Raw genomic sequence first — 56939 nt, 5'->3', positions numbered from 1 at the left:
CTCCCAAATTCAATTTAACATAAATCAATAATTCACTCATGAAATCATTCGAACAAAAAAAATCAATAAGTTACTACCACAATCAAAATTTCAAACTTAAATCCCAAAAATAAAAAATTATCAAACTTGTTTTTCCAAAATATGACATAATTCCCAAATTTTCAATACCCTAAAAGTCATGTCTCTGTTGCGCACCCTGATAAAATAAAATATTTTATCCTTCGTATTTCTCTTCAATCAAGCCTACATTTATAAACTTTTGTTTCTAAACTGAACTTAAAGCGAACTTTTGCATCTTACCTATAGTTTATTGTAACCCAAATTTGATATTTTTACGCACTTCATAATACCACAATTGAAAATTCCAACCACATTCTTATATTCGCTCATAAATAGAATCCAAATTTTACTCTAATGTTCATTCCCCAAACAAAACAATTGAATGATACAACAACTTCACTAATTTACCATGTTTGCACAACCACTTGTATATCCTCAAACATCTACATGCTAACCTTAAAGCTCCCAAATTTTTCATTTCAACATAGAAATTAAAACATCAACTCCTAAAATAAAATTAACTTAGAAAAACTTAGCCATGCAACTCAAAAATAATTATTACATAACAGCCATGTTCCTTGTCAAAATTAAATTCACGTTCATTTTTCCTAGAGTTCAGAGCAATGAAATCAAAAACAATATTTATAAACGTATAAATATTATACAAATAGGGCATACAAGAGGAAAAACAACCATAATACTACATCTCATATATTGTAAGTACATTCTCCAAAAATAAAAAAATTATCCTAACCATAATGCTCATAGGTAAAATCTCATCAAACAATTCTATGCTAACACGGAATTCTTTGAACAAAATTAATTGAATCCAAAGAAGACTGAATAAAATCTCCAAAATAATCACTTAGTTTCAATAAAGTAAAACCCTTCTATTAAACATTTTTCCTAGTGTCCCCTAACGAAAGTCAATTGAAGCTCCATTTACTTTCAACCAGTCAATTCCCAGAATAAGATCAAATCTTGACATCGGCAAATAACCAGATCGGCTTTAACCACATGCCCCTGAAGCTCCAACTATAATCCACTAAGCACATAGGTGGTTCAAAGCACCTCACCACCTCACCAGATGGTACGGTAATATCATAACCCGTACTAGATACCTTGGGTATGATGCATACCCGCTCAACAAACGACTAAGAGATTAAAAAAATGCGTAGCTCTAGAATCTAGCAAGGCAAACATAGCAATACATCTGATGCTAATTTTCCCTGAACGTAGAAGATTTCCCAAAAAAATATAGACCATACCTCTAGAACAATAAATTCGAAACAATTAGCATCTAAAGTCCAAAACTAAGTATGCTAAATTCAAAAATTCCATCGAATCCCACACACGCATTTTTAAAACACAAGTACAAGAAGTCAATCAATTACCCATGAAGGTCTTAGCTAAGCATCCCATTAGATGAAATTTAAGAGCGCAAATAAGATTACCCGTGATAAGAGAAGTATTAGGGTCTGCCTCTTATGCTTTCATCACAAACAAATGCCCTGAGTTTTTCTTATTCTTGGGGCAGTTCCTTGAAACATGTCTCGTCTCCTTGCAATAATAGCACTTGTTTGAACAATCCATACATTGCCCAGAATAAGGTTTCTGACACTCCTTGCAAAAGGGTATCCCTCCAGTGTTATGGGCAACTGCCCCCGCTGTTGTTGTTGTTTGGGTTGGCTACTGCGAAGACTGTCCTCTAGATGAATACTGAAACTGCCTCTTCCTCTTGTATTCAACCTATATCTCCTTCCTCCCATTCTCTGACTGATATGCTCGGTTCACTGCAGAATTACATGTCAACACGTTCGCCAATTAAATATCATGTTTGATGTCGGGCCTCAAGCTAAGAGTGAAATGTCGCATTCTCTCATTCTCATCTCCAGCAATCATGGGCACAAAGTGGCACCCACGCTCAAACTTTCTCACATAGTCTACCACAGCCTGATGCTCGAGTAGCCTAGTAATACTAGCTAATATATCCATGATGGATGTCTCAAAAGCTGTGAGTGGTGGAGCTGGAGATAGAGGTGGATCCTGACTACCCGCATCGCGAACTTCACGTCTCGGAGGCATACTATAATTCTCATAAATTGCTCACACAACCACAATTCATAACTAAGTATTTTAATTTAATGTTCTTATAAAATATATTGGTGAAAACATAACTCATGGGTCCCATACTAAAATCATTTACTTAAAAAGCATTTAAAACTCACAGACTGACATTATGCGACTACTGAGCTCCACGTAGTAGGCTAGCCCTCCAAGGACCTTGCTCCGATACTAAATAAAATTACCCTTACTTGAAATTGTTATTATAATGCTACATATATTCCCATAAATATATGTATCTATACATAAAATAAAGTTTATAAAATTTAATACATAATAAAATTAAATGCATACAAATAATTTAAATACTCGAACAAATTAAAATCCCATGAAATAAAGTTTCAAAATATGAAATGCAAAAAACCACAATCCAACTACAAACCCAAGCAACCGACTAATCTCAAACCAAGCATGAAAAACAGTATTTATTTTATGTGCATATTTTAATGTCATTTTATTGTTATTTTTACATGCATTCATTTGTTTTAATTAAGCTTTTAATTTGTTCATATTTTATGAATCATGTCTACATTACATGCTCTCGAATTTATTGTGTAGGATATAATATTTTTATGGAAAAGTTGCACAAAAGATACCTCCCTGCCAGCCGCGCATCGAGCACACTCACGCATCCATTCCTGCCTCTCCGCACAATAGACTTTTAAGGACATGTTCTTGCTCTTCGATTGCCATGTCTATTTTCACCACATTCATACTGAATTCCTGGGCCACCACATGCCATAGCGAGTTCTCTCTATCTTTCCATTTTGCTCCTATGTTTTGTTCGGATTGTCTCTTGCCCGGTACTAGTTTCTTTGTTTAGAACTTTATATAATCTGGTAATATGTCGGCTAAGAGAGTTCATTCTACTTGGAATCCTCTAATCAACGAGCCGCGGCACCTGCTTTTCCCATGGGTCTCTCCTGAAATTTTTTAAATCAAGCGGCTCGTGAAAGGTACGACTTGGCTAAAATTCATCGTTCACCAATTCCCGAACGTGGAATTGAACTTACTTTTTGCGATAGTGATGTTGCAATTAAGTTAGGACATCGTGGTTGGCGTGTGTTTTGCAAACAACCGAACGCGGCGATTGTTTCGCTTGTGCGTGAATTTTATGCCAACGCGGCTCAAAGGGAGGATGGGAAGGCTTTCGTCCGGGGGAACTAGTGTCTTTTGCTGAAAATACGATTAATGCATTACTTGAGACCCCAAATGTTGACAACAGCTTGTATCAGAGCCTCAAATCCAATTCGGGTGTTCATAAGGTTATAGCTCAGTTGTGTTATGATGGGGTTACTTGGCACGATCCTGTGAATTTTCAGTTCTTTTCGGAGCATTTTATGCAGGTGGATCCGGCGACTTGGTATGTCTTTTTAACCAAGTGACTGATGCTTATTTCCCACACCAGTGATGTCACAACTCATTGCTCCCTTCTCCTATATGCGATCTACATGTATTGGCCAATTAATGTGGGCCGAGGTATTCACATCAAAATCCGGAGGGCGATCTATTCTACTTCTTTGGGCCTTTATTTTTCGACGATCATTTCCGAGCTGTGTGTACGAGCGGGTGTTCAAACCCGAGATGATGAAGAGTGGTTATATCCAATGCGTCATGTCGATAAATTCGTTGTTGACGCAAAGAAATTTTTGCGCGCCAAGAACTTTCCAGCGGGTGGTCGAGCCTCCTCTAGTCAGGTTCCCACTCGTCCTTCGCAGCCGTCTCATCGTTCCAACGTTGAATCCATCTGGGAGATCACTATTTTTTTACCATCATCAAAACAAGTTCATGGCTGCCACTACAAAAAATCTTCAAGCAATGGAAGCTCTCATTCGGGGCATGTCTACGCATCTTGGCCTTGATCCGGCCTCTTTTCCAGCTGCTTTACCATACCCACCGCCATTCCAGTTTCAATACAATGCTCCTGTCGTTCCACCCAAAGCTGAAGAGGAGGAAACCCTGAGACTTGATCCAGGGGAGTTTTGTTTTACATTTTCATTTGCATTCCATTTTCCGTTTGTTATTTGTTTTGTTCTTGTTGTTGTTGCTACAGCATTGAATGCAAATCTTTTGATAAGTAAGGGGGTACATTACTCGTTTGTCATTTTGTTTTGCATTTATTTTGTTGCGTATTTTCATATAGTTCTTGAATTTTCTTGTTGTTGTTTTGTGTTTGTTCCGTATGCATAAGTAGGAGGATGACTACTAGCCTATGATGATGAAGTTGGAAAAAATGAAATTTTTGTGAAAAGTTTTTGCTCTTGATTGGATATGAGAAACCATAGGTTGATTAGTGAATAATTTAAGCACACATGTTTAACCAGTGAATTGTAGCGATATATTAGATGATGTTGATGTTTCTTGAACCATTGCACGACAATAGGTGTTTGTGGAGCCTGATAGTGTTTTTGAATCCTGATGATTTTTTTAACATGGAATATACAATCTTGGGCGCACCTATTGAAATATTTTGTTTTATGAAAATTTTGTGAAAATGCATTTAACTCCATCCAGGTTATGAACAAGAAAATTGAAATCCTAATTATCTTGTTCTTGACTAAGTATGCTGATAAAATGAGGTTAAAATTTTGAAAATATTTTAAATAACAATTTCATCCGGGCGTTGTAGTGCTTGAAATTCTAGTCACTAGTCCATAGCTAAGTTTGCGGACCTAATGGGATTGTATTTCCATCCTGGCTATAGACGAGGGGATTAAAATTCGAATCCTATCTCAGTTATAGCTAATTTTGCGTATAATTATTGTGACTTTAAAAATGTTGGGTGCAAAATCCGACGGTGCGAAATTATATCTTAAGAAAGTTGTGTTGTGTTTAAGGATTGTTGGTAGAAAGGGGCTCTTGATGGTGATACTCACACTGAAGTGTCATAGGTCGACAAACAGTCTTAAAACTATGTCTTTTGAAGCTGCATATAGCTGGAATAACAAGTCACACACGCACGTTCACACTCGACTGGAGAGGTATCATGGAAAATCAAGAGTATTCGTACGTTGTTTTTTTGTTTTGTAGAACTCTCTGAGGCTATGTTGTTCATGATTCATCCTCTCTTATGTTTTTGTTGCATGTTGTTTTGCATGACTTGCTCGAGGGCGAGCAAGGTTTAAGTGTGGGGGAATTTGATAGTTGTGTTTTATGTGGGTATTTTAATGTCATTTTATGTTATTTTTACATGCATTCATTTGTTTAATTAAGCTTTTGTTCATATTTTATGCATCATGTCAACATTACATGCTCTCGAGTTTATTGTGTAGGATATGACATTTTGATGGAAAAATTGCACAGAAGATACCTCGCTCGATCTGTTGTTTCTAAGCGATCAAGCGAGAGAGGGGGTGAATGCGAGACAGAGCATGTTCCGCTCGATCTGCAATATTTAACTAATCGAGCGGGAGAAGGAGAAAAACGGAGGATTTGGATCAGATCTATGTTCGCTCGATCGGTCATTTTCTACCGATCGAGCACGACGCAGATTTAGGAAAAAAATCTTGTAAAAAAGGAAATTTGCTTTTGAAGGACTCTAGTCTTTAATTAGGTTTTTATTCCGAATTTTGTCTATCTTGTAATCAGACTTGAAGGGTGGGACACCAAGAACACTTTGGTGACTAGGTTTTCTTCCTAATATTCTTAGATTTCTTCTTTTCTTTTGGAAATTTCTTAGGATTTTCATGAGTACTAGTGGCTAGGTTTTAATACTTGGTTTAGGAAGACAACCCCTTGAAATTTATTTATTTTGTGAGATTTGAATCGTCAATGTTTGATTTTTATTTGGATATCAAAAGTTGTTCGAGATTTATTTTATATTTGTATGTGAGATTATTGGCTTGATCACCCTGTGATTTTATCATACAGTTTATTGCTTAATTAGTTTTCAAATCCGTAATTGTTTGACTCATCTAATTTGTGAAGCAACTATGATTTATATTTTCCGCTTGTGAATGTATTAATTCTTAGGAACATCTTTTGACTAGATTAAATACAACCTCTTGCGTTGTGTTGTCTAGGTTAATCAATTTTACTAGTTTGCATGCTTCTTTGAGTTTAAACCTTAATCGATTCATTAGTAAGGGTTAATTTAGAACGATTGTGTCTAATTAACTAAAATTAAGGTAAAATAGGAATTAAGTTTTCAATGATGAATATTCAATGAAAATTAATTATTTTTAGATAATCGACGATCGAATGAATAACTTCAAGGGCGTAGTCGACCAATACCAAGGCTTTTTTAATTAATTGCTTTTCCATAATTTTAAAATCTTGCATGTTACTTAATTAAATTTAATTTAGTTTGCCTTAAATTTTTAGTAGTTAATTTTCAAATCCAAAAATCCCCATTATTTATTTTTAGCTTTTTTAAGAAGACACTTAAATTTCACTTTCCTCGTGGGAACGATCCCTACTCTTGCTACTACATATTTAATTGTTTGAGTTGATTTGGGTTAATTTGGGTGCGAAAAGACTAAGTGTTGCCAATTTTTGGAGCCGTTGCTGATGACGGCGTTCAATTTATTGTGTTCTAATTCTTTTGTTTAATCTTATTTTGTTTCTTTTCTTTTCATTTTTTCTAGTACTCCTCCAGTCGTTCATGCTTTTAGGTGACTCTTCAGAAGAAGAACTTTTTTACGATCCTGATATTGATAGAACTTTTCACCGATGACAAAGAGAAGCTCGAAGGAGAATAGAGTAGGACGAAACATCAAGATGAAAATCTTAGAGGAGAAATGGCAGAAAACACAAATCTGAGCCTGAGACAACTTGGCACTCCTGATCTAAAATAGCAACCTTTATGCATTACTTTTCTTACTCTAGAAGCTAATGCCACGTTTGAGTTAAAATCTGAGCTAATTCATTTATTGCCTTCTTTTCATGGTCTCGCAGGTGAGGATCCTCACAAGCATCTGATGGAATTTCACGTAGTATTCACAAGCATCAAACCTCATGGAGTGACTGAGGAACAAATTCAGCTGAGAGTCTTTCCTTTTTCTTTGAGAATGCTGCAAACGATTGGCTATACTATCTACCTCCTGGATCCATCACAACCTGAAATGAAATGAAGAGAATATTTCTGGAGAAATATTTCCCACCTTCTAGAGCTGCAATATCAGAAAAGAAATAAACGACATCAAAAAACAGACTGGGGATTCACATCAAGATTACTGGGAGCGGTTCAAAAATCTTTTTGCTAGCTGTCCGCACAATCAGATAAGTGAGAACCTTTTAATTCAACAGAGCTTTTAACTCCACGAGAGACAAGGAACTTAATCGAGAATATGGATGCCAATTCTCAGCAATTTGGCACCAACAGAAGTTATCATACACCCAGAAGGAGTAACGAGGTAAATATTTCTTCCCTTGAACAACAATTGATTGAACTGACATTTCTTGTACGTCAAATGGCTGTAGGTAATGGACAGACTACAAAGGCATGTGGAATTTGCGCTGCAGTGGGACATGCCACTGACATGTGTCCCAAACTTCAGGAGGAATCGGTCGAACAAGTGAATGCCACTGAAGGATTTCCTGGCCCACCACAACGGAATTATGATCTTTATTCCAATATATAATCCAGGCTCAAAGGATCATCCAAATCTTAGATACAGAAACCCTCCGGTGAATCCGCCTTCACCTCATGCACAACCGCACAATCAAGCTTACAGGACACCGTATCCTCCACAACAGCAGCGTCCTCAAATTCCAGCGCCGGGTGAGTTTCTTGAAAATATAGTTAAGGATCTTTCAACTAATACTTTGAATTTCCAACAGAAAACCCGAGCAAGTATCCAAAACTTGAATACCCAAATGGGACAGCTCGTCACTGCAATCAACAAGCTGGAAGCGCAACATTCCAACATTTTACCATCTCAAAAGGTCCCCAATCCAAATGAGAATTCTAGTGCAATCACTCTCAGGAATGGGAAAGATTTGAAGGTTAAGGAGAATGTGGTTGATGCTTTGTCAAAGAAGGAACAGAATGAAGAGCCGAAGATGGATGATAAAGAAAAAACTCAGGGAGAAGCGCAAAAAGGTAAGTTTCCTCCTCTCTCTGAGTATAAACCCATAGCCCCTTTTCCCTAACACTTAAATAATCTAGGAAATATAAAGGGATTAAGGAAATCTACGACACTTTTTGTAGATGTGAGGTAAACATTCCACTGCTAGATGCTACTAAGCAGGTACCTCTCTATGCAAAGTTTTTGAATGAATTGTGCACTGCGAAAAGGAAATAGACGTTGAAAGGATGTCAGAAGATAGAGTTGGGAGAAAATGTATATGTTGTGATTCAAAGAAAATTGCCTGCAAAATTCAAGGATACAAGTATGTTCTCTATCCATGTACCATAGGGAATGTAAGACTAGAAAAGACCATGTTAGATCTAGGAGCTTTAATTAATGTCATGCCATATTCTATTTATGCATCCTTGAAGCTTGGTACTTTGAACAAAACTGGAATTGTCATACAGTTATCTGATAGATCTAATGCATACCCTAGGGGAATAGTAGAGGATGTGTTGATGCAAGTAAATAATTTGGTGTTTCATGCTGATTTTTATATACTTGACATGGAAAATGGTGATCACAATAGTCCATTTTTTTAGGCAGGCCATTTTTGAAAACGTCGATGACATAAATTGATGTTCAAAGTGGCACACTTACTATGAAATTTGATGGAGAGGTCGTTAAATTTAATATCTATGATGCCATCAAATTTCCTAATGGTGACGATAGTGTTTATTATGTTGATATTGTGGATTACTTGGCACAAGAGTGTTTTGAGCTTGCAAGAAAAGACGATCTAGAGGTGGCTATTATAGCACCCATCCAAAAAGACAACAAGGAAGTTTGCTTTAGTGAAGAATTAAAAGAGATTGTTACAATTCTGAACTGTGCCCCCGAGCTACCTCAATCAGGTAATCTTTCATATATCTCTTTATCAATACCTAATACTCAGTGTCTTCCATCTGTTTTGCAGGAACCAGTCATTGAGCTAAAGACGTAACCTCAACATCTCAAATATGTTTTTCTGGGAGAAGGAAAACATTACCAGTCATCATCTCTTGCAGCTTGTAAGTCGAATAAGAGGAGCAACACATAAAGGTTTTGAGGGAGCACAAGACTGCTATAGGATGGACTATTGCAGACATCAAGGGAATCGGCCCTTATACGTGCATGCATAGGATTCTGATGGAAGAAGGACCAATTCACTTGCGTCAGCCGCAAAGGAAATTGAATCCACCTATGATGGAAGTGGTGAAGGCAAAAATCCTCAAACTCCTTGAATTTGGAGTGATTTATCCAATTTCTGACAGCTAGTGGGTTAGCCCTATCCAATTGGTTCCCAAGAAAATCGGAATTATAGTGGTGAAGAACAAGGATGATGATTTGGTTCCCACCCGCATTCAAAACGTGTGGAGGGTTTGTATAGATTATAGAAAATTGAATGCTGGAACCCCAAAGAACCATTTCCTTGTACCTTTTATTGATCAAATGATTGAAATATTAGCTTGTCATTCTTACTATTGTTTTCTTGATGGATATTCTGGATATTTTCATATTGAAATTGCACCGTAGGATCAGGAGAAGTTGACATTCACTTGCCCATTTGGCACTTTTGCATATCGGCGTATACCCTTTTGACTCTGCAACGCACCAGCCACATTCCAATGGCGTATGGTTAGCATATTCTCTAATTTTATTGAGCATATATTAGAGGTATTCATGGATGATTTTATTGTCTATGGTGATTCTATTGAGAAATGCTTGTCTAACCTTGCTCTTGTCCTAAGGAGGTGTGTCGAAACCAATCTGGTCTTATATTCTGAAAAATGTCATTTTATGGTTGGGCAAGGTATCGTTTTGGGTCATGTCGTCTCTTCTAAGAGAATTGAGGTAAATAAACCTAAAATTGATATCATTCAATCTTTACCTTATCCCACTAGTGTGAGAAGTGCGTTCTTTTCTTGGCCATGTAGGTTTTTATAGGAGATATATTCAAGACTTCGCCAAGATCGCATCCCCCATGTGCAAGTTGCTGCAGAAATATGTCAATTTTGGTTTTGATGAGTCATGCAAAACTTTGTTTGACAAAGTTAAGGACTCAATGAATTCTGCACCTATCATCCAACCACCTGACTGGAGCAAACCATTTGAAATTATGTGTGATGCCAGCGACTAAGCGGTAGGAGCGGTATTGGAACAAAGAGTTGGGAAAGCATCGCATGCTATCTACTACGCCTCGAGAATTTTGAACGATGCACAACGGAATTATTCCACCACTGAGAAGGAGATTTAGCTGTAGTTTTTGCTTTAGAAAAATTCCGATCTTATTTAATTGGTGCTAAAGTTATTGTTTATTCTGATCATTCAGCTCTTCGATATCTAAAGAAAAAGGCCAAGCCAAGGTTAAGAAAAGGGATATTGCTCCAGAGCGAATTTGATGTAGAGATCAAGGATAAAAGAGGAACAGAGAACAGAGTGGCTGATCACCTGAGTCGTCTAGTTTACATTGATGAGGAACTGTGCCTGCAAGAAGAATTTCCTGACGAGGAACTTTTTTCGTCGAGCACAGTATTACCCTGGTACGCGCATATCGTAAATTTTTTAGTTACTAATGGGTTTCCCTCAAAAAAAATTTCCAAGGCACAAAGAGATAAAATTAAAAGTAATGCTAAGTACTACGTGTGGGATGACCCTTACCTGTAGAAACACTACGCTGACCAAGTTATAAGAATATGTGTCTCTAAAGGCGAGGTGATTCATATCCTCACGTTTTGTCATTCGTACGCTTGTGGCGGTCACTTTGGTGCTAAAAGAACGACAAGGAAGGTATTAGACTATGAATTTTTCTTGTCATCCCTATTTTGAGACGCATACTTCATCTGTAAGTCGTGCGCCCAATGTCAAAAGACAGGTAATATATCCCAGCGTAAGGAGATACCTTAACACCCCATTATCGTTTGCAAAATTTGTGATGTGTGGGGCATCAACTTCATGGGACATTTTCCTAGTTCCTTTGGATTTATTTAATATTACTTGTTGTGGACTATGTTTAGAAACTGGTGGAATCTAAGGCCACCCGTACTGACGATTCAAAAGTGGTTGCAGATTTCATCAAGCATAATATTTTCTCTAGGTTTCGGATTCCACGAGAAATCATAAGTGATATTTCAACACTTTTTTGCAACCGGACTGTAGCTGGTTTATTGAAAAAGTGTCATGTCACACACAAGATATCCACTGCATATCACCCGCAATCAAATGGCCAAGCTAAAGTTTCGAATAGAGAAATCAAATCTATCCTAGAGAAAATAGTGAATCCAACAAGGAAAGACTGGAGCTTGAGATTGGATTATGCTCTGTGGGCCTACAGAACCGCGTACAAGACACCGATTGGCATTCACCATACCAACTAGTTTTTGGGAAACCATGCCATATGTCATTGGAATTGGAGCACATAGCTTATTGGGATATCAAGAACTTTAATATGCAGATGGATGACAGTGGAGAACATAGGAAGCTGCAGTTGCAGGAGTTGGAAAAAATACACAATGAAGTGTATGCCAGTTCCAAGATTTACAAGAAAAAGACAAAAGTCTTCCATGACAAGATGATTGCTAGACGAAAATTCGAAGTTGGTCAAAAATTCCTGCTCTAGATAATTCACAACTTTGGTTATTTCCAAGTAAGTTACGTTCAAGGTGGATTGGTCCTTTTGTTGTTACTAATGTTTTTCCCCTTGGTGCAGTTGAAATTCAGAGCTTGGAGCCCTCAAAGATATTCAAGGTGAATGGAAAAAGATTGAAACACTATTTGAAGGAGTTCAAGAGAACGAAGGGGAGGACACGCATGACCTAAAACTCGAGGATCCAAAAGACGTTGCGTAAACAGACGCATACAGTCGAGCTATATAATGTCAATTTAGCGCTTATTGGGAGGAAACCTAGTGCTCTTTTCCCTCCTCTAGTTTATTTAGTTTTATTTAAATTATTTTCTTGAATTTTCATGTTTTTTTGATCTTTTTGATAAAATTTTTGAAAAATTTTCAAATTAGCAGTTTTGCTCGATCGGTAATTTCTTACAGATCGAGCGAAACATTTTTTGACTTTTTGTTTTTCTTATTCTCGCTCAAGCGGTAAATTCCAACCGATTGAGCGAGAAACTCTCTGAGTATAGGGGAATATTTGTGCTTGCTCAAGCGGTAATTTCCAACAGATCGAGCGAAGGCTTTTCTGATTTAAAAAAATATTCGCGCTCGCTCGAGTGGTAAATTCCAACCGATTGAGCGAGAAACTCTCTGTGTATAGGGGAATATTTGTGCTTGCTCAAGCGGTAATTTCCAACAGATCGAGCGAAGGCTTTTCTGATTTAAAAAAAAATATTCGTGCTCGCTCGAGCGGTAATTTCCAACCGATCGAGGGAGAACACATCTGGGCCCAATTTAATCGTTTTCTTTACCTTTTATCCCTCACTTTTCTTTCACCCTTCTCTCTGAAATCCCTAAATCCCCAAACTCCTTACCATATGCATCTCACCACTCTCCTTCTTTTACTCGCAGGAATCACCACTCCACCTCTGGTCACCATCTCCATTCTTGTCGGGATCTCACTCCTCACCTCTAAGCCCATCTGGCTGCCAACTCCATCGTCCTCCTCCACCCCGGCAATTCTCAGCCACTGTTCACCGCCATCGCCCTGTTCTTTCTAGCCAGTCGCGCATCGAGCACACTTACGCATACATTCCTGCCTCTCCGCACAACAGACTTTTAAGGCCATGTTCTTGCTCGTTGATTGCCATGTCTATTTTAATCGCATTCATACTGAATTCCTGGGCCACCACACGCCATAGAGAGTTTTCTCTATCTTTCCATTTTGCTCCTATGTTTTTTTCGGATTGTCTCTTCCCCGGTACTCGTTTCTTTGTTTATGCGTTTATATAATCTGGTAATATGTAGGCTAAGAGAGTTCGTTCTACTGTGGAGTCCTTTAATCAATGAGCCGCGGCACCTGCTTCTCCCATGGGTCTCTCATGAAATTTTTTAAATCAAGCGGCTCGTGAAAGGTACGACTTGGCTAAATTCATCATTCACCAATTCCCAAACGTGGAATTGAACTTACTTTTTGCGATAGTGATGTTGCAATTAAGTTAGGATATCGTGGTTGGCGTGTGTTTTTCCAACAACCAAACGCGGAAATTTTTCCGCTTGTGCGTGAATTTTATGCCAACGCCACTGAAAGGGAGGATGGGAAGGCTTTTGTCTGGGGGAACTAGTGTCTTTTGATGAAAATACGATTAATTCATTGCTTGAGACCCCGAATGTTGACGACAGCTTGTATCAGAGCCTCAAATCCAATTCGGATGTTCATAAGGTTATAGCTCAGTTGTGTTATGATGGGGTTACTTGGAACGTTCCTTTCGGAGCATTTTCTGCAGGTGGATCCGGCGACTTGGTATGTCTTTTTTACCAAGTGACTGATGCACATTTCCCACACCAGCGATGTCACAAATCATCGCGCCATTCTCCTATATGCGTTCTACATGGATTGGCCAATTAATGTGGGCCAAGGTATTCACAGCGAAATCCGGAGGTCGATCTATTCTAATTCTTTGGTCTTTTTTTTCCGACGATCATTTTCGAGCTGTGTGTACGAGCGGGTGTTCAAACCCGAGATGATGAAGAGTGGTTATAGCCGACACGTCATGTCGATAAAGTCGTTGTTGACGCAAAGAAATCTTTCCGCGCTAAGCACTTTCCAGCGGGTGTTCGAGCCTCCTCTAGTCAGGTTCCCACTCGTCCTTCGCAGCCGTATCTTCGTTCCAACGTTGATTCCATCTGGAAGATCACTATTTTTTACCATCATAAGAAAAAGTTCATGGCTGCCACTACGAAAAATCTTCAAGCAATGGAAGCTCTCATTCGGGGCATGTCTACGCATCTTGGCCTTGATCCGGCCACTTTTAAAAATAAATAAATTAATTAAAAAATATAATAATAGAAAAATAATATTTTTAAGGAAGTAAAAATTTCAAATAATCATGTGTATATATATAATAAAATATTAAATTAAGATTTTAAAATTAAAAAAAACAATTTTAAAAAAAATTCAAAAAATTCGAAAATCGGTTCAACCGGTTTTCTAGCCGGTTCTTGTGACCGTTTCTTGGGCGTTTCTTGGCCGGTTCGACCGGTTTTGACCGGTTCTTGACCGGTTCTGAGCGGTTGAACCGTTAAAATGGTTTTTAGGGGTATTTCGGACCGGACCAGTGACCGGTTCCCGGTTGAACCGTTCGAACAGGCCGGTCCGGTCCTATTTTTAAAACACTGGTTGCTAGAGCATTTAGGGCAATGTTATAGATAAGTATGGGGGTACATTACTCGTTTTTCATTTTTTTTTTTGCATTTATTTTGTTGTGTATTTTCATATAGTTCGTGAATTGTCTTTTTGTTGTTTCGTGTTTGTTCCGTATGCATAAGTAGGAGGATGAATACTAACCTATGATGATGAAGTTGGAAAAAATGAAATTTTTGTGAAAATATTTTGCTCTTGATTGGATAGGAGAAACCATAGGTTGATTAGTGAATAATTTAAGCACATGTGTTTAACCAGTGAATTGTAGCGATATATTAGATGATGATGATGTTTGTTGAACCATTTCACAACAATAGGTGTTTGTGGAGCCTGATAGTGTTTTTGAATCCTGATGATTTTTTTAACATGGCATATACAATCTTGGGCGCACCTATTGCAATATTTTCTTTTATGGAAATTTTGTGAAAATGCATTTAACTCCATTCGGGTTATGAACAAGAAGATTGAAATCCTAATTATCTTGTTCTTGACTAAGTATGCGGATAAAATGAGGTTAAAATTTTGAAAATATTTTAAATAACAATTCCATCCGGGCATGGTAGTGATTGAAATTCTATTCACTAGTCCATAGCTAAGTTTGCGGACCTAATGGGATTGTAGTTCCATCCGGGCTATAGACGAGGGGATTAAAATTCTAATCCTATCTTAGTTATAGCTAAGTTTGCGTGTAATTATTGTGAATTTAAAAATTTTGGGTGCAAAATCCGACGGTGCGTAATTATATCTTAAGAGAGTTATGTTGTGTTTAAGGATTGTTGGGAGGAAGGGGCTCTTGATGGTGATACTCACACTGAAGTGTCATAGGTCGACGAACAGTCTCAAAACTATGTCTTTTGAAGCTGCATGTAGCTGGAATAACATGACATACATGCACGTTCACACTCGACTGGAAGTGTATCATGGAAAACCAAGAGTATTTGTACGTTGTTTTTTTGTTTTCTAGAACTCTCTGAGGCTATGTTGTGCATGATTCATTCTCGCTTATGTTTTTGTTATGTGTGTATTTTTTTTTGCATGACTTGCTCGAGGGCGAGCAAGGTATAAGTGTGGGAGAATTTGATAGTTGTGTTTTATGTGCGTATTTTAATGTCATTTTATTGTTATTTTTACATGCATTCATTTGTTTTAATTAAGCTTTTGTTCATATTTTATGCATCATGTCTACATTACATGCTCTCGAGTTTATTGTGTAGGATATGACATTTTGATGGAAAATTTGCACAGAAGATACCTCACTCGATCTGCTGTTTCTAACCGATCGAGCAAGAGAGAAAGTGAATGCGAGACAGAGCATGTTCCGCTCGATCTGCAATATTTAACCGATCGAGCGGGATAAGGAGAAAAGATGGAGGATTTGGATCAAATCTATGTTCGCTCGATCGGACATTTTCTACCGATTGAGCACGACGCGGATTTAGGAAAAAAATCTTGTAAAAAATGAAATTTGCTTTTGAAGGACTCTAATCTTTAATTAGGTTTTTATTCCGAATTTTTTCTATCTTGTAATCAGACTTGAAGGGTGGGACACCATGAACACTTTGGCGACTAGGTTTTCTTCCTAATTTTCTCAGATTTCTTCTTTTCTTTTGGAATTTTCTTAGGATTTTCATGAGTATTAGTGGCTATGTTTTAATACTTGGTTTAGGAAGACAAACCCTTGAAATTTATTTATTTTGTGAGATTTGAATCGTCAATGTTTGATTTTTATTTGGATATCAAAAGTTGTTCGAGATTTCTTTTATGTTTGTATGTGAGATTATTGGTTTGATCACCCTGTGATTTTATCATACAGTTTATTGCTTAATTAGTTTTCAAATCCGTAATTATTTGACTCATCTAATTTGTGAAGCAACTATGATTTATATTTTCCGCTTGTGAATGTATTAATTCTTAGGAACATCTTTTGACTAGATTAAATACAACCGCTTGTGTTTTGTTGTCTAGGTTCATCAATTTTACTAGTTTGCATGCTTCTTTGAGTTTAAACCTTAATCGCTTGTATTTTGGTTAATTCATTAATAAGGGTTAATTTAGAACGCTTGTGTCTAATTAACTAAAATTAAGATAAAATAGAAATTAAGTTTTCAATGATAAATATTCAATGAGAATTAATTATTTTTAGATAATCTATTATCGAATGAATAACTTCAAGGGTGTAGTCAACCGATACCAAGGCTTGTTTAATTAATTTGTTTTTCATAATTTTAAAATCTTGCATGTTAGTTGATTAAATTTATTTTAGTTTGCCTTAAATTTTTAGTAGTTAATTTTCAAATCCAAAAATCCCCATTATTTAATTTTAGCATTTTTAATAACACACTTAAATTTCACTTTCCTCGTGGGAACGATCCCTACTTTTGCTACTAAATATTTAATTGTTTGAGTTGATTTGGGTTAATTTGGGAGCGATACGACTAAGTTCTATGTGCGGAAAATTATAATACATAAAAATATCCTAACATAAACTAAATAAATAACTGAAGAAGGTCAAGGGTGTGCTGGCTCGCCGCGGATGCTCATAGGTCCTCGCCGCCAGTCAGTACTACATCTTGAAAACTATCATCGAACTAACCTGCAAATCATTTAAATCTAATGCACCTAGAGTCTCAGCATGCTCTACCCATTAATAACAAATACTACACAATAAGATCGCATACAAATATATGCAATATAAAAATATCCCGAGACATCTTATGAATGCATATTCGTAAAAACATTTGCATAATACTGAATCGTAAACATAAGCATTGGCATTTCATAATCATAAAATCGCGGGTTATATCAGTGAAGTGTGACAAAAAAAAATATAAAAGATTGATCAATCTAAAAATCAACGTACGTGGCGGCGAGGTTCACCGAACCTTTGGGGATTTCCTATGCCTCCTATGCCAATTCACCCAACCTTTGGGGATCCATAGGCTCATAAGCATAGTGCCACAAAACGCTTCAACTTCTCGAAATATATTCTTTACATGCTCTTAATATTATCATAAAGGGGAAATTGCATATATTACCCCTGTGAAATCCCGAGTTTGCTAATAACTCCTTATGAAATTTTTTTAAGCTAATAACCCCATGTGATTCTAGATTTGTTGTATACACACTCTTTTCAGTTAAAAATTGACAAAAATACTCTTGCTTAAATAAATAATTAAATTAATTTTATTTTATAATTCTATATTTAATTGAGTAAAATAATCAAATTTTATTTAAATAACTATGAAAATTATATATAATTATTTTATCATAATATTTGTCATACACGAAATATATTTTAATATTAAATTATCTTATAACATTAAGGACATTTTAGTCATTTTTTTGACAGAAGGGGGTGTATGCTACAAATTTAGAATCATAAGGGGCTTCTAGCTCAAAAAATTTTCATAGGAGGTTATCAGCCAACACGCGATTTCACAGGGGTGATATATGCAATTTATCCTATCATAAAATACAAGAATTAATCATGAACATAAAAATATCATTTTTCTTAAAATTTTCCAGTAAATATATATTTAACTTATTTTCATAAAAATTATACTTGTATCAAAATATACATGTACGTCTATTAAATATATATTTACAAACTATTTTACTTGTCACTGGCTCGATCGAGTTGCTGCTCTTAACTTAACCTCATAAACTTAGACCGTCCCATTAATACTACATTAATACATAGATTAACTCAAACTTAAATTTGGACTGTCCAATAACACTTACATGAACCCAGTAATACATATCCTAACTTAAACTTATCCCACAACTAATTAAATCAACTTAATCCCATTAACACAATTAAATCTCCCAATCCCGATAACAATTTAACTTCAAGCACTTGGACTCTAATTAAAATACCCAAGCCTAAAATAAAATAACTCTGACCCAAACTCATAACACATGACCCAATTACATTTGATCCGACCCGGACACACCTGCCCGGCGGCCCGAAAACCAAAACCCAAGCCCTAACACTAACTCACGCTCACACCATACATGCGCAACCTGCATATAGCACATTGGCCGCCCTGCTCCGGCCACCTACAAACCAAGCACGAGCTCAACTGCTCCACAACCAATGCGCAGCTTCCTAAAACCATTTGGGCCTCCCTGCTCCGGCCACAACTGGGTTGAGCCCCGCTGGCAAGACCACCCCAACGTCCCGTCAAACCTTCTTGAACCAGCCACGGACTGAGCCATGTCTTGCATGGCTCGGCCATGAGCTATTCTCCCTTGCCCAATGTGAGCACCCATCTATGTACATCCACAAAGACCATTGGCCCTCTAGCTCAGTTACCCTTACGCCACACCCAACCTTGAACCGAGACCCTAAGGGACCTGTCTAGCCACCAAACCCAGGAGATCATATCTTTAACATTAAAAACTGAGGATACTATGATTAAAATGGGTGAGAAACAAAGGATAGATCATGCCTTAGCTCAAGAGAAAGAGATATGATTGTGAAGAGCGCGGCGGGACGACCGAAACTCCAAAAATCATGAGTTTTTTTTCAAAAATTTGTGAGGTGTGTGCTAGTGTAGGTCACGGAAACTGGAGCTTCTCTTATTTTCCAAGGAAGCATGAGGTAGGGAATGAAGAAATGAATGAAATTATGGCTAGTTTTTAGTTATATGTATTGTGGGCTTAGGGCCTTATAATAAAATTGGCTAAGGGGCTTTAGAATAAAATAACACTAGCCCAACATCACATTTTGGAAATTATAATTTCTCGAATTTTTGAAATAAATAGAAGCCCTATTTTGAAAGTATATATATATATATATATATATAACCCAAATATTTCTATAAATTAAAAATCTCAAAACAATTATTTTTGTATCTAAAAAAACTTGGACATAAATTTTGTTAAAACAATTTTACTCCGTTTGTTTACGGACCCGTGTATGCGCTCGTATTTCAAATTTTCCTTTAAAATTCATAACTTTCAAAATACTCGGGTTAAATATCATAAATAAATCTAAAACACATAAACATGTTACAAAAAAGTCATTAAAACCATTTAATTTATTTTTAAAATAATAAAACCCCTAATTATGCATACGGTTTTACGTAGAAGAAATTCTAGGATTTACAAAACCTGTACTAAAATTCAAGTGAAATACTAGTTGTAACCCCATTGGAAGAAAAAAAACAGTACTGAAATACCGTAATAAAAATTGGAAATAACCTCGCTCCACTGAATACTTACAACCTCAATGACTACTCCCTCCGGCTCTGTCCACCTAAGCCCTACCATTTGAAATGAGGCGTCCAAATACGAAAACCAGTACATGACTGATAACAACGCCCCATACAAAAGTATTGAATATACATGTCTATATGATGCATGCAACATGAACTATGAATGCTCTGGGTAAACTGATATTATATCTGGAAAATCATGCTCAGTACACAAGCGCCTCCAGTATGAGCACGCTGCTCTAAAGATTCAGTGGGTGCCACACATAATGAACTCGATCTTGGACGATAACCGTCCTGGGTAAACCGGTCACGTTGCCCCGTCGGTCCAGTGGCCAGGTGTCACACAGTACCCGATCGTAATATAACAACAAACCTAGGGTTGAGCGACCCTAAAACAACTCGTTATCTCAAAAGGATAGCATGTTCAACATGATATTTAAATGCCGCATACAAATCATGAACAGTAAATCATGCATATCATGACATATAATAATGCAACACATAATTATGAAACATATAAACATGTATATTTAGCTGGTTATCTCAGTCTGTACTTACGTACCTTAGTTCTACTAGGCAAGCTATAGCAGCTCTAATGTCCAAGCCTATAGTCCACACTACAATGCAAAGTATTCATGCATTATAACTTTATTCTAAAAGCCTTAACTATTCTATAGCATAGTGATAAGCACGAATCTTATAGATTATTTTGCATTTTATTTTGTCGTATTCGTGCTTATCTGGCATTTTTATTCCGACTTTTGCGCCTAAATCGTCGTACTTTTATGTGTTTGTAGGTTTGACTAAAAGTTGAGAAGGCTTAAATATTGAAGAAAAAGTCAAACAATGCGATGCCACATCGAAACTTGGCCGGAAAACACGAAAATATCTTAAGAAGCCAAGAAGAGTGAGAAAAGGAAAATACACGGACCCCGTGCAACTTTTGGAAGGGGGTCTGTGCCTATTGTGTAAAATGAAGGTTCAATCCAGAAAAATGTCCAGACCCCGTGCCATTTTTGGAAACACCCCCGTGTCCATGAAATTGAAGAAATCCGAGACAGAAGACCTCCGGAGGGGTACACGGACCCTTATCCGGGGTCCGTGTGGTTACTGTTCACATTTGAGAAAAATGCCCGGAGTTGACACGGAGGGTATCCAGGGTCCGTGAACTTCACAGATTTGGAAAAAAAATATATTGCGAGAATTTTTAAATTTCGATACTCTTATTATTTTGGGCAATATTGGACATTATTGGGGACAAAAAAATAGAGGTTTTTAGAGAAAAATATAAAAGGGAATCAAGCCCTAATTGAGAAAGAACTTTTGGACTTCTGAACTTTTGCCAGATTGGAGATTTGGCGGCTGAGAGCAGAAACAAAGAACACAAGCAAGATTCGACACCATCGCTGAGATTTTCTTTATTCTTCTTTTTTCTTACTTATTTATGTTGAATCAAACATGAGAATTTTGTCTCTTTTTGATATTATGGAGTAGTCGACTTTTACCTGGGCCACGATAGGGCCAAACTATTGATTTTTGTTCATGAAATAGATTGATTGATTATTGATTTATGAAATATTTATTGATTGATATTTGTGCATAATTCTTGCATTTAATCTGGCCAATTAATTGCATGTTTGTTGTTCGATCTAGAATTGAAAAAGAAGATATTGAAATTAGTTTCAAAAATATTAATCAACACATGGTTAAACCGACTAGAAATAGTATTCGGTTTCAGTGTGCGATTTTAGGCGAAAGATGAAATTCCATAACTCGTTAATGCGTTTTTTGTTTAATTAAATTCAATTAGAAATAATTGGACTGTTAAATAAAAATAGAATTATTAATTCTAGAAATTGATTAATAATTATTCTAGGGAATTTCGTCGTGAATATGAATGATTCTTTTTATTTATTTTTTTCTATTTTTTTTATAGACTAGTTTATTTTAATGTTTTGTGTTGTGTATCTGTCATGTTTTAGATGTTTGCATATAGTTCGTAACGTTTTTGTAGTTGTTTGCATGTGTATTAAGTAGGATAATGAATGAAAGCCAATGATGATATGAAGTCATGATTTTTGTGAATTTTTTTTTGTTTTTGCTCTTGACTTGACATGAGAAACCGTAGGGATTGTTTATGTTTTAATTGCATGTCTAAGCTTCTGATTAGTAGTGATTCCAGTTTGGGTCACTACAATAACATTATCTTGAAAATCTGAGTGTTATTTATAGGAAAAATTCAGACTATTAATCTCCCATTTATTGCCCTTAATTGCCATAATTTTGAGATAATGCGTCGGTTACAAATATGAAGCAGCAACTATAGATCTATTGAATTTGGTTTGATGGACTTAGAACAACTGAATGTTTACTGTCTCGACTAACTTTGAGCTCGACTGAAATTTTGGAAACTGAATTTGGATTTAGTTGTCAACTGAAATTCGGAATCTCAACTGAATTTAGTCTTCAAATGAATAATCAAGAACTAGTGCCTCTTGAACGCGATGTATTCATAAATTGTTTTCAAATATATATATTTTTATGTTAAATAGTTTTTATCACAAAAAATTTATTTTATTAATTAATTTTTATATTATTTTCAATACTAACATGATGAATTAAATATTCAAAAGTTTAGATTAATATTTAAAAATATATTTAGTAATTTAAAAAATTCTAAAAGTAGATAAAATATGATAAACAATGATAGACAAGTGAAGAGAAACTGTCGGAGATAATTTTCAACGGGGTTAAAACTAGGGCTGAGATATCGAACCAAAATACCGACTTTTCGGGATATCGTACCGAAACTTTTTCAATATATATACATTTTTTTGGTATATCGAATTTTTTTCGGTATCTATACGGTATTAGTATGGATTTTTTCCGTATCAAAATTTTAGAATTTAGATATCGGTATCGGTATGAATTTTTTTCATACCAATTTTTTTTATACGGTATACCAAAAATCCACCCCTAGTTAAAACAAGATAATTCTACCGTATTTTTACAAATTTAATCAAGGTTTCACCAAATTTATTGAAAATTAGTTAGTAAATATGGTAGATTTATAATTAAATAGTGAGATATAGACATTCCTTATATCATAAATAAATAAATAATAGATCTTGCTACATTTCTAATTTTTAAATTGATATTATCCAGAATAATGGTAGATCTTTTTTTTTTTGAAGTAATAATGGTAGATCTTTGATCTTGCTAAATATCAATATAAATCGTATTGTGTCAATTTAGGAGCATAAAAAGTAATACGCCAAGAGTATAAATTTATATAACATTATAAATATTTAATAACGAGTTGCGCTCTTTAGAAAAATATTTGCTCACATTCCAGGCGAAGGTCATAAACAAAAAATATATATTCGTTTTGATAACGCGTTAAATTATATGAGAAAAATATAGAGAGGTGAGTTAAAATAATGACTCTAACTACTTCATTTTTAATTGAGAACTCCTATTTATATATATGGTTTATTTAATTAGTTTGATAATAATAGGATGAACTTATTAATCTAATATGATACATTGTTCACTTGCAAAAATCAATTTTCTTCAAATCTCAGGGCCCGTCATTATACCCTGATTTTATTGGATTTCTCATCTTTAATTACAAGAGATAAACATATCCTGAACAATATTTATGGAAAAAAAATCCATAGAAATCCTAATATACCATCCTTTAATTCATTTGTTTTCCTCCAAATTTCTCCTCTCTTTTTTTTTATAACCCAGCTATCAATTTTACCTATGTTTAAAAAAATGCATATTTTTATACGCAATAATTTAGATAAGTGTAAATATCTCATATTTGAATCAATTATAATTTACAATGTTCAACAACATAATATTATTTATCATAGGTAGAGGGTAAAACTGTAATTCGTCCCTCAATCATTATTTCAATCCAAAAATTAATAACTCAAAATAAACATTTTATTGTTTATCCATCATTATTCCAAGTCCTTCAAATTCAATTTATTCTAGTATGATTTATTAACGGTAGGATCGTCTCGAAAATATCAATCAAAGATATATCATATGATACCAATTTCAATCTCGGTGGTTGGAATCGTGAAGATGACCAATAATTGGATGTTTGACATTTCATGTTTTCAGAGTTAGAATAAGGGCAATTTGCTCAAAAATCCCCAAATGCAAACATGTTTTGCTTTGGGGTTTCTAATTATAAAATGTGATACAAAACAATACAAGATGTGGTACAAAAGCATACAAGATGTGATACAAATTAACAAAAAATGTGGTACAAAAAAGTGGTTAGGGAGTGCAGAGCAAAACATGTTTGCATTGGGGATTTTTGAGCAATTTGCACTTAGAATAATTATTTATACATGATAATTTTCATATCAATAAACTTTAACATTATTTTTTAAAAATTAAAAGTGATATTTTTTGTTACTTTTAACTTAAAATTAATATTTTTCATGGTTTGTGCTAAGTCAAATATCTTTCTTACAAAAATTTTCCATGAGACAGACTCAAAAACATTTTGTGAATTTTTATAATAGTATAAAGTTTGAAAATTAAAATTTAAAAATAATTTGTTAATAAATATGCTCAGTTCGTGCACTTTTCTTTAATTATTTATTGTTTATTCACGAATCTCATGTGACGGTCGTATAGGTAAATTTTATGAGACATGTCTTTTAATTGGATCATTCATTATAAAGTACTATTTTTTACTAGCATAATCGCACACACGCATTGCGTATGTATAAAATCATATAATATATTTAATATTGTATATTATGTATAAATATTATTTTTTTAATAATATTTAAATTTATTTTTTTTCATTAATAAAATAATATAAAAATAAATTTAAAATTTATTTATAAATTTATATTATCTGTAATGTTTAGTTGAGGAAAATAAAGAAATTTGATATATCAAATTTTTGAGAAAAAAAAAAACAAATAAAAAGAAAAGTGTAATATTTATACCCTATAATGGCAATATCAACAAATGAAAAAAAATTGTCTAATGGAAAAAAAATGCTAAAAATATTATTATTTATTATAAATATGATATCATCTATCCATGATGGTCTAATAAGAAGAAAACTAATCTTCTTATTTCTTTATTAATACTGTGGCATATTTAACTGTAGTAGTCGTGTGGATAAGGTGTAACAGAAGATCTTTTTGCCACCACTCAATTATACATGAACATGATCAGTAGACCGATCGAGGAATTGATATGCGAAGAGCGAAAGCGGTTAGGAATTTAAATTTATAGCTCATGTTGACTCGTGAGTCGTGACCATGTTCGTGAACTTGGTTACGGACCGACAATCTCTAAGAAATAACATGTCATCCTTATCAATATAATTATTTTATTTTACAATTATTATTTTATTAGAGGCGGCTCTATCGAATTAATATAATAGTCTACAAATCTCACCATTAGTCTTATTACATAAACAAATTATATAAAACAACTTTATTATTATAATTTTATGTAATTTGATAACCGATTTACTTTGTATTTTAATAAAAAGTAAGGATTAAAAAATATAAGTAGAAAAATTGTACTCAAATAATTTAGGTTCAGGCTCACTTATTTCAGGAACTAAGACATCGCCTCAAGTTCACTTATTATCAAATATTATAAAATTATACTCAAACGGCGTAAAAGAGTACAGAAGAAGGGAGATGGCAATAGGGAAAGGACCCACGCTTGTTTATGCTATCATCACAGTCTTGGGGATCGCCGCATTGGGCTTGTCAATCGCCGGTGATCGACTTCGTAACGCTGTAATTTCTTTACTCCTTAGTCGTGAATTTGTGTTTCAAGAATATGCTTATTTTTTTTTTATGGAATATCCAGATTAATTAGGATGTGTATTAAAAGAAACTCAGAAAATATATATTAGCAGAAGCTTTGAGAATTGAAGCATAAATTGTACTATATGGCTGCAGGGAAGTCTGATTACAGATTTTAGTGATGAATCATACTGTGTCTACGAGGCCGGTGCTGCTCACGGATTAGCAACCGGGGCGTGTTCGCTTCTTCTGTGCAGTCAAGTTGTGCTTATGGTGGCCACAAGTTGTCTGTGTTGTGGAAGCCGACTGGCCCCGGGGATAAGCCGTGCTTGTACAATCGTTTTTTTCATTCTTTCCTGGTAGGTTATGTTAAATTATTTTGGGATTGTTAACAAAATTTCATAAAATTTCAAAAAATTGTTAATGAAAAGATGAGAAAGGTTTTTTAGAAGTTTTTCCAAATATTGTATATAAGGGAAATTGCATATATAATCCATGTGAAATCACGAGTTTCTAATAGCTTTATGTGCTAATAATCCCTGTGATTCTAGATTTGTAGCATACACATCCTTTTCAGTTAAAAATTGACAAAAATACTCTTGCTTAAATAAATAATTAAATTAATTTTGTTTTATAATTCTATATTTAATTGAGTAAAATAATCAAATTTTATTTAAATAACTATGAAAATTATATATAATTATTTTATCATAATATTTTTCATACAGGAAATATATTTTAATATTAAATTATCTTATAATATTTAGGGCATTTTAGTCTTTTTTAGCTAGAAGGAGGTGCATGCTACAAATTTAGAATCATAAAGGGCTTTTAGCTCAAAAAAATTTCATAGGGGTTATCAGTAAACACGAGATTTCACAGGGGTGATATATGCAATTTACCATGTATATATTTGTCAACTTATAATTTCTTTAGAAGTAAACTCGATAACGGGTTAGTCTATGCTATACCGGAAATTTTTTTCATTATTTCAATATCATTAGATCACGTGGGACCCATATATTTTTATGAAAATTGACATATGTCTTGATGATCCAATGGTTTATATTTGATAACATAATGGGAAAAAAAGTACTCTAGGTGTTTGCATAGAATAATCCTTCTATAACATATCTCTTCACGTACGTACGTACTTCTTTAGGCACAGCGAACACATCAGGACTTTTTAGGCACTGTATGTGTAATAATGTAAAAAAATATAAGTAATCCCATGGAGAAGTTTAGTGTTTTTTTTTAAAAAAAATAAATAAATCATTAATATTAATATATCCCTGTCATTATAAATTTCACGCGTTATATCTAACAATTGATCAGTTTTGAGTATAAATTTTACAGGATATCATTTTTAATAGCCGAGGCATGCCTGATGGCTGCTGCGAAGGACAATTGGTACGACAACAGATATGGGAACGACAACTCGAAGGGCATCTCCTGTTCTACGTTACGCAAAGCCCTTTTTGTCGCCGGAGCCATGTTCGTAGTTTCGACTACGATTCTTAATGTTTTCTATTACATGTGCTTCACACAGGCTTCTCGAAAGCATATTAATGTTCGACATACCGATTATCCTGCGAGTTCAACTGTTGCAAGGACCCCGAGTGGATAAACTTGAGATGCATTTGGTTCGAGACAATCGAAATCAAAAAAAAATTATTCGATTCATATATACTTTAAATCCAAATTCTGTTGGCTTTGGTTGAATATATATATATATAGGTTGTGTTTACTTCGTAAGATTAATTATATATAGATAATGATGCATAAACAATCACATGTTTACTTTGATAGATTAATTTTGTGATTGATATTATGATTAAGTGACGAATTACAATTTTGCCTTTTGTTTATAATATATAATCTTATTTTTAGTTTTTATTTATAAAATTGAGATTGTGATTTTTATTGAAGAATGAAAATTATTATTAATCCACATGTAAATTATTTTAATTGACCAAAATTATTGAGTATAAATATTATTTATTTTTAAGACAAAAATTAATAAATTTAGTTAAAATATTTTTTCCCATGAATAAGGATAAAATTTAATGAAATGTATTAATCATATATTAAATTATTAGAATTTTAATTCATGTTTTATAATTTTTAAATGGATCTTTTGTATATTAAAATCAAATGAAATGTATTAATATATCTTAAAGTATTTGAAATTTATACCCATGTTATGTAATTTTTTTTAAATGAGATTTTAATATATTATTTTTTTGGAAAGTAAATTAAGGATATTGGTGTAATTTTTTTCAATTGGAAACATAATTAGTTAAAAATGATTATTTATCACACCATTTATTTGTAATAAATCATCAAGGTTTAAATTTCAAATTAGGTAAATATGGATATGTTTTATGAGTTAATACGGGCCCTAAAAAAACAAGTAAACATGTGATTGCATAGGATTATTAATATAATCCTATATTTATCATAGCAAGTAAACGCAGTCATAGAGTTTTACTATGTTGCTCATCTATCATGTCCACCAACGATATGACATTATTCTATTGGATAAGATAAAGATGTGATAAATTGTAGGTCCAATAGAATAGTGTCACATCATTGGTAGACATGATTATATATATATATATATACTCTACACATTTTTATGTATTTGTATATGTAGCGTTTTAGGGTACTGGATTTTAATTCCTCCCAGAAATGAAGTATAACATGAAATCCATACCTCGAATCCTTTTTCAAATACAAATTCTCAGGACTTTGGAATATTTACATACACACATATTGATTGAGTTGGGACTCATGGGACCAATGGATTGAGGAAGTAAACATGGATAATGATGGGATGGGGAAATATAAGAGAAATAACATCGGTCAAAATTCATTTTTAACAAATAATCCTCCAAATGTATTTAGACGTGTTCAAATGCACATGAGAGGGTCAATTTAAAAAGTATAAAAATATTTGACAATATAAAAAATTTATGGTCAAATATTAATGTGAAATTTTAAATTATATATTATACATTGTCTATCAATAATTAGTTTTGAGATGATAATTGATTATAAATGAAAATTTTAATACACCTTCATTACTCATGATGCAGTAAATTTCTCCTTAAAGTTTGACTGAAATTCTAATTCCCTTTTTGCCCTTATTTTTTACATTATTTTTTCATAATTGCTCATACATGTTTTTTTTATCCAAAGACAATTTGAGGGTAAAATTATAAATTCATAATGAAAAAATTTTACCCATCATTCATACTTTTATAATAGAAATAATAAATGATGATTTCATGCTGCTGATCACAAACAAAATAAAATAAAATTCACGTGATATCTATAGTAGAATATATCTATTTTCAAAAATTAAAATAAAAAATATATGTTCTCCAACATTTTTAAAAAGTAAAATTCCCAAATTTTTACACCAAGAACCGTGTTTAAAAAAAAACCTAAAATAATGTTTTCTTATTATTAATCCATTGGTAAGATCCAAAAGGATAGCTATGAAGATGATTTTAATTTATAATCAATTATTATCTCAAAACTAATTATTGATAGACAATGTATAATATATAATTTAAAATTTCACAACAATATTTGACCATAAGTTTTTTATATTGTCAAATATTTTACTTTTTCATGTATGTGTTTGACAAAAAAATTTTATAAGTGTAAATATTGCTAAAAATATTAGTTGTTTTTATTGTGATTGTGAGAAATAGAGTTAATAATTTTAATAGTAATAAAGAGACTATATCAAAATAGTTTATTAATTGATTGCACTTATATTACAATAGAATAGAGAGTTAGATTTACAAATTCAATATGACGTTTTGAAAATAAATTAAAATATTGTGTTTGATGTGTTAAAAAAATAGCATAGTATTTTTTTTCCTTTCTAATATAATGTGTTTTTATTATATATATATTAAATGTAAAACCTATTCCTAATATATATATATATATATATATATATATATATATATATATATCAGATTGTGTTTTCGTTTTATAAACATCATATTGCATTTATAATTGACCCTAGGGGAGGAATCGGGTCGGGACCTGTCCCGTAACCCCCTTACCCGATTCCCGACCCGATAGGAATTGGGATATTTTTTTCCTCCCGATCTCGCACCCGAGATGTGTCGGGACCCGAATGTTCGGGATCCCGAACATTCGGGATCCCGTCATGGCGGGAGAGGGTAATCCCGAATAATATTTTTTTTAAAAAAAAAATTCTATGAAAATATTTTTTTGAAAAAAATTTATGAAAAAAATCAAACAATTTCTTAATACATTACAAATAAATTAAAATTTCTTTATATATAACCATTAAAAAACTAAAACATTTTTTTAGTACATTACAAATAAACTAAAACAACTACTTGATTAATAAAAAAACATATAATTATTCATAATAATAAAAAAACAAAATAAAAATTATAACTCAATGTTAATATTAAAAAAGATAAATATAAAAAAATTATATGGTATATAATTATAAAACATTAATATTAAAACATAAAATTAAAAAAAAATTATTTTTTTAATTAAAAAATATTATTTTTATATTCGGGTCGGGTCGGGAATCCCGTCGGGAAGGGTTTCCTATCCCGATCCCGATCCCGACATTGATCGGGTCGGGAAAAATCCCGAACACTCGGGTCGGAAAAAGTTCGGCACGGGAAAAATTCGGGACGGGAACGGGTTGGGGATCGGGACGGGTCGGGATTTTTGTAAAATTTGCCACCCCTAATTGAACCTATATATTATTAAGAATAAAGTTCACATTTAATATAATAATAAAAGCACACTATATTAAAAAACCATAAAAATACTATGATATTTTTTAATCCATCAAACACAATATTTTAATTGTTTTCAAAAATATTGAATTTATAAAGTTTTAATTTTTTTTTATAAGAAAATTTGTAAAGTTAAGTCTCTATACTATTGTAATATAAATACAAACAATGAATAAACTGTATAGATAGAGAGTATATATATATATATATATTATACAGATTTTCTATCCTGCCAGAAAGTGGGCACCATATTGTGCCCACCTGCCACGCTGGCAAACACATCAGATTTAAAACAATAAAAGAGAAACTTTTTTTCCGCATATTTCTCTCGTGAGTTCTCTTAATTCTAGGTATTTTCTTGCGCACATATTATCTTTCCTATTCAAATTTTATGCATAATTCTTTCATACGTCTCTCTTTTTCTGCCAAATTTTTCTCGTGAGTTATCTTCTCCCATTGACACACAGCTTCCTGCCGTCCCAAGACAACACGTTGCTTCGCTTTCTTCTTTGAAGTATAGGTAATCGTACACGCATGTTTGCGAAATCTTTCAATTCAATTATATGAACTCGTTAATTTTCTACATAATTATCAGAGTTTATTAATATAGTTTTAGTTGTTAGATTATAGGTAATCATATACACATATTTGCTTTCCTCTTCCAATCAGAATTGGTTTCTCCACGTGATTATCTGAGTTTACTAATTTAGTTTTCAATTATTAGATTAAACTTTAAAATAAGAATCGTGTATTTTTGGGTTATTGGGTACCGTAGTTTAGAACAAAGACGGGAAAGGTGCGTCTGAATTTTTAACAGAGTAGCTTACCTATGCCTCTCGTTTTTGGCCTAGTGAGCTTTTAGGTTAGGAATATCCGTAATTGGAATTAGATTGTAATTTCCCTTCCCCTTTCTGGGTAATGGGATCACAGTGTTCTTCAAAGATAATATAATATGTAGAATGGGTATTTTGAAAATATTTCATTTAATTACTTGGTGCTGTGAACAAGTGTAAGTATTGAAATAATAGACGAGGATGCATGCGTAATTGAACTTTGGTGATGCCGTGAATTAGTTTAATGATTTTCAAATCTGTTGATTTTTTTAAAAAAATTGTATATATGACACTTGATTTTTTGAAGAAGCATCAATAATTGTTTATCTCCTTATAAACCAAATTACCAAATACATATCTGCTCCATATATTCAACACAGACAGCACATTTCTTCATTGCATCACATATCATTATAGATAAATTTATTATTTTACATGGCCAACTGATTGAAATTTGAACGTCATTGTCATATATGAACACTTTGATATATCTGAAGGCAAAGTAATCTTCGGTAATTCTGAAAAAATGTCGATGATGTCAGTTTTTCAATTTCTTGGATGTTAGTTTTTTGTATATGATGTACGTAAATCATCTAATATTCAAATATGCTAATTAATTTAATTCTTTCAACAACAGTTTTTTGGTTTCGCAAATGGAAGAAAATAACGGTGATGAGAAGCTATACGATCCTCAAGTTGCTGATGATCGTAAGCCAAAAATTGGGATGAAATTCACATCTATAGAGGATGCATTTTCTTTCTATAATCAATATGCACGAGAAGCTGGATTTAGCGCGAGAATAAGCAATAGCAAGAAAAATAAGATGAATGAAGTCGTGTGGAAACAGTTTGCATGCTTTAAAGAAGGGCATACAGATGAAAGTCGACGGAATGAGCAAGAAAAAAGTGATCAACCGAAAAAAGAAAGAGCTCGTGGTGAAGTTAGAACTGGTTGTAAGTCAAGAATTTCAATCGTCAAGGAACAAACCGGGTCTAATTGGATCGTCAAGACCTTAATGGAAAGTCACAATCATCCACTTTCGAGTCCTTCAAAAGTGCATTTACTACGATCACATCGCAATGTCTCGACAGCAAAGAAAACATTGACTCAATAGTTTTCACAAGCTAATGTGCCAACTTGTCAACAAATGCGGTTATTGGAAATAGAGTATGGAGGGCCTGGGCATGTAGGCTGCACAGAAAAATATATTAGAAACCTTGAGAAACAAATAAGGAATGAACACAAGGGTGTTGATGCTGAATCACTGATTGAGTTCTTTGCATCTGAAAAAGAGAAGAATTCGGATTTTTTCTATGATTTTGAGACTGATTCAGACAACAGATTTAATAAGTGTTTTTGGGCGGATGCTGTATCAAGGAGGGCATATGGTGTATTTGGTGATGTAGTTGTGTTTGATACAACATATAACACCAACAGATATGGGATGATCTTTGCACCATTTGTAGGAGTTAATCATCATCATCAGACAATTATTTTTTGTTGTGGTTTTCTAAGTGACGAGAAAACCGAGTCTTTTGTTTGGTTGTTTAACAAGTTTATGGAAGCCATGCCTAAAGGTGCACCAAATGTAATTATTACTGACCAGGATCCTGCTATGACGAAAGCTATTGCAAAAGTTTTCCCTCAAACAGTGCACCGATATTGTTTGTGGCACATACTAAACAAATTCTCAGATAAACTAGACCCGGTGACTTTTCGTGACCATTATCAAATGATAAAGAATGCCATTGCAAATTCGACAACACCAGATGATTTTGATAGGTCCTGGAAAGAGGTTATCAAGTGTGCTAAATTGGAGCTTAATGGTTGGTTGTCATTGATGTATGAAATACGACACAAGTGGGTGCCAGCATATTTTAACCATGTATTTTCAGCTGGAATGTCAAGTAGTCAGAGATCTGAAAGTTCACATTCATTTTTCAAAAGTATGTTTCTAATAAGAACTCGCTGATGGATTTTATGATACGTTTCAATAGGGCACTCAAACACCAAAGATATAATGAGTTAGTTGCTGATCATATTGATATAAATGAACGTCCCAAGATGAAGTCAAAATGGCCAATGGAAACTCAAATGGTTAATGTGTACACGAGAAAAAAGTGGGTTGAGTTTCAAACTGAAATAAGTGAGAGTGTTTGTTATTATGTGCAACAAATCTCTATAGCAGTTGATTCAGTGCTTTACAATGTGATGAATTTTCAAAGCTGCTCCTCCTCAAAACCAAGGGTGCTCGCACATGACAAACAAAAAGATTTCATATCATGTAGTTGTATGAAATTTGATTTCGAGGGCATTCCATGTAGGCACATGTTGGCATTTTTTCGTATCAACCAAGTGTTTCAATTGCCTGATAAGTATATACTGAAACGATGGACACGAGATGCAAAGGATGGAGAATATTCCTTAGGTGTTGAAAATATCAGCGATGATCCAGAAAAGTTTTTGATGTCAAGACACTCGAGGTTATCCCATAAAGCTTCAATATTAATTGATGATGCATCTTTAACTGATGAAGGGGCAAAATTCTTGGATGAACAATTTGATTATATCTCCAGCAAAATTAAAGATATGAATCGTAATAAAACATTCAGCAATACTGTTCAAAGGAAGAAAATTGGTATGAAATACATGAACCCCATCAACAATAAATTTTTCCAAAGAAAATTGGTATAAAATTATCTTTTTGTAAAAAAAAATACAAAACTCAAAACTATTCGATAAACCATAAATTATACACGAGACCATACATTTCATAAGTTCATGGCTACAATAGTTTTTCCCATTTCAGCTATTTACATAGTTCGAAAGATTAACAATTAACTCAAAGAGTCAACCTTAGTCCAAAGGATACAATTAACTACTTGAGGATTTCCATCCCATATCAAGACTTCAGATCTGTGACCCTTGCAATTAAGCCAACTAACCCATAGCCTGCTCCAACTTCGGTCACCTTTTTAGGTCTGGAAAATTTGAGAAAGAACAATAACTAAACAATGGAAAAACGCCATCAGAATATAATTAAATCAAGAAGTTATGATAATCTGAAACTATTACGGCATGACAAAGAATATAAACCAAAAAATTCCAGAGTCAACATCAGTTTATCAACAAAAGAAAAAAATAATATATATATATATATATATATATATATATATATATTATATTATAAACCAAACCAGTAGATGACCAGTTATCATCATCGGTTGATGAATGGAGGAAATTTTTAATATATGGAAAAATTAGATAATAACACGTTATTAAATCTATAACCATTAACAAATCTAGGATCTCGTTTCATGAGTTGAACCATCGAAACATAACAAAAAAACCACTCGCTTTCCATCAAGAAATGAACTCGTTTCACAATGATCCAAAACATGGAAAAACAAAACACATGTGAATGAAAAAAGACAACAAAAAACAGATCCAAATCCAGAAACCATCCAGCCCAAATTTCCTGATCCCAACAAAAAAAAAAAAGTTCCAGCAAGATCAAGAAACAGAGCATCTCTCTAAAAAAAACTCACCAGACATATTCTGCAATGATCTAACAAAAAATTCCAGAGTCAAGTTCTAAAAGATCTCGAAGATTTCAATTTGAACAAAAAATTCCAGAGTCAATGAATAAAATATATGAAAATTATAACGCATAAATTTTTTCCAATTCTAGTTTTGGAATTAGGGTTGTAATATCTTTGAATCGGACCTAACAAACAGTACCATAATCAAATTCAAATTGGAAAAAAAAATCACAGAGGAATGTTAATGATCCATTGCAAGCAATTTTCCATCCTAAAAAAGACATTCACCTAGCGAAACACCACTCACTTCTCCAAATTTTCTAAAGGACTTTCTAGCAGAAAAACTCCATCTGTTGTGGTTATATCAGTGTAAGTAGGCTCAACAGGCATAGTTAGAACACCAAGATTTTCACTGCACAAAATTAAATTTGAAACAAACAAATAAGATTTTATGGAGCAGATATGTATTTGGTAATTTGGTTTATAAGGAGATAAACAATTATTGATGCTTCTTCAAAAAATCAAGTGTCATATATACAATTTTTTTAAAAAAATCAACAGATTTGAAAATCATTAAACTAATTCACGGCATCACCAAAGTTCAATTACGCATGCATCCTCGTCTATTATTTCAATACTTACACTTGTTCACAGCACCAAGTAATTAAATGAAATATTTTCAAAATACCCATTCTACATATTATATTATCTTTGAAGAACACTGTGATCCCATTACCCAGAAAGGGGAAGGGAAATTACAATCTAATTCCAATTACGGATATTCCTAACCTAAAAGCTCACTAGGCCAAAAACGAGAGGCATAGGTAAGCTACTCTGTTAAAAATTCAGACGCACCTTTCCCGTCTTTGTTCTAAACTACGGTACCCAATAACCCAAAAATACACGATTCTTATTTTAAAGTTTAATCTAATAATTGAAAACTAAATTAGTAAACTCAGATAATCACGTGGAGAAACCAATTCTGATTGGAAGAGGAAAGCAAATATGTGTATATGATTACCTATAATCTAACAACTAAAACTATATTAATAAACTCTGATAATTATGTAGAAAATTAACGAGTTCATATAATTGAATTGAAAGATTTCGCAAACATGCGTGTACGATTACCTATACTTCAAAGAAGAAAGCGAAGCAACGTGTTGTCTTGGGACGGCAGGAAGCTGTGTGTCAATGGGAGAAGATAACTCACGAGAAAAATTTGGCAGAAAAAGAGAGACGTATGAAAGAATTATGCATAAAATTTGAATAGGAAAGATAATATGTGCGCAAGAAAATACCTAGAATTAAGAGAACTCACGAGAGAAATATGCGGAAAAAAAGTTTCTCTTTTATTGTTTTAAATCTGATGTGTTTGCCAGCGTGGCAGGTGGGCACAATATGGTGCCCACTTTCTGGCAGGATAGAAAATCTGTATAATATATATATATATATATACTCTCTATCTATACAGTTTATTCATTGTTTGTATTTATATTACAATAGTATAGAGACTTAACTTTACAAATTTTCTTATAAAAAAAAATTAAAACTTTATAAATTCAATATTTTTGAAAACAATTAAAATATTGTGTTTGATGGATTAAAAAATATCATAGTATTTTTATGGTTTTTTAATATAGTGTGCTTTTATTATTATTAAATGTGAACTTTATTCTTAATAATATATAGGTTCAATTAGGGGTGGCAAATTTTACAAAAATCCCGACCCGTCCCGATCCCCAACCCGTTCCCGTCCCGAATTTTTCCCGTGCCGAACTTTTTCCGACCCGAGTGTTCGGGATTTTTCCCGACCCGATCAATGTCGGGATCGGGATCGGGATAGGAAACCCTTCCCGACGGGATTCCCGACCCGACCCGAATATAAAAATAATATTTTTTAATTAAAAAAATAATTTTTTTTTAATTTTATGTTTTAATATTAATGTTTTATAATTATATACCATATAATTTTTTTATATTTATCTTTTTTAATATTAACATTGAGTTATAATTTTTATTTTGTTTTTTTATTATTATGAATAATTATATGTTTTTTTATTAATCAAGTAGTTGTTTTAGTTTATTTGTAATGTACTAAAAAAATGTTTTAGTTTTTTAATGGTTATATATAAAGAAATTTTAATTTATTTGTAATGTATTAAGAAATTGTTTGATTTTTTTCATAAATTTTTTTCAAAAAAATATTTTCATAGAATTTTTTTTTTAAAAAAAATATTATTCGGGATTACCCTCTCCCGCCATGACGGGATCCCGAATGTTCGGGATCCCGAACATTCGGGTCCCGACACATCTCGGGTGCGAGATCGGGAGGAAAAAAATATCCCAATTCCTATCGGGTCGGGAATCGGGTAAGGGGGTTACGGGACAGGTCCCGACCCGATTCCTCCCCTAGGGTCAATTATAAATGCAATATGATGTTTATAAAACGAAAACACAATCACAAGAGTTTTTGTTGCTCCATTAATTGTCCTAATTATTTACTTAATTAATGATCAATAATTTATACACAATAATTTTGAGATGTATTATATTTTTAATAATAACTAAAGATGATGCTTTCTTCGATCAATAATTATCATTATCTTATTTATATTAATACATTTAATTATAACATTTCGATATCGCTGAAAATCTTTTATAACTGAATTCCATTTGTTTTCAAATTTTGAACATAAACACTCATGAAAACACATACGGATAATGAGATGAATGCTCAAATTTGAAAACACGGAGAAGCATGTGCTCAATATTTGAAAACACGAGTAGTTAATAGATAATTCGTTTTTCATAAGAGATTTTTAGTAATCTTGAGATTTCACAGGGGTATATATGCAATTATCTCATATGAAAATATAGCGCCAAAATCATAATTTGCAAAAATTAATGGATCAAAATTGAAATTTTTCTGTATTTTTTCATAATTATCTTTCATTTATTTATATTGATGAATGTAACTGATAATATTTAATTTTTCTTAATTCCAAATTATCCATAAATTTTATATTATATTTTTAATTAATATTTTTCACTTTATTTCCACTAAATGTTTATGCAATTATATTTCGCCAAAAATTTTCTTTTCTAATGAATTTTTTTTTCTATTTATTCCCACTTTTAAAGATATTATTAAATATACATGATTTTTTTTAATAATTTCAGTGAAAATATTTTTTTTATTTGTCAAACATATATTCTCTTTATATATAAATTTTTAGATTTTTAAAGTATTATGTTGAACATCATACAATTAATCGAAATAATACACAATCTAAGGGCAATCTACAGTGAGAAACTTAGTCATTCTATTTACACTTTTAATAAATATATATATATATATATATTATCTTTAATAATTTTAATGAAAACGTATTTTTATTTTACAATATCTAATCATTGTTATTGTGAGACCTCGGTTCTAAACATCTAATCTCGGATTAAACAACAATTAAGCATACAAGATCCAAGATTAAAAGCAATAATAAAAAAATTTTTTAAAAAAAGAGTGCCGTGCTCGGGCGGTAGAAAACTACCGCTTGGGCGCGACCAAAACAGCAGCCTTGCTATTTTACTCAAAAGGAGGTGCGCTCGGTCTACTAAAAATTGCAGCTCAAGCGCCCCCTGCACCAGTACAAAAAAAACCATAAATTAACTCGCCAACTCAAACCAATATCCATTCCAAACATAACAAGATTCATAAGACATGCAACGACAATATTTAATCCACAATATTCAAATAATAGAAACTACAAGCATCAACAAGTTCGAGTTCTAACATGCTTCAAATCATAAACTAGATTGACATGCTGATTCGACTTCTAAACCGAGTCTCACTTCTATCCCTTGATCTCGAAGCTAACCAAGCCTCCTCTGACTTGAACTTGTTGATCCTACCCCATCTGTTGCCAAGTACACATACAAAACAAAGCAACACCGGATAACTCCGATGAGAATGATATTCCCAGTAAAAGCAACATAACATGCAATACAAGTAATATATCAACGACATGATATGAGGACAACATATTCAATGCTAATAAGAATGAAATGCATGTATTTAAAAACAGAGATATCAACTTTGATAATCAAGGAATTGCTTCTTTGCTTTTGGGATCCCGAGGATGAGATCACGTAAACAACTCACCGACTCTCCCGATCGAGGTGGTGCTACATATCTCCATCCTCTAGACTTTGGTGCGACTATAAGGAGTATGATGACACTAGGCGAACCTCTACGTCTAGGTCACTCGCTTAAAGCCCCCAAAACGTCTAACATAAAAGGGTCGTTCTGCCCGCTGAAACCAAGGATTTTGGTTCAAGATGAATGCATATAGAAATACCAAATGCATTAAACATAAATCAATTAACACAAGAGTTCAATCAACAAAATACAAGTTCCCCATTCTAGAATAAGTATTAATGCAAGTATGTGCTTTAAGGGAAACTCAAGAACCATCTGTCTTGAGTGTTCTATCACGCTTAGACGATGACTACTTTTATCTTTTGATTCGAGTAGCTCCAACTCTGGATACGCTACAAAAGAGGTTATATCAAAATCTATACAACCTAAACAACAACAACGCTCAAGGTAAACTGCGCTCTTCGTCCAACTCTTCGACGATCGACTGCTGCTAAATCTGGGCTCGACAAACTTCAAACGAATCTATACAGAGGCAAAAGATGATCAACAATGAAGAACAACCTAATTGCCAAAGTTCTACAACTCAAAACGGTTCAAAATCCCAAAACTCAAACCGACAACATAACAACTATAAACTGAACAAACCAAAAATGCAGAAAGCAGTACAACATTGAAAACAACACAAATCAATTCTAAAACAACAATAAAAATCCAATTCCAACAAATCACAAAATCCATTTTTTCGAAAAATCTTCCAAAAATCATAACAATTCCGAACGACGTTCTATTTCAAAACCGATTGAGAATAATCGATAAGAACTATCTCAAGAGCAAAATAACCGAAACTCAATCGATTCTAACAAAAACCAAAAATAGAAGTATAACTGATCGGAGAAAAACTTACGATAGAACGAAGCTCTCGCTGCTGTGATCGCTAATCTTCCTTCGGATTAAAATTCTAACGGACGGATCGAGCAGAAACTGAAATCACTAAGCTTGGAGAAGCTTGAGAGGAGTCTCTAATGGAGGAGGAGGCGATGGGGAGGAAGTAGAAGGATTGAAGACAAGTCAAAGCCCTTTAAATATCTAATTAACTTGACATTTGCATTTTAGTCCCTGAAAAATCCGAAATTTGCAAAATAGACCCTGATCAAAATCAAGTCGTCTCTTGAACTCTGTAATCTTCGATTATCTCAAATAAACTAAATTAAGATAAATTTGGAGCATTACAGTTATGTTAATTGTTTTTAGATTTTTCTAAGAATTATGTTTCAATAAAATGTTATATCTCTAATATATTTTTATTATCAAATATCTATTTAATTTTGATGTATCATTACTTTCAAATTTTTTTATAAGTATGTCGTAACCAAATTTTATTTTTCTATTAGATTTTTTTTATAAAAAAAAAGCACTTTGATAATCATGTGTTTTAAATTTTGTTTTCTTAAATTCATAGAAAAGAATTCAAGCAATTCATTGAAGGTGAATTTTTATAATTAAATATGAGACGAATTGACAAAAATATATTTTTAATAACAAATAAAATATATGAAAATAATTTAATCCTTGATTGTACTTATACTGTAATAGTATATGACTAAATTTATAAATGCAATATGATATTTACACTTATAAATATTTCATTATTATTCATACATCTGTATAATTATTAGCATATAACTTGATAGTATTTAAAGTAGATGTAAAATATTAATGTAAAAATGATTTAATTTTTCTCATACCTCCTTGTCATGTTATGTATATATATAATTAAATGGTCATTAATGATTGAAATTATTATTAAGATTTAAGTAGAATAAAAGTTTAATTATATTAATAATTGAAATTTATAAAAAAATATAAATATGCAGGACTAAAACTGAAGTATGAAAACATAGAGGACCGAAATCGCAAAGTGACAAACATATAGGACCAAAATTACAGTTCTTCCAAAATAATTTTTCACATATCTCCTTACCATTTTACGTATATAATTACTGAGTCAATTAATTGAAACGTACAATTATTATTATGATTTAAGTTGGTTAAAAAATCATTTAAATGTATAAATTATTTTCTATACCTACTATAAATTGATTATTAGAGAGAATTCGTCTTTTGGTTTTATGATTTATTCACTCATTTGTTGTATTATATATAATAAAACCATTGACATAGATTAAAACACTATTGAAAATTTAAGAATGTTAAATACATAATATTAATACTTCTAAATGTTTTCACTTGGTTTAATTTATTATTTATTTTTAGTATTCGTTTGTTAACAAATATACTGCAACAATTTAATAAATTTTGATAAAAAAACGAGTTAATTATAAAGTATATGTAGTTGTATAAATTTTCTCTATAATAAAATATCGTTTCATCGTATTATATTGCAGAGAACCCAATACTAATCAATATAATTTTCTATTCATATTTAACCAAGTATAAATATATTTAATTGAATATTAATTGTGAAATAAAAATATTCAATTATTAATATGATATATGATTAAATTGACTAAAAACAACCTAATATAACGTGCTTAGCACGTGCTTTTTTCCTAGTAACATTAAAAGTATATATAATTCGGTATATTGAACATAGTAAGTTTTTATGTTTGTTTCTTCTCTATTTTTTTTTTGGAAAATATGTTTCTTTCTTCTTCGTTTTATTTCTTCTTTATTTTCTTTTTGAAAAATGCAAGTATGTGTGTGATATTCATCAATAATGTGATCTCATTGGATGAGCTAACACAACTCCTCCAACCTGCTGGTAAGCTAATTCAATTCATGGGATGAGCTAAGGGTGACCTGCTAGTGAGCTAATGCAACTCATGGGAATTGATATTCATCAATAATGTGATCTCCTTGGATAAGCTAACACAACTCCTCCAACCTGCTGGTGAGCTAATGCAACTCATGGGATGAGCTAAGGGTGACCTGCTGGTGAGCTAATGCAACTCATGGGATGAGCTAACGCAATTCTTGGGATGAGCTAAGGGTGACCTGAAATCACAAACAAGAGTGTTAGGGGTAGGCCGGAAGGTGTTCCAGCATATCCCCTCCGACGCTCAAGTCAGAAGCGAGGACGGTGAAATATAGTGAGTGAAGTGTGTGTATCGAGAGAAAAAACTGGAATCCAAATAATGAAATTGAACCTGGTATTTATAAGAGAGAGTTCCGAATTTGGCGCTTACCTTCCTTATCAAGAACCCAAGAATCACGAGATTGTAATCCCGAGTATTTAGGCGAAGATCTCGCCCAAATATTGTCCCGCAAAGCAAAAACTGATACGATTTATCTGAATTGACTGTTGACATCAGGACGCTATACTTCTGCCCTCTATGAGCAAAATTGGGAAAGTGGTAAGTGAGCTGTTGTTGAACCTCCGAGCTCACCATCTGCTGAGCCGAGCTCCCAAGCTTCCATACAGCCAACCTTTCCCGAGTATTATAATGAGCTCCTAAATATTTACCGAGCTGACCTTGGGAGCTCACCCGGGCCGACCCGACCTCGGAAGCTCACTCGGGGCCTACTTGAACAATAGCACCAGAGCGTCGTTGGCAAGATTTTCCGATCTGACCTTGGGAGCTCACTTGGTCCGACCCGACCTCGAGAGCTCACTCGGGGCTGACCTGAACAATAGAACCAGCTGAGCGCTGTTGGCAAGCTTTGTCGAGCTGACCTTGGGAGCTCACTTGGGCCGACCCGACCTCGGGAGATCACTCGGGGCCGACTTGAACAATAGCACCAGAGCGCCGTTGGCAAGCCTTGTCGAGCTGACCTTGGGAGCTCACTTGGGCCGACCCGACCTCGGGAGCTCACTCGGGGCCGACGTGAACAATAGAACCAGACCGCCATTGGCAAGCTTTGCCGAGCTGACCTTGGGAGCTCACTTGGTCCGACCCGACCTCGGGAGCTCACTCGGGGCCGACCTGAACAATAGCACCAGAGCGCCGTTGGCAAGCTTTGCCAAGCTGACCTTGGGAGCTCACTTGGGCCGATCCGACCTCCAGAGCTCACTCGGGGCCAACCTGAACAATAGCACCAGAGTGCCGTTGGCAAGCTTTGCTGAGCTGACCTTGGGAGCTCACTTGGGCCGACCCGACCTCCAGAGCTCACTCGGGGCCGACCTGAACAATAGCACCAGAGTGCCGTTGGCAAGCTTTGCCGAGCTGACCTTGGGAGCTCACTTGGTCCGACCCGACCTCGGGAGCTCACTCGGGGCCGACCTGAACAATAACATCAGAGTGTCGTTGGCAAGCTTTTCCGAGCTGACCTTGGGAGCTCACTTGGGCCGACCCAAACTCGTTCCATAGGGTCATCGAAGGAAGATGTGAGGGATCTTTTCCGAGCTCCCGAGCAACCAATCTCCTGAGTTTCCGAACTCCCGAGCTTTCGAGCTCACTAGAACGAGCTCCCGAGCCGACCTGAAATAGATGATGGGGGAGCTTAGCCGAGGTCCCTAACCAACCTGAAACTGATAGTGAGGGCTTTCAGACTTAGGGTCATCGATGAGCTGAGCTAGTTTCCTTCTGGGGTATCAGTGTGATTTGGTCGATACATATTATTTTTGGGATTAGCAAAATGACAATAGTCAAACTTTTTTTTTAACACTAAATTTCTAACGTATTTGAAACACTTCAAATATACTTGGAGATGACTAGTTTTCAGAAAAATCATTTGAACAAGATCATTTATTAAAATATTCATCATTATTATTTTTATAATTTTTTATGACCTGGGAACCTGTGATAAGATCGGTGAATGGGACCTCGACTGGTCTGGTAGTCGACTGGTTTGCTAAAGTGAGTCCAGTCGTGGCTAGCAACCAAACTATTATCTTTTTCGTGTGTCAATATTAGCTGACAACAAATATATGTGCAAAAGGAGGCTAACTAACATATTGAACAATTATCAAATGACTCGAATGAATGTGTATGTTTATACGTGTGAGTGCTCGACTGAAAGTAAAAGAAAATAGAGGATTGTTTCTGGATGTTAGGAGACTTAACTGCTCCTACGTCACCCCTTCTTTCATCTCAAAAGGATACACTCTAGAGATTTTGACTATTACAATAAATTTGCAACAACCCGATCCAAGACTAGTGTAGTAGCTCAGTTCCATTTTACAAGATTAATTGGTTAAACATGATTAAAGAATTGACCAAGGGATTAAAAGAGATTAAAAATAATTAATTCATGTGTTAAAAATATGTATTAGAAAATATCGGGTTATAGACGATATTAAAATACATATGTGATTTTTGTATCACACATGAGTTGAAATAGATCGGACCGGGTCATCTTAGGACCAAATTTCAATATAGAATAAGTGTTATCCTCTCTCACATACAAACACCAAAAACAAACACTAAACCCTAAATCTCCAAATCGCCCCTCTCGATCGCCGACCGCCGTGAGCCACCATTGTCGTCGATTTACCCCTCCATCTTGTAGCTCTCGTCGAGACGGTCACAACCATATCAAGAATCGTGAGTTTTGGTGTCCGATTGTTCTAGATCGAAGTCGAGAAGGGGCGGTGGTCACTGTTCATAATTGGCATTGTTTAACAATTCAAATTGTGAAACAACAAGCTTCTTAGTACGTAAATAGTCAACTTTTAGTCTATTGCATAAATCATGATTGTTTTTACAATGCAAAACATAAATGAGGAGCGTTAATGTAATAGAAAACGAAACTATGATATACGCTTCAAAATCCATGTCTCGAATTTGATCAGCTATACTTGTTTATAGCATAGTTTGATACTGGCGTTGACTATGTTAAATGTTTATTCATAGTATAAAGCATAAAGTTCATGTATTACTGAGTAATATTTTTCGCTTTATTTAGTCAAGTGGCAAACAGAATGATGATTGAGAGATTAAGTATTGTTTGCACTTAAGAGCGAATTGAGTTTTTGGGAGCAGTTCAGTTCTGAATGCGATTTTTGGTGGTTATATTATTTGGTAAGACCTAGACCTGATTTTAGAGATGTAATCATTTAAAGGTGGGGAGATATAGTAACCCTAAATCTACTTAGTTAAGCATGTTTTAAAGGAATTAGTAAGATTTAAGGGATTTTATTAGGATAAAACCGAGTGGAAAATCGAATTCAAGATGTTCGAACATAGTCCATAGAACAAAATTGGATCGAGTAGTTCGGAAGCACCAAACCATAGGGAGTTCGGAAGATCTGAACGAACTAGGTAAAGCACATTATTGACATGTCAAGTGTGTATTAAAACATGGATATCAGAACAACTGACGTGAGGATCAGAGCTTCTGAAGTGCAGATCAGAGCATCCGATCAGTAGCAGTCGAAACTAGGGTTTGGACCATCTGAACTATGTCTACAAATAGGCCAGGAATTTCTCATAGTTGGTGAATGTTTGAGGTGTTTGGAATGTATATTCTTTGTGTTTTAGCCTTATACTCAAGGACCGGATGATATAGTGGTGCTACGGGTCTTGTGGCAGAGCAGTGCAGGTCAGGATCTTGACATTGCTGGGTTGATTATGGAATCATGTATAGTCCAAGATCCTAATAGTATTAGAGAGTATCTACTAGCTTAGTTAAGGCTTTTAGATCAGTTTTAGGACATTGTATTGTCTTGGTTTGTAGTGATGAACTATAGATGCTTGTACATCATGGCCAGTTGTTGAGATAAGAAAATACTATCCGATATATATTGGTTGAGCATGCGTGTTTTATGTGTACATTTTATTTGGCATATATTATTTGTATATATTATGTCTTAACTATTATGATGCATATATTTCATGTTGAGCCTATATCCTTGAGATTTTCTGTAGTGGGACACTGAACCCCTCATTCCTTGAGTGGATGGTTAGACCCACTTGTATGAGATCAGAACAACTATATTCATCGATTATTCTGATATGCGAGTTACCTCCTGATGCGTTGGCTTGGAGTGTTACATACCATGGTGTATCTTGACTAAGAAGAGTTTGACTAAGATAATTTCTTGGTATCCAATACATTTGCATTCACGCACTCATAGCATGTGTATATTCATACTTTCATATTGAGCGATGTCATCGCTCACATCCTCGGTTTTGTCTCGGACACTCTATTCGACGGATAAAATTTTCAGGTTGACCAGAAGCATGATCAGTGTGTAGTCGGTGACCAGAGTCGGAGTGCAGAGCTTGCCAGTGGTTTAGATTAAATTTATATTTGGTATTGTATTCGATTCAATCAGGTTGTATATTTGTCTTGGATTTTTAGTTAATTGTTCTAGTTATATTCTGCCGCGTCATTGTTTTATTTTCGAAGTTATCTCTGATTATATTTAGTGTTTAATTTAATTTCATGAGTAATTTTATGAATAGTGAGTAATCTGGATCTGGTCACTACAACAAATATTTCTAAGTAATCTGGTTCAGGTCACTACCCGTTTAAGTTTGCTTATGAATTTACTCTAGTGCATCCAATCAATTTGGTTCCTTCGAACTCCACTTCGAATGGTTCGATGCCAATTTTCTTGGTTCCGAACTGTTAAACCACTTGATTTGTTTAATTAGTGACTTTTTAATCATCTTTTAATATTTTAATGATATAAAATGAAACTCGGATACTACAAAGTTTCTCACATCTTAGCAAGGAAATGGAGTGTCCAAGTTGGTGGAGTATGTGAACTCTTGGCCAGAAGTTAGGATAAGTTCAATTTCTCCTACTAACACCTTCTTCAACTAGCATGTCTCACAGGGTTTGCTTAGTATGGTTTATTAGATTAACGTATTTTGTAGGTTATTATGTTAGTACGGGGGTTTATCCAATGTCCATCGAAAAATATCGGCTATGGGTACTTACGTCATTAAAAGAAAAGCATTCTCCTTTAATTCCAATTTGAAGTTTGTTTGTAGTGATTTACCATCTTGGCTTTCATATGTATTTTTGGATTTACATCATTAATGTTGTTTGTTTTTGTCAATGTTAGCACATATGTCTATGAATGTGTTAGATCTGACTGTTATTTTTTCTATTACAAGTGAGCGAGATGTTTTCGTGCAAAAAAAATTATAAAATGTATCAAGTCGGATAATTAAGAAGATCCGAAGATCTTACTCAACATATCTGTCAACAGGGGAAATTCGATCCTACAGTTGTGGTATTGCCCCAACTGTAAGGTGAAGGGTCCAAATTTGATTTATTTTCATGTGGGGTCCACATTTTTTGTGCATCCCACATGAAAATAAGTTTCTGTACAAATCTGGATCCTTCCCCTACAATTGGGGCAATACCACTACTGCAGAGTCGAAGCTCCCCTGTCTATAGATCATTACGACCGATTTGACCCTACAACTGGGGCATTACCCCAAGTGTAGGGTCGAGTGTTGAGATTTGATTTTTTTTCCTTGTGAGGTCCAAAAAAAATTGGATCCCACATGGAAAAAAAACACAGGCCGACAAATCCCAACCCTTCCTCTACAACTGCGGTCATTGCACTTTCATTGTATTTGAACCGACATCTGACGTGGTATTTGCAAGATATCAGGGATATCCAACTTCTCAACACTCATCCATTGTCATATGCTATTTAAAATTTTTTTTTGAAAAATTGCATATATTATCCTTGTGAAATCCCGGGTTTACTGATAACCTCATATGAAATTTTTTTAAGCTAATAACCTCTTGTGATTCAAGATATGTATCATGCACACCTTTTTCAGCTAAAAATAACGAAAAAATGATGAAAATACCTCTGCTTAAAAAAATGAAAATATTAATATAATATTATTATATATAAGTTTCATAGTTATTTAACTAAAATTTGATTATTTTATTTAATTAAATATAAAATTATAAAAAAGTTTAAATTAATCATTTTTTAAGTAGGGGTATTTTCTTCATTTTTTAGCTATAAAAGTGTGCTTGCTACATATTTAGAATCCCAGAAGGTTATTAGCTTAAAAAACTTTCATAGGGGGTTATCAGCAAATCCGGGATTTCACAAGGGTAATATATGCAATTTTTCCAATTTTTTTATTTGTTATTATAATTTTATTGTTTAAATAAAAATTTGTGCTCTTTAAAAACTTGTTTTTAATTACATTGGTAAAACCTATAATAAAAACTACCGTTATAATAAAATTAATGTATTCATTGAAATTTTAAGGTCATAAAAATAGAGTATGTTTCGTGTGAGACGATCTGACATGAGTTAGCTCGATTCATATATGTAAGTGAAAATTAATATTTTTTATAAATGGAATATATTTAAAGATTCGTTTAACAGATTAGATTTATAAGGCTTGAAAAAAAAATTACAAGAAATAAAATGATTCAAGACGAGTTCAATTTGACAGCTGGTCAACCGAAAGAAGTCATCCCACTTGCGAATTCTCTAATAAATGCTGACCAGGTATAGTTGGAGGTTAGATGAGTAAATGCTTCGACACGAGAAGAAATGTCAATTGGTATTATATAAATTAAATTTAATTTAGTTTACTCTACATCCGTCCGATTATACAGGCTAATTTTTTTTCCCCCGTATATTAAGATAAAATTTTGTAAAAACAAATTTTATACAATTTTTTTTAAGGTGTTCAAAAAATGATTGCACAATTTTAAAAATATAGTCAATAGGGGTATAATATAAGTAAAATAGTGTAAAAAATATTAGTAAATATGATATATAACTATATATTTAGAATAAACGGAAAAACAATAAATTTGGTCTTGGATGTTTGTTAGGTTGCGATTTTATTCCTCTATGTTTTCATATTTCAGTTTTAATCTTGCATGTTTCGATTTTTGGCAATTTCGGTCCTTTTTATTCGAAAATGCTTACGTAGCACAGTACACATCAGCTTCACATCAGCACTGAATGGTTCCAACTTAGCGCCACATCAGAAAAAAGACTAAAATTGCCAAAAAATTAAAGATACCGAACTAAAACTGAAATCTGAAAATATAAAAGACTAAAATCGCAAAGTAACAAACATACATGACTAAAAAAATAAATATTTCCTAAAATAAACATAAAAAGAATGGTGAGCTATATAATTGAAACAAAAAGAATATATTTTTATGGAACATGACGCTTAGAAACTTTTAGCTTAAATTATTCATTTATCTTTTTTTTTCCCATATAGTAAGATTTTGGGAAGTATTTTGTATACTTGACTGGTTGACTTTGCTTTGAGAAAATAATTTCTTACAGTAAATTTTAAATCATATCACAAATCCCTAAAAAAATTATTTAAAATAAACTTCTTACCGACTAGTATTTAATTTAATTTTACGAAATTTCTGCAAGCATCCTCGTTGACTCTCGGTCAATTTGACACAAACACACACCCGACTTTGCTTTGAGAAAATAATTTCTTACAGTAAATTTTAAATCATATCACAAATCCCTAAAAAAATTATTTAAAATAAACTTCTTACCGACTAGAATTTAATTTAATTTTACGAAATTTCTGCAAGCATCCTCGTTGACTCTCGGTCAATTTGACACAAACGCACACTCACACATACACACACACACACATATATATATATATATATATATATATATATATATATATATATAATTTTGCTATCTTGCCCACTCACCGTGCCCACCTAATGTGCCCATCATGAGGTGGCACTCAACTATTGAATGTGATGAATTGTCCGTCTAATAGTTGAGTGCCACCTCATGGTAGGCACATTAGGTTGGCATGGTGGGTGGGCAGGATAGCAAAACTCTCTCTCTATATATATATATATATATATATATATATTTATTGTTTAAAATTTTTCTATAAAATACAGCTTATGACTTCGGCTTCTCAAGTCTTAAATACATATACAAATGAATACATATACAAATGAAATATCTTTTTGTTTCAGATTAATTTTTAAAATTATAATAGTTGTGTGATATGAATGTAATAAAAATGATATTTTTTTATGATTTGAGAGAAAAATATATTACTTGAATAATAAAATTATTTGTTTTTGCATTTAAAAAAAATTTTGTGATTGAAAAAAAATGAAAATTTTGAGTCTTATTTATTGTTGTATTTCTCTAAATTCATTAAATTTTCCAATGAGTTTCAAAATATATATAAATAAAATATATTATGTTTTCTTATAATAATTAATATATAATTTATTAAATTAAGTTCAAGCCCACACTATTTCTAATTTCTAGATCCATCCCTAGCGCAAGTGATTTTGTTATAAGTATTCTTGTAAAGCGAAATTTAAATTTTTAAAATTTTTGTGAAAAAGTAAAAATTTATGGTAAAAAGTAAAAATTTTAAAACTCAAAATATATTAAATTCTACACTTTATAAAATTTTTCTCTCTTAAATTGTGTTTTTATACACAAATGGAGAGATCTATTTATAGATCTCATTTGAAGATTAGTCCAAAAATTAATACATTATCATCTACATTATCACACACTAATTTTTCAAATTTTAAAACTCAATTTTCAACATTCAATATTATATAATAATAATATATTTTCAACACTCCCCCTTGTGATGTCATGATATGATAATCAGCAAAACGTGTTGTAAACACATCACATGTCTAAGGCTCAAGATATCGAATGATTTATGGGCTATCATAACCAATATAAATAACTATCTTTATTTGAGGACTCATTTTTTATCGTTGAGATGGTGGAATAGACACATGTACCATAAATCCAAAAATTCTCAAATGAGAAATGTCTGCTTCTTTACAAAATGCAAGTTGCAATAAGGGGTATTTATGATATGCACTTGATCTGATGATAATCAATGCAACATCATGTAAAATTGCATGTTCCCATACAAAAACAGTGAGTTTTATTTTCATAATTATTAGTATAGCAATCAGTTGTAGACGTTTAATCAATGATTCAACTAATTAATTTTGTGTATGAACATGAGCTACAAGATGTTCAACAGTGATTCCCATCGACATACAATAGTCATTGAAATTCTGGGAAGTAAATTCTTCATCATTATCAACTCTTATTTTTTTGATTGTATAATCGAGAAATTGATTCCACAATTTTATTATTTGAGTCATTAATCTTGCAAATGTCACATTTCGAGTTGAAAATAAGCATATATTTCTGATTTCCATCAGTTATTGTCTCAATATCATACCCATCAGAATATATGTCATTAAAACTCAACAAATTTATTTTTGATTGTGATGAATATAAATCATCATTTATCAAAACTTTTGTACCATTATGTAATAAAAAAATGTGCTTTTCCACAACTTTCAATCAAGTCTACAGACCTGATATTGTATTCACCATTGTTTTTGTTAGTTTTAATTCCAAAAAATATTTTTTTATATCGAAGAATAGTGTGCGTTGTACCACTATCAGGTATGCAAACTTTCATGCGATGGTTTTCTTGTTTATCTTCGCTCATAGCATTTTCCATATCTAATTGTTGAATATTTTTGTCTTCTCCTTGTGTTTTGGAGCGTTGGAAATTATAGAGAACCTTTGAGCGATCGTGCTGATAAAGTGTTGTGAAAAAGTAAAAATTTATGATAAAAAGTAAAAACCTCAAAACTCAAAATATATCAAACTCTACACTTTATAAAATTCTTCTCTCTTAAATTGTGTTTTTATACACAAATGGAGAGACCTATTTATATATCTCATTTGGAAATTGGTCCAAAAATTAATACATCATCATCTACATCACACACTAATTTTTTAAATTTTACAACTTAATTTTCAACATTCAACATTATATAATAATCAGGGGCGGCTCCACATATGGGCAGCTGCCACCCTTAATTTTTTTTTTAAATTAATAATATATTTATAGTTTAAAAATTGTAATTTATGAACATAAATTAGAAACCAAACACGGAAATACAAAAGAGGGCCAAAAAATTTAGGTTAATCTTCATCGTTTAATGTGTGGAAATTGACCCGAAAATTTTTGGCTCGGTCTTTAAAAAATTGTAGCTCAATCACTATGTTTTTAAACCTAAACAAAAATGGGTTTTAAGTTTTTTAAACCTAAAAATAAATTGTTGAAGCAAGAATTAGCTTACAAGCTTGTGAGTTTGACTTTTAATTTACGAGTCGCAACAACTGCAGTGACGAAAAAATTTTTTGCTGAGAAAATTATTATGAATATTAATTAATTATACTGAAATATATATATATATATATATATATATATATATAAGTTTGTCGTATGAAGTTATTATTAATTATTTTGAGAAAATGTCAAGTCGTATAGGTAAATTGTAAATAAAATTTGAAATCTAAAAATATTATTTAAATGAAAGTACTATATTTAACTTTTGTTATATGATTATATATAATCTTGTTCCCCTTCACACCAGTGTGCAGTAATTTTGTGTGCACCCCGTGATGTTCGCGTGAACATCTGATACATCACGCGGCGCACACAAAATCACTGCACACTGGTGTGCAGTGGATCATGATTGGGATTATATATATGTATATATATATGATCTTTTATTCTGTCTGGCTGCCCTATCTTGATAAAATTTCTAGATCGGCCTCTGATAATAATAATATATTTTCAACAAAAATAAAATTTAAATATTTTGAATAAATTTTTAGAGATTCTTTTAGATACATTTATATATATATATATATATGTATATATACACACACACACACACAAAAATACAAACTCTTATAAAAACACAAAAAAATAATGAAGATAAACATATATACATATACACAAACGTAAAAGAGTGAAGATCAAAGGGAGATATATGGCAGTAGGGAAAGGATCGACGCTTGTTTATATTCTCATCATAGTCTTCGGGATCGTGGCATTTGGCTTGTCGATTGCCGGTGAACGACGTCCTAGCACTGTAATTTCTTTATTTCCTTAATTGGTTTTTAATTTTTGTGTTCAAGAAAGCTTATTTCATTTAGGATTATACCAAAATTAACGACTATATATCTAAATAAATATTTTCAGTCGTAACAAAATGAAAAGGTGTTATATATATATTTCTTACTTTTTTTGATACATCGTATATATATATTGGCAGGGAACTCTAAACACAGATCTTAGTGATGACACGTACTGTGTTTACGAGACCGACGCGGCTTCCGGATATGGAATCGGTGCGTGCTTGCTTCTTCTCTGCCTTCAAGTTGTGCTTATGGTGGTCACAGGTTGTTTGTGTTGTGGAAGGCCGTTGGCACGGGGAGGAAGTCGTGCTTGTACAATCGTTTTTTTCGTTATTTCGTGGTAAGTATTGCTAATTAATTAATATTTTGTGAAAACTTTTTGAGATAATATTGAACTTGAAAAATATATTAGCATCGACTCGATCGCGATTGTTGAGGAGGCAAGAGTTTTATGATCTTGTCATACTTCTTCAGGCACAACCCACACACCAGCACATCTTGCGTTTGCACGGTTTTTGTGCGAAGAAAATTGGAGATTATATTAAAAATCGTGAATTTAGACATGTTCTTTCTGAACTTTTGAATAGATTATAGTAATTAGGAAAATTGTAAATTTGGTCCTTTATGTTTGTTACTTTGCAATTTTAGTCTCCTATGTTTTCATATTTCAGTTTTAGTCCTGCATATTCTGATATTTGGCAATTTTGGTCTTTTTTATTCGAAAATGCTTACGTGGCACTGTACACGTCAGCTTCACATCAGCACTGAATTGGTGTCACGTCAGCGTCACGTCGAAAAAAGGATTAATATTAAAAAAAAGATAAAGATAGCGGACTAAAATTGAAATCTAAAAATATAAAGAACTGAAATCGCAAAGTGACAAACATGTAGGACCAAAAAAACAATTTTTGCTAATAATTATTATGGAATTTTTAGGTTAAAGACGATGTAATCAGTTTGTATGTATGGATTAAAGGTGCCAAAATAAGTTAGACACGTCCTCCAATGTAAAATAGGTGGGATGAGCTGGGTTGACAATTTCTCAACCCATCAAATTACACGTAAGTCTGCAGGTTGGCTCGTTAGGTTTGTAGAAATTAAAGAGAGAAAACTAGGTTTTCTATATCATGAAAAATTGTGTATAAAAGTTACACAACAAGATGCTTATATAGTTATATTAAATACAAGCAAACAATAAAAAGACTACTCTATCCTTATTAGCTAATAAATAGAAAAGCCTAATAATAATAATATAATCTAATATAATATAACATCCCCCCTCAAACTCACGATGCTACAGCTAAAAGAATTGAGAGTTTGTCAGACAAGAAACGGAAGCGCGAAGCAGAATGTGCCTTGGTAAACATATCAGCAATCTGTAGAGAAGAAGGAACAAACGACAACATGATGGTGCCAAGCTGAAGATGGTGACGAGTAATGTGACAATCAATTTCAATATGTTTCGTCCGCTCATGAAAGACTGAATTACGTGCAATTTGAATAGCACTCTGATTATCAGAAAATAACGGAGTAGGCCGAGCAAGAGAGACACCCATATCCGCAAGCAACCAACGCAACCAAACTATCTCACAAGTAGTAGAGGCCATGGCACGATACTCAGCTTCTGTGAAAGATCTAGAAATAACATCTTGTTTCTTACTCTTCCAAGAGATTAGGGAATCACCGAGAAAAATGCATAAGCCAGTGGTAGATTTGCGATCCGTAGGATCACCAGCCCAATCAGCATCAGAGTATGCACGCAGCTCCAAAGATGAAGTAGAAGGAAATAAAAGACTTTGAAATTGAGTTCCTCGAAGATACCTGAGAATACGGAGAACAGCAGCCCAATGAACTGTAGTTGGTGCAGTGACAAACTGACTAACCACATGAACAACATGCGCAATATCTGGACGAGTCACGGTGAGATAAACCAAACTCCCAACAATAGTTCGGTACAAACTAGGATCCGGCAAAGGTGGGCCATCACACGGTGAATACAGAGCATTAGTCTCAAGAGGAGTATCAACAACTCTATTATCAGTGAGACGTGCACGCTCAAACAGATCAGATATATACTTTGACTGAGATAAGAGATAACCCTTTGGCGAAGAAGCGACCTCAATGCCCAGAAAGTAGCGTAGTATACCCAAATCTTTCATAGCAAAACAACGAGTCAACTCAAACTTCAAGGAAGCAATTCCATCAGAATCATCACTAGTAATTATCATGTCATCAACATATAATGATAAGAGAATACGACCTGCACTAGTACATTTAACAAACAATGATGAATCATGATTACTAGGCAAAAAACCAAGCGAAGTGATAACTGTAGAGAACTTCTCAAACCAAGCACGGGGTGCTTGTTTGAGACCATAAAGTGCTTTACGAATCCTGCAAACTTCAACAGGTTGGTGAGGAACACCAGGAGGAGGTGTCATATAAACTTCTTCATGCAGATCACCATTAAGAAATGCATTCTTGACATCCATCTGAGATATTCTCCATCGACAAATAGAAGCAACAGCAATCAGAGTACGAACAATCGTCATTTTTGCAACACGGGCAAATGTTTCCTCATAATCCATGCCATACTCCTGAGCAGGGGCGGATCCACCGTAGGACCCGGGGGGGTCACGGCCCCCCCGAAAATTAAAAATATTTTTTTTACTATATAACTAATATTTTTATGAAACTAAATATATATCAACGGCCCCTCTTAACAACAACGAAAGTTTTGTAACTTAGTGGTAAAAGACTCCTTTATATATCCCTTACCTATCAAGGTTTGAATCCTCCTCCCCCCAAATATTATTTTCTTTTTTCTCTCTTTTGTTTTCCTTCTTCTCTCTCATATCCTATTTTGTTTTCTTATTTCCTTTTCTTTTTTAATGTCACCAAATATCTAAATTATTATTATTATTTAACTAATAATTTTCTTATTTCCTTCTTCTTTTTTAAAGTCACCAAATATCTAAATTTTTATTATTATTTAACTAATAATAAATTATTTATTTACTTAAAATTTTTAAATTTATTCTCTAAAATTATGTAAAATATAATGACATTATAATAACAAATAAAATAAAAAAAGATATCATATTAATCGAAAAACAAATTATAAATATCTAAAATATTTATATATTTATTGATATCTTTAAAATTTATCTTCTAAAATTACACTATGTTTCATATATAATCAATTTTTTTATATTTTTTTCTAAAATATATAAACTTGTACGATAATTAATAATATTTTCTCCGCTTTTTTTTCATTAAAATTCTCGTATAATTAATTAGACTTTCATTAAATATATAGATTACTTTCAATAATTTTTTACACCATATAAATATTCATTAAATTAAACTTGAAAAGTTATTTACAAAAAAAATTTGTTGATATTTAAGAAAAAAAATAAATATTTATATGGGACAAATGGAGTATAAAATAAAATGATATATATATATATATATATATATATATATATATTTAAAAAGCAATAAAATAACATATTTGAAATAAATAAAACGAAGATGATTTTCTTTTGGATGCATTAATGATGTATTGAACGATAAATTGTTAAAAAAAATTTGTATTGATGTTATCATCGAAAATACAAAAATTCTAATGAATGTCGAATTCCTTTAATGTATAAATATTTTGTTCGAAACATACATTTGATACTTAATTAGCTGAATATAACGTATACTGTAATTTGTCTTTTCTGTTTAATCTTGTGTCTAGCTTGTTGGCGGCCCCCCCATGACCGAAATCCTAGATCCGCCCCTGCTCCTGAGAATATCCTTTAGCAACAAGACGAGCTTTGTATCGTTCAATAGACCCATCAGATTTAGTTTTGATCTTATAGACCCAACGAGAACCAATTGTGTGTTTTCCTAGTGGCAGCGATACCAAATCCCATGTATGAGTTTGATGCAGAGCAGTCAGTTCCTCGGCCATAGCATTCTGCCAAACAGGGTTACGAACAACTTCTCTATAGGATACAGGCTAAGATAGACAACGAACAGATTTAATAAATGAAGCAAAAGAACGAGAATAGCAAGAGTAAGCAAAATCAGGTAGCTTAGAAGACTTACGCATACGGGTAGACTGACAATGGCTAGCAGGAT

The 56939-nt window shown here is 33.2% G+C and overlaps 4 protein-coding genes across 5 annotated transcripts in view; all 4 read left to right on the top strand.

The window, feature by feature from the left end:
- Positions 1–25345: 25345 nt before the first annotated feature.
- LOC140884875 (uncharacterized) lies at positions 25346–27402 on the top strand. Of its 2 annotated transcripts, none has more exons than XM_073291756.1 (3): positions 25346–25559; positions 25725–25927; positions 26904–27402. In XM_073291756.1, the coding sequence occupies exons 1-3, from the start codon at positions 25458–25460 to the stop codon at positions 27193–27195; spliced, it is 597 nt and encodes a 198-aa protein (XP_073147857.1). In that variant the 5' UTR covers positions 25346–25457; the 3' UTR covers positions 27196–27402. The 2 variants fall into 2 exon arrangements, with proteins under 2 accessions (XP_073147857.1, XP_073147858.1); XM_073291757.1 differs by having other exon boundaries at positions 25350–25559; positions 26925–27402.
- Positions 27403–31862: 4460 nt separating this feature from the next.
- LOC140879151 (protein FAR1-RELATED SEQUENCE 5-like) lies at positions 31863–32324 on the top strand. Its single transcript, XM_073282814.1, has one exon. The coding sequence runs from the start codon at positions 31863–31865 to the stop codon at positions 32322–32324; it is 462 nt and encodes a 153-aa protein (XP_073138915.1).
- A 33-nt stretch (positions 32325–32357) lies between these two features.
- On the top strand, positions 32358–33182 carry LOC140879150 (protein FAR1-RELATED SEQUENCE 5-like). Its single transcript, XM_073282813.1, has one exon. It carries the CDS (start codon positions 32358–32360, stop codon positions 33180–33182), a length of 825 nt encoding a protein of 274 aa, XP_073138914.1.
- A 19399-nt stretch (positions 33183–52581) lies between these two features.
- LOC140885188 (uncharacterized) overlaps positions 52582–56939 on the top strand; it is an 8163-nt gene continuing 3805 nt past the window's right edge. Inside the window, exons 1-2 of the mRNA XM_073292135.1 lie at positions 52582–52762; positions 52946–53148. Of these exons, the coding sequence (XP_073148236.1) occupies positions 52661–52762; positions 52946–53148 (305 nt within the window). The 5' untranslated portion in view covers positions 52582–52660. The remainder of the gene's footprint in view (positions 52763–52945; positions 53149–56939) is intronic.

The sequence above is a fragment of the Henckelia pumila genome, chromosome 2 (assembly GCF_033568475.1).
Source record: "Henckelia pumila isolate YLH828 chromosome 2, ASM3356847v2, whole genome shotgun sequence".
In the NCBI taxonomy this organism is placed as follows: Eukaryota; Viridiplantae; Streptophyta; class Magnoliopsida; order Lamiales; family Gesneriaceae; genus Henckelia; species Henckelia pumila.
The sequence above is the reverse complement of the archived record's forward strand: the minus strand, read 5'-3'. Positions and strand labels throughout refer to the sequence as shown.

Coding starts and splice junctions, on each gene's coding strand:
- LOC140884875 (XM_073291756.1), top strand. CDS start 25,458: ATGGCAATAGGGAAAGGACCCACGCTTGTTTATGCTATCATCACAGTC. Junction 25,560..25,724: donor GTGATCGACTTCGTAACGCT/GTAATTTCTTTA, acceptor ATATGGCTGCAG/GGAAGTCTGATTACAGATTT. Junction 25,928..26,903: donor GTTTTTTTCATTCTTTCCTG/GTAGGTTATGTT, acceptor ACAATTGATCAG/TTTTGAGTATAAATTTTACA.
- LOC140879151 (XM_073282814.1), top strand. CDS start 31,863: ATGGAAGAAAATAACGGTGATGAGAAGCTATACGATCCTCAAGTTGCT.
- LOC140879150 (XM_073282813.1), top strand. CDS start 32,358: ATGCGGTTATTGGAAATAGAGTATGGAGGGCCTGGGCATGTAGGCTGC.